Below are 72089 nucleotides of genomic sequence, written 5' to 3' on the forward strand. Positions count from 1 at the left end.
ACCGTGTCACGGGAACCCTTCCCGTCTGACGGTGGGACTTCCCGTGACACGGGAGGTCTGCCGTGGCACGGGACGTTCCGTGTCCTTTCCGCGTAAACCCTTAACGCGTTTTTCATTCCGTTTTCTGAAAATTTCCCGCGTCACTCCAAAACTGTACCGTGTCACGGGAAAGTGTACCGTTTGACAGTACAGTCTAACCGTGTCACGGTACAGTCTAACCGTGTCACGGGATTCTTTTTTAGGGTTTTTTATCATTTTAGGGTTCCGTGTGCTCCCTCGGCACATTTTCCTATAAATACCCCCTCATTTCTGATGTACGGGGCACCGAGTAATTCTCTGATTTTATTCTCTCTCTTCTATGCTTTAGCCTAAACACTAGCCTACCCTTTTCACTTTAAAATTTCTTCTTCAAGCACTCAAAGGAGTCCATATTTTACTCGAGGTTTTGTCCTTAAGCCAAGGCGTGAAAAGTAGAATTGTTTGAGGGTTTGGCCCCAAAATCAACCTTATTTTATTTAATTTGATTTAGTTATTGTTTTATTATTTCCTTGAAGTTACTAACTCATTTATTTTTTTATAGTTGCAAGCAAACAGATTCAAAGTAAGGATCATGCTCCTTTTATTATTATTATTATTATTATTATTATTATTATTATTATTATTATTATTATTATTTTTCTAACGATTTTATGTTGTTGGAATTGTGATTAATTTGGTTTTAATATTAATGTTGTTCTATTATTTATTTTGATCACTATATTGCATGTTTAAAGGGAATATGTAATTGAAAATCACGCCTAATAAGATAATTTGGACAACCGGTTTAGGTTCCGTTTTAATCTTGTTGTTAATTCAAGTGATCACCATATTTTAGAATTATGTGTGCATTAATTTTTAAACCAATTTAGTTAAATAATAGTTTGGATCGAATTGAATTATTGTTTGTATGCCTTTGAGATCACAAGAATGCTTTTCAATATAAGAATCGAGTAGAGGCCAATACGGGCGAATGTGACTCCATGACTCACTTCGTACCATCATCCCTAATCCTCCTTTCGTGGTTCCGAACCATATGGAGTTAGTAATCTCATGGATTATGAATGGGGTGTAACCTTCACGGGTCAATCGTTGTTGCCTTCGTTGTCCCTTATTCGTGGTTGCCTTTTATGATCCGTGAACGGTTTACAAGTTCCTTAAAAACTTGTTGGCAGCTCCCTACTTTATTTGTCCCTAATCGTTGTCCCTAATCGTAATGTCAATTCCCACTTCCTATGAGTGCCAAGCATATTCACAACATGCTTTTAATGTAGGCGCACTTCGAGCGACGCCTACACCCACACTTATAAAAATAAAATAGATGCTAAAGCAAAAGATAAAAGAGAGCTAAAAAGAGTAGAAACTCAAGCATAAATATAAAGATTCAAAAGCAAGGTTGCACACCTTGGGGGCTTATCTAGGGTCTTAAGCCTTTATCCCCTTCTTCTTTAAACCTTTAGCCTAACCACGTTACAACCCTTAAAAAGACCTTTTTGAGGTATACACACACTTGTGCGAGGTTCGGCTAGAGCTACGTTCGGCCAGATTCCTAACGGATACGTAGGCAACCTCACATTGAGTTGCGGCCGTAATAAACATGCATTCATATTCACATTCACACACTTGCACCATGATCATATCAAGGGATTTCCTATGCTCATCCCTTTTCATTTAGAGCTAGACTTGGGGGCTTGATCCCTACATCATTAGCTTACCTAGCCTAAGAGTCACCACCATTTGACTCTTTTCAATATATTTTCCCACACACTTAGCCCTTGCGGCCTAAATTTAGTGTCACTATCACACACATCACACATACATGACCAAATATACTTCCATTAGGAGCCCTTTGTCATAAAATCACGACGTTGAAGCATGCTTTGTCATATCAACATCACTCATCAATCATAATTGTCATTACATCACGAAGTATGAAGTGCTTAGCCTTCGTGCCTAAGTTACCCAAATGCTTTCATCATTGAGTCAACAGTTGTGATAGCCTAGGATGGATTAATCCTTGCACCTTGAGAGATAGTATCAAACAACATTTGACTAAGCTCATTCAACATGCGCCTTCAAAACTTTCAATTCTTTTTCGCGTCTTTCTTTTTCGGGAGAAAGTCGGTACCCTCCACAAAAATGACGGAAAACTTTTTCTTTTTGCATTTTCGAGTCGCACGATCACATTACAATGCACACACGGGTCATGAGTCACGTGTGTTATTTCACTTTGAGTCGAGTCAACCTCGAGTCAGTCGATCACAGCAAGTCAAGTTTATACCTTGAGTCATGTCCAGTCAATGAGTCAAGCAACGCTAAACCTTAGGTCAACCCTAAGATAATTTAAGGGATTGGCAAAGTTCTATAGTCAAAATAAATACAGGTGTAGCAGAACAGGGAAGACCCTATAATAGCGTTCGGTGACAGAGTCAATTCTTGGTGCCAGAGATATTTCAGCAGTGACAAAGCTCGAAGCCTCTCCAAAAGGTGATTTCAACTTCATACAGCGATTTCGGGTTCCTTGGTACGCCAGTTATCCCCTATGAGCAATTTGACATGATTAAGTAGTCGGTTTGATTACAACAGAAAATAAGTGATCGACCTGATGAAAGATCGTCTCACTTAGCTTAAAGCGCCTAAGCATTGGCTCAAAAGCAGAAAAGGCAGCGACGTATAGGTTCAAAGCAACGAAAGCGCCGACGTGCAGGCATAGCGGAAGCAAAGTTCGAGCGAGCTTTAAAGATCGACAAGTGTTGGTCTTCGGTAATTTTCTTCTGAGTATTATCGCAACAACTGAGGATGACTTCAAGTAAAGTTATTTTCGACAGCGTTCGCCAAGATTGTGGAGGTTGTCACTAAAGATTTGAGAAGATAGCACGAGATGGGCGGTCTTCGACAGCGTTCGCTAAGATTGTGGAAGTTGTCACTAAAGATTTGAGAAGATAACACGAGATGGGTGGTCTTCGACGACATTCGCTAAGATTGTGGAGGTTGTCACCCAAGATTTGAGAAGTTAGCACGAGATGGGCGGTCTTCGACGGCATTTGCTAAGATTGTGGAGGTTGTCACCCGAGATTTGAGAAGATAGCACGAGATGGGCGGTCTTCGACGGCGTTCGCTAAGATTGTGGAGGTTGTCACCAAGATATGAGAAGAGCGGTTCATGATGAGGCGGTCTTCGACGACTTTTGCTATGATTGGAAAGGTTGTCACTATGATTCAAGAAAAGGCTCAAGATGTAGCAACATTGATCAACGGTGTTCCCTAGATTGCGGAAGATCGTCAAAACAAACAGCAAGATGGCATTCCCTAGATTGTGGAGGGTTGTCACAAACAATTGAGGATTGTTTCAAGAGAACCAATCTTCGATAATATTCCCTTGGACGTGGAATATTATCAATACGGATGAAGATTGTTTCAGGAGAGATAATCTTCGATAGTATTCCCTTGGACGCGGAATATTATCAAAGCGGAGGAGGATAGTTTCAGAAAAAGCAATCTTCTATATTTGGAAGCAGTTACGGGCGTAGCGGATTTCTAGCGGGATGGCATTCTTTAGCTTGCAGGAGGTCATCAAAACAATCAGTTACTTTCAGAGACGTGTGCTCGACGGTGCAAGATACGCATTTCTTAACTCTTTTATCTGTTTAACTAACGCAAGTTTTGCAGGTATCGGGGTTACAAGAGTGATTTAGGATCGCAGAACGTTCTGAGTCATTCTCCGTCCCTATCGCCACTTTGACTTTTGTTTTCGAAACTTGCGTTTCTCCAAACTCAGTCAAAGTGGGGGCTTCTGTAGACACCCATTTGTGTCTCCCCAAAAACCAAACCCAGTGATGAGTACCTTTCATGTCGAATCATAATCGAATGAGGTGAAAGTGTGGAAATCCTAGTGTTGCGGATAGTTTTAATTTCTTTTCTCTTCTCTCTATTTTTGAAAACTTATTTTAAGAAAACAGCCAATCCAGTATGGTTGGTCCATGGTATAGGTCCAATAGTAATGTAGTTGGATGAGGCTTGCAAAGAGCTTTCCAACGATATATTATAAGCCCAATTCCGATGAATATTGAGGAAGTCATGGCCAATTTACTAAACTGGGCCCGGTTTGAGCCTTATATGCGGCCCAATGATCTAGGGGAGGGACTAATATTATTTATCATTCCTAATGAAAATAGGAATGGTTTTAGTCTTCTAGATTCTTCTAGAAGGTTCTTTTCATTCCTAATTTAATTAGCATTGATAAATTGACTTTCGTTGACTTTTCAGAGTTTTAATTAAAATAAAAAGGCATTTTCGAGGAAAAGATACGATTTTATCCTCTAGTACGGCAAACTTATCTGATTTTCGAAAACGCGTCAAAAACAGGCCTTGCGCCAGTCAACTTGTGTTGGCGCCAACTCTGTTTTACGTGCGCCAGCTCTATTTTACGTGCGCCAAGTGCTCTGTTTTGATATTTTATCTTTTTGGCTGATTTCTCTATAAATAACGTATTAAAACTCCGTTTTCATTCACCTACAATCAGTTTTCATTCGCAATCATTAATTCTCTAATTCTCTCTTAATCATTCACCAATTCTCATTAAGTTTTCTTGATTATTTCATCTCTCTCTCTCTCTCTCTTTCTAAACTTTGTTTTCAAATACAAAATTCCGCATTCATTAGATCTAGAAACACCTAGCCATATTCGAAGTTGCCTTCGCCCTAGACGTGAAAGGTTTAATTTCTGAGGGTTTGGTCCCAAATCTCTCTTTCAATTATTTAATTTGTTTGTTTTGTTTATTATTTTCCTTGAAGTTACTAACGTGTGTATTTTGTTATTAGAAAGAGGTACGAGGCATCAAAGTAAGTACTTTAATTGATTTATTGATGTTATGATGTAGAAATCATGTTTATATTGTTATTATGATATTCCTAGTAATATGTCTAGGGTAATTTTAATATTAAATATGATTGTTATGATGCTTCGTATTTTCTTCTTAATATTTATGATTGTTAGTATCATATTAGGGTTAAAGATTTGATTTTTATTACTTAGTGATATGCTAGGGTTTGTTATTAATCTTGTTAGTATCATGCCTTGGATCTTGCTATTTCTATTATGCTTTAACATGATTTATGATTATTTTATAATTGTTTTGATTATGATCATAATTTCATTATTGCTATAATTATTATGATTAATATTTTGATTATGATTATTGATTGTTATTATCATGATTATTTCAATTATAATTGATTATTTATTGTGTTGTTTGATATTTATTCTTTATTGCTTGATCACACCTTTTTATGCATGTTTAAAGGGAATTTGGTACTTGTAATCACGCTTAATAAGATAATTAATAATCTTGTTAGGGTTAATTCGATTATAATTTCAAGTGATCGCCAATAATAGTTTTATTTGTGCATTAAATTCAACCAACATAGATAAACAGGTTTAGGGTTAACCCTATTGATTGCATGTTAATCAAAAAGCGCACATGAATACAATCAGAATAAAGTAGAGGCCTATTATTAGGGCAGGTTCAATCTCTTTTAGGTTGGATTTGTACCTCATCCCCGAACCCTTATTTGGTTCTAGACCTTATGGAGTTGACGATCTCTTGGATCGTTAAGGGTGTAACCTTCACCCTGTGAACGGTTTACAAGTTCCTAAAACTTGTTGGCGACTCTTTTGCTCTATCTTCTTCCCTTTTGGACGCCACCGCACTCTAGTGTATGATCACAGTGGGGTTCAAGCTAGGGGTTAACGCTTGAAATTTATTCCCTACAATATCCATTAATAATTGTAGACACATAAAAATGTCTCCCCAAAATCAAACCCGATGATGAACAACCTTTCACCACCATTATTGGTCGGGTTGAGTATTTAATCTTTGTAGTGCTTAAATCCATATTCAAGTCCATATTTTCATAAACCAACCCAATTCCTATTCCATTTCCCCAAACTATAACTTATTTTCCTCTTTTTGTGCCTTTAAACCCAAAATAATTCATTTCGTGTCCTTTAAAATCATTCATTTCGTGTCCTTTTTATAAAAACGTTTAGTACAGTTTATTTTGGTCCATAATATAGGTCCAATGATTTAATAGTTTGATGGGTCTTAAAAAGAGCTTTCCAACGATATATTATAAGCCCAAATCCAACTTATAACGAATAAGTTGTGGTCAAAATATTAAACTGAGCCCAAATCGAACCTAAGCCCACCTTACCTACGACCCAATGATTATGTGGAGGGTCCAAATTATTTAGTCCCATTCCTAAACCAATTAGGATTAATTGGAAGCTTCTATAAGTTTCTAAAAAATCTTAATTATCATTTTTTGAAAAGATAAGATTAAAGAGTTTGAAATTGAATAAAACTTTTCTTTTTGAAAATCCTAATTCTATCCGAATTGAAAGACGTTAAAAGATATTCAGATATGATTTTAGTGCCTCATAGTTTTTATCCAAATTTTATATGGTTGGATATCCCTTAAAATTATCTTTCCAATGATATATTATAATATCAATTCCGAGCTATAACGGAAAAGATATGAATAAAATGTCAAACTCTATCCAAAACTGACACCGTCTCACTATTTCGGCCATATCTTTTATTCTATAAAATATTTTAATCTGATTCTAATTGGGTTAGAAAGTAGACTTCAATAGATTTCCAATTATATCTTATTCATCTTATTCCGATTTTTGGATCAAAAGATATGATAAAAACAAAAATTACAAAAACTGTTCTATCGCAAGAGTTTTATCCGTTTTGAATTCTTATCTTTTCTTGATTCTTCGACCCTCTTTTTTCCTTATAAATAGAGGTCATATCTCCCCTTTTTCAATCATCAAATCCTTCTCTCTTTCTCTCTTTTACACCAAAAATCATTCTCTTTTCTCTCTCCCATATTCTAAGCCTTAAACCTATATTCCTAATTACATCATTCTTCCCTTAAGCACTCCAAGGAGACTATACTAAACCTGAGGTTCCGTCCTTAAACCAAGGCGTGAAAGGTATAAATAACTGAGGGTTTGGACCAAATCAAATCTATATTTATTTAATTTAATTTTCATTTGCTTCATATTTTTATTAAAGTTACTAGCAGTTTATTCATGATGTAGCAATTTAAAGGAACCCGCGGAATGTGAGTAATTAATTAATTTAATTACTCTTATTTTATTTTAATATTGCTAGCATCATGATTAGGTTATTTTATATTTGATTTGACTAATGATATTATTGTTGAATTGCTTCCAATATTAATGCTTATTTTATTATATTTATTGATCACCATATTGCATGTTAAAGGGAATATGTAATTGAAAATCACGCCTAATAAGATAATTTGGACAACCGGTTTAGGATCCTTTTTAATCTTGTTATAATTAAAGTGATCACTAATATTTTAGAATTATATGTTGCATTAATATTCAACCAATTTAGCCTAATAATAGTTTGGAGTAAATTGAATCTTTGTTTGTATGCCTTTGAGATCGCAAGAATCACTTTTCACTATAAGAATCGAGTAAAGGCCAATACGGGCGAATGTGACTCCATGACTCACTTCGTACCATCATCCCCGATCCTCCTTTCGTGGTTCTGAACCATATGGAGTTAGTAATCTCATGGATTATGAATGGGGTGTAACCTTCACGGGTCAATCGTTGTTGCCTTTCGTTATCCCTTTATTCGTGGTTGCCTTTTATGATACGTGAACGGTTTACAAGTTCTTTAAAAAAAGCTTGTTGGCAGCTCCCTACTTTCCTTGTCTCTAATCGTATATGTCAATTCTCACTTCCTATGAGTGCCAAGCATATTCACACATGCTTTAATGTAGGCGCACTTCGAACGACGCCTACAATAATAATTTTTTTTTATTCTATAAATAAATGGAAAAATTGCTGGGAATAATCCCACCTTTTGAGCCGTCTGTGAAAAATAATCCCACCTTTAGGATATTTTTAAATTACCCCACCTTTGTACTCAATCCGCTCATAATTGTCCCAACCAGTTGTGTAACATGTTATAACAAGCTACTAGACACGTGTTGGCCAGTGATTGGTAAAAAAAATTAAAAAGTTTTAATTTTTGTAAGAAAAAATAAATTAATTGATTAACTAAAAATAATCCCACAAAATAATCCCACCTTTGGGATATTTTTAAATAATCCCACCTTTGTAACCAATCCACTCATAATTATCCCAACTAGTGTAACCTGTTATAATAAGTTACTAGACACGTGTCGGCCAGTGATTGGTCAAAAAAATTAAATTTAAAAAGTTTTAATTTTTGTAAGAAAAAAAAAATTAATTGATTAACTAAATACACCACCCACCAGCCCCAACCACCTTCCTCGCCACCTGTTCCGGCCATCCTTGGTGCCGGACTCCCTTGCCCCACAGCGCCAACTTCCCAGACCGCCTCCCCTAGCGGCAATGCCTCCCTTCGCCGAACCACCAACCTCCCTTCCACCGTCTCTAAAACCCTCGAAAACCAACCATCCCGCAACCCTCAAAAACCCTTTCTCCGTTCCCCCGTCCTGATTCCGGCAGCTATCCCCTTTCCCCATTTTATGGGTGCTCCAATCTAGCTTTCGGCCTCCTTCCCCTTTCCTCAATCGCCAATTTGAAGCAACACCAAATCAGAGCTTGCGTTTTCTTAGTTTGGACTGGGTAGGATGATTAGCGGCGACTGGCTAGTGGTCTGGCTCGGCGACAGTCTGGTCTGGGCTGATGGTGGCGATGGGGAGGTGGTTGGGGATGGTGGTGGTTGTTTTAATATAATTAATTAAAATAAATAATAATTAATTAAAATTAAAATTTAAACTTATTTTTTGACAAATCACGTTGTGACATGTGTAAATTAACATAATTAAAAAAATTACCTACTCAATTGGTTCTAGGTCAATTAGGACAATTAGGTGCAGATTAGGTATAAAAGTGGGATTGCTTAAAAATATGCCAAAGGTGAGATTATTTTTCGTGGATGCCCCAAAGGTGGGATTATTCTCGAAACTTTATCCCAAATAAATATAACACTTATTAATTTTCTCCTAAAAGTATATACCAATTCATTAGACAATCATTCAACACATGCAACAAAGAAAGTGATTTTTTAAACAAAATTAGCGCAACTGTGAAACTAACATATAACACATTTAAAATCAAAAAATAACTTAAACAAATTTGGATTAATTATTTGGATGCTACCTTTTAGTGTTTAAGTTGGATGCCGTGATAAATTGATTAGATGATATCTTTAATTTCTAAGTTGGATGATATCATTTATTATTTGGATGATATGATTAATTGTTAAGATGATATATTTAATTTCTAAGTTGGATTATATCATTTATTGTTTGTCAGCAGGTTTTTTGTGTGGCTGGCCACATGGTGTGGCCAGCTAACATATAAGTAACCCTCGACCAAGTAACCCCTGATCGACATAGTAACCCCTCGCTCCGACCAAGTAACCCCTGACCGGCTTAGTAACCCCTGACCGAACTATTATCCCCTGCCCGACATAGTAATCCCTGACCGATTAACCCTTGACCGACCTAGTAACCCATGACCGAGTACCCTTGACCAAACTAGTAACCCCACCGACCTAGTAGCTCCTAACCTAACCACTAATTCCATCGCTAAAGCAGCCACCAACCCACCAATTTCGATCCAAACACCACAACATTCAACCATCTTTTCACGACTAGTTGCTCGCCTCCAGCCACCATCATGACCAGTCGCGTACTACTAGCCACCATCATGAACAGCCGCCTGCCTCCAGCCAGGTTCATGGCTCCTGCTCCGCGGTGATTAGAAATCCCTCCGACTCCTCAATTCCCAAAGAAATTCAAAAACACAATCAACTCAACAATGAATTCAACAACAAAGATCACCATTCTTAAAAATGAACAGATCGTAACCATGGATTCAAAGCTCCGAGTTTTCAAATATTTGAACACCCATACATGTGCTTGCCCTGGCCTCTTACTAGGCTCAGCCCTGTCTGCAGCAGCTTGAGGCTGATAACTTATCTGTTTAACCCTAGGCATTGCAGCAGTATTAACTTGGATATTACCAACGTTAGAACTGTATTGATCAATGTCGGGCTTATCAACAAAACTTCGCAAATGATACCGAACATTAATCAGCTCAATATTGAGAACTTTAATATCGTCAGGAATGTTAGGATTAGTGAGGCGAATCGCTCTCTCTCAGTCCGCCAATATCTTATGATGGTAAAAGGCTTTTCTCTGTTCTTCTGTAGATAACGGCTGAAACGGGTCGTCAATATTATCAGAAAGAGAAGAAGCAATTCCTTTATTTTGGCCGATATCTTTTCTTAGGGATTGTCTTATAAGACGGCACCTAACATGGCTAAGGGTAGGTTGTTCTTCCTCAATACTACTACAGGCATCTAATGTATCAACCTAAAAGCTAAAATCGAAAGCCAATAAAAAAAACATGCAAATTAAAAACTGAGGGTTTGTAAATACCTTAGATTATTCGCCCACAGTGAAGAATGGAAAAAATTCTTGCTTCAAAGTCCGATGATTCCTATGCAAGTAATTGCTTCCGAAGAACAATGATTGCTGCACGGATGTTGAAAATCTCTCACAAATTCTTTTAGAAATTCGTTTTCACAATGAAGATAAAAATAAAAAATAAAAAGTAGTGCAAAGAGGGTTTTAAAAGGTGACGTTTTATGTGACAACCCCGTTAGAAATCCAACGACAGGGGTAATTTTGCGGCTTCAATATTGCACCGTTAGATTGATGTCACGTGTCAAAATTCTTTATAGATTTCCCGCTCATTAACTTGAACGGTTCGTGTTCCAGTCTACAATCGGCAAACCACAAATAAGTGGACCTTGTCTGCAGTTCGCATACAAGGTCACTTGGGGGAAAACGGAGTTTTTTCGCTCCAAATCTCTTGTATCAAGTAAACCTTGTTTGTAGTCGGCATACAAGGTCACTTGGGGGGGGGGGGACAGAGTTTTTCACTCCCACTCTCTTGTATTAAGTAGACCATGTCTGCAGTCGGCATACAAGGTCAATTGGGGGAAAAAGGAGTTTTTTTCTCCCACTCTCTTGTATTAAAAAGACCTTGTCCGCAATTGGCATACAAGGTCACTTGGGGGGAAAAACAGAGTTTTTCATTCCCACTCTCTTATATTAAATAGACCTTGTCTGCATTCGGCATACAAGTTCACTTGGGTGGGAGGGGTGAAAGATTTTTTCGCTCCCACTCTCTTGTATTAAGTAGACCTCGTCTGCAGTCGGCATACAAGGTCACTTGGGGGAAAATGGATTTTTTCGCTCCCACTCTCTTGTATTAAGTAGACCTTGTCTTCAATCGGGATTCAAGGGCACTTGGAGAGGGGGGGATGGAGTTTTTCGCTCCTACTCTATTGTATTAAGAAGACATTGTATAGAGTCGGCATACAAGGTCACTTGGGGGGGAAAACAGAGTTTTTTGCTCCGACTCTATTGTATTAAGTAGACCTTGTCTGCAGTCGGCATACAAGGTCACTAGGGGGGAACGGAGCTTTTCACACCCACTCTCTTGTATTAAGAAGACTTTGTCTACATTCGACATACAAGGTCACTTGGGGGGGGGGGGAACGGAGTTTTTCGCTCCTACTCTCTTGTATCAAGTAGACCTTGTCTGCAGTCGGCATACAAGGTCACTTGGGGGGAATGGAGTTTTTCGCTCCCACTCTCTTGTATTAAGTAGACCTTGTCTCAACCGACTGAAAAGGTCACTTTAGGGGGAAAAAGGAGTTTTTCTCTCCCACTCTCTTGTATTAAGTAAACCTTGTCTACAGCCGGCAGACAAGGTCACTTTGGGGGAACCGGAGTTTTTTGCTCCCTCTCTCTTGTATTAAGTGGACCTTGTCTGTAGCCGGTAGACAAGGTCACTTTGGGGGAAAACGGAGTTTTTTTGTTCCCACACTATTGTATTAAGTGGACCTTATCTGCAGTCGGCAGACAATGTCACTTTGGGGGTAAAACAAAGTTTTTCGCTTTTACGCTCCTTTCAATAACTGCCCACTAGATAAGCAACTCCACTTAAATGAAATCAGACTTCAACAAACCAAAGTGTATAAGACATAAGATGACATCGACAGTGCTAGACAGAGTGCAAGAAACATACGTAAACTACATTCTAAGCTGCATATCATAGCCTTCGTTTAAAAGTGAGAGCACTGGTTACCCTAACGTCCTCACTTGGTAGGGGGGGGGGAGGGCTAGTTATATGGGAGGATATCGATAACTGATACAGTGCCGACAACCTAAGAATTACAGACTAGGATGGTTTGGGTTTTTTGATGAAAATATCAATATCGGCACCGGCTTATATTGGCACACATATTGGCCCCTCTTAAAACTGAGCACGTGGCGTTGATTAATCGACACTTGGCATAAAAGTGGTTTGCATGACATGCAACAATCTGGCAGTAGGAGTCATTATAAATAGGTAAGATTAACCATAAAATGGGGTAGCATTTATTACTCTCTCTCTCTCTTTCTCTCTCTACATATTTCTCTCTCTTCATACCGTCTTCTTTTTTCTCTCAAACACATTCTAACTTTATCATCGGAGTGGTTATCCCCGGATTCACTCTGAGGTTAGCTAATCTCTACTTTCTATGTAGGTGCTTATTTAAACGATAGGGGCTTCATGGTCCTCGGATTCAAGCTTTTGGATCATGGATACGGTTTGTCGGATCTCAACCAAAACAAGATCAACAATAACAACTTAAATAAATATTTTTTTTTTGTATATTCCCTTGAATCTTTCATCGTTAATATATAAAAATGTATTGTTCGTCTTCTACTCTAAAAAAAGGATTTTAACTTAATTTTAAATCATAAGATGTCAAGAAAATAAATTAGAGATAAGTAATCTACATTGTCGTATTCAATTTATAATAATTTGATAACATAAATATATACTTCTCAAAACTTATACTAATTTATAAAAATAATATATTTTTTTTCTAGTGAATATCCAAGCATTACTCGGGCGAAGAACTAGTTTCCTACTACTACTACCTCTATTTATAAACATCTTCACCAACCCAACAAAATCAAGTAGGCCTAAAAAACAAGCCCACTATGATGAAACGAAACATTTCCCAGCAACATGCTTACCCTACCGAGCCAGCTATCGTCCGATCGGGCCAGATCAATTGATTGGCCTAGCAGCTCTTATTTTCTTTGGTAATGGGATTCTTTTATCTTGGATTTTTAACTTGTGCTTTTATATGAATTGGCCCAATAACCTTTTCCTTGATATCCAAGTATTGGACTCGTAATAAAATTAAAACTCCAAACGAACTGAGTCTTAAATCACCGAACAAAATATAATTAGCTCGACCTTGGGCTTCAAATATACGATCATAAAATACGATCAAACTTTAATATCTTCGTAGTGGCTCAATAAGCTTGGGACTTGACATTAATTTGCAAATTTCTACAAAGTAATACCAACTCTATAAAAACACTAAAAAGCGTATATTAGTAATAAAAATAGCTCTGCAAAGCTCAAATATATATATATATATATGTGTGTGTGTGTGTGTATATAAAATAGACTTATCAATCAACGGCGGTGCTCCGGCGTTAACACTCACGTGGGAGTTACGTGACTTTTTAAAAAAGCCCACACGTTTTTTTCCCGTTCGAAATGGAGCAAAATTTGGGGGATAAAGGGGAAAAAGAATGCGTGAGCTTTTTTTAGTCACGTAGACTCCCATGTGAGAGTCAACACCAGAGTTCCGCCGTTGACCACCCGGAAAATTCAGCCTAGTACCCCTCACAACTAATATAACTTAAAAGGTCATTTTTTTTTGTACAACTTTTCAATTAAAAGGTTATTTTTAACAAAATAGACAACTTTTTTTTTGAAACCACAAAATAGACAACTTAACAGGTCTTTTAACACAAATTTGTCTATATTTATAATTACTATTTATTAAATCCCATAATTTATATTGCCTCTTTGGGTTCTTAATTAATTGTCATATGTTTCCTTATAAATTTTATGAAAATTTACAAATTGCAGTCATTTAAAACTTGTATTTTGCAAATTGCAACAATTTTTATTTTTTGACAAATTACAGGCAAAAATTTGTTATAAATTTTAAATTGCAACGCAATTTAATTTTTTCATTGGTTTGCATGTCGAAAAAATGTTAAGTTTATGGTTTTAACGGTCATTTTAGTTCTTAAGGAACCAAATTGAGCTCGGAATTGGCAAAATAATTAACGTCTTTGTCATGTTTATACAGGATTAAATAGTTGTCCATAAATCAATACATTTTTATTACGCAAAATGAGGCACTTATGTTATTTTTTTGCTAATTTCGAGCTTAATTAAGTTCCTTAAGAGCTAAAATGGCCACTACAACCTTACACGAACTTTTTTTAACACGCAAGCCAATAAAAAATTTTTTGAATTAGGTTTCACTTTACAACTTATAATAGCTATTGGGCTTCAATTAGCAATTTTTTTTTAAAATGACTGTAATTTGCAAAATACTAAGTTTAAATTGCTATAATTTCCAAATTTTCCTTAATTTTATATTTTAATAGTAGGAAGATTTTCCTATTATGTCGGAAGATGATTTTTTCTTGCTAATTCAATGAATATTTTTAAACAAAATTATTAGCGCCCTTTCCTCAAAATAAATAAATAAATAAAATAAAATAAAATAAATTTGCGCCCTTTATTTATTTATTTGGAAAAATTGCTCCCATTAATCTGAACTTTGCTTCATCCGCCGAAATTAATCCGAACTTTAGATTATTATCTATCACTCCCAACTTTAGGGGGTATTAATTTCTATTGCACCCAATTTACCTGAAACCGGTTAATCAGGTTAACATTTGTGAATTAATTTTTTTCACACGTGTCAATATGTAATTGGTCGGAAAAAAAAAAGTGAAAAATAATAACAAAAAAAAATTTAATTTCCTAAAACTAATCCATCACCTGCCCCACTTCCACCACCACACCGCCACCACCAGCGCACACACTCTCCTCACGCAGCCCAGCAACCACACGCACTCCCTTCGCCCACCACAATTGAAAACCCATCACAGCCCCCTCACCAAATAAACCACCACAATGGCCAAAAATGGCCAGCCACCACACCCACTACACGACTGTTTCCCCACCATGAAACAACCCCCCTCCCCATAATCGACCACCAAAATTGGCCACAAAATGGCCGAAATCGGTAGATGTTGGGGCTGAATGGTTGATTTCAACCCTTTATAGGCAGATTTCGGCCGTTGGTGGCTGATTTCGTCGCCGTTTTTGTAGTGTTTCGAATGTTAGGGTTAAGGGTTAGGATTTGGGGGGTTTTGGGTGGTTTGCAAGGTGATCGGAGAGGAAAGGGGAGGTGATCGGGGAAGCACCAGCATCGACACTCGTCGTGGTAGAAGTAGGCTGTTGCTGGTGGTCGTGGTTGCAACGGGATGTTGGTGGAGTTGCAGGGAAAGGGAAGCAGGGAGGTTGGTGGAGTACGTGTGTGAAGTGCGCAGGGGAAAAGGGAAGCGGGGAGGTGGGCTGGGAGGCGGCGATACGGAGGTGGGGGAAGGGGAGGTAGTGTTGCCAGCATCTGATTGCTGGTGGCCGTGAGGGAAGGGATGGGGGAAGGAAGCAGAGAGGGAAGGGGGAGAAGGGAGGAGAGAGAAGGTGTTTTTTTTATTTCATTTTATTTTTTTAACTTTATTTATTTATTTTAATTTTAATTTTAATTTTTATTTTTTAAGCGAATCATATGCTGACACATATCTAGGTAACCTGCTACATCAGGTTGGGTGACCTATTAGGTGCAATAGAAATTAATACCCCCTAAAGTTGGGAGTGATAGATAATAATCGAAAGTTTGGATTAATTTGGGGGGACGAGGCAAAGTTCAGATTAATGGGAGTAATTTTTCCTATTTATTTTTTTCAATAAAAGTGCACGAGCTTGTAGCACAACATCACGTAATTGTCACAGCTCAAAAATTAATAGAGAATGCTCGTAACAAATATTCCTTTCTATATTTACCAAAACAAATGCAAAGATTGGTCAAAACCAATGAAACTACATGTCCGATCCTTTCACAACTTTTAATCAACGGTTTTTTCACCAAATGCCCTTGAACTCTTCAAAAATTCACCAAATACCCTCAAGTTTTCCAAATTTCACCAAATACCAGTGACGTTTTGTACTATTCACACCATGACTTGTAACTGCCTCTGACGTTAGTCCACCATTAGTGCAAAACTTAATTCACCAAATGCCCTTAATTTATAAACTTATTACACAAAATGCCTAAATTTTGAAATAAAAATTACACAAAATACCTCTGTTTTGCTTAAGGTACAACGACTACTTTTCAAATTTGGGAACTAGCCGTTATTTTGCTCTCTTATAAATACTCTTGAATGTAGAAGGCTTAATAATCCTTTTTTCATCAAAGTAACCACAAATTAACACACTATGAGTTATATTTCTAGATCTTCCTCCTCAATGCACGAGGTTTCTTACATGACAAACAAATATTGTGTTTGTGGGAGGAAATTTTTTATTCGAAGTTCCGGTTCATCTTTAAATCCACAAAGGCTTTATTACAAGTGTGATGCGTGTAACAATTTCAAATGGTGCAAAGTTGTTGTTGAAGAAAGTTCGAGCAATCAACAGCAAGAATTTCAGAGTAGGGGAAGGGGAAACATGGACACAAGGGATGCAGAAAGACAGATGAGTATGCATGAAGAGTTGAAGCAATTAAAGAAGAAGATCAAAAAGCAGCAAAAGCTTGTTAATGTGCTTATAAAATTAGGGATAGTTTTGGTTGTAATCATTGTAGTTGTGTTGTTGAAGTGATTAGGTTGTAACAACTTCAAAAAAAATGAATAAATAATAAGAACACAGTTGTTAATTTTAATTGTCTTACAATTTCATTAATTGACACCCAAAAATAAGTACAAATAATGTTAAAAATGATGCTGCCTAAATAAGTACACCAATAAGTATGTTTTGTTCAAAAAGATGTTTCCAAAAAATACAGTTGCAGCTATTCAGGTTTGGGGTGGAGTTTATGCTTCATTCCTTGATCTCTTTCTTGTTGTTGACTTGGACTTGGATGTGGTTGCTTCATCAGTTGCCTTCCTTTTCCTTGCAGCACAAGTTAACTTGTTATGCCCCATTTCTTTGCACAAGCTACACTTAACTGTGCTTGTTCTCTTTCCCTTCCTTGCTTCATTTGGCCCTCTTCTTCTCTATTTTGCGTAGTCTATCAGCACTCCTCTTTATGAATGGAGGTTGTATCTCAGGAAGATTGAATGATTTCCATTGAGTTGAATCAGGCATAGGGTGGATATTCTCTTCATACACTTGTTTATATGCAGCCCCCTTGAACCAAGCAGAAACATAATCTGTAGGTTGCAGTCTTTCATGATAAATCACCCTTAACACATGCTTGCAAGGGATACCAGAGTACTACCAAACCCCACAACCACAAGTACCAGTTTGCAGCTTAATTGGATACAGATCATGTCTATCTCTCACCTCAAATTCCCCACCACCACAAGCTGTAGCATAACATAACCTAGACTCATCACTCCTACTTTGCAAAATCCTAGATGCATACTCAGTCAAGTCATCTGGCCCCATAGCAGCAGCTTTTTCATACCTCACTCCAATTCTTTTCATGCACCATTTCCTAATAGCTAGATAAACAAAACAAACCATATTTTGGAAAGGTTTATAATGTGCATAACAAGGAAAACTATTGCTAGAACTAGGACAGAAAAAAAAAGTCAGCAAGTTACCTTCAAGGAGAGTCAGGACAGGGAGATCTCTGTAATTTTTGGTGCATGAATTGAAGGACTCCACAAAATTTGTGGTATTATGAACACACCTGACAGATGGATCAAATGTATGCCTTGACCATTGTTCAGTTACAATCTCTAAGTACTCTACAGCCTTTGGATTATACTTTAGGATCTTCTGCATGGCCTTGTTGTAGACATACTCATTATATACATCGGTTGCTATCCAAAACAGCTTATGAAATGATTTTCCACTAAAACCAGCAGCTTTGCAGTTTATGTAAAGATTTTGACAACATACTCTTCTAGTAGCTCTAGGAAAAGTTTCATGCATTGCTGAGTCTACTCCCTGCAAAACAAAATCACATAAAACAACAGTAAGTATTACAATTCAGTCAAGGAAGTATAATTACACAAAAAAACAATGGCATTACCTTTATTCTGTCACTGATGAAAGTCCAATTATCTCTGTTGCAGCCTTCATTTTGAAACATACTCATGAGATTTCTCAGGAAGTAAGACCAACTGTCACAGCTTTCAGTGTCAACTATCCCATAATCAATAACAAATATCTCATTATTACTTTCAATACCTACAACAGTTAACAGAATGCCTTTAAAATATCCACTAAGGTGGGCACCATCAATACCAATTATGGGCCTGCACCCTCTTTAAAATCCCCTAAGTTGAGCTGCTAATGAGAAAAAGTATGCTCTGAACTTTGGAACTTCAGTTGGTGTTTGTTCTTTCCAAGTGATCAAAGCCCAACTACCAGGATTAGTTGCCTTAATGATCTCTGCATACCTAGGTAGAAGTGAGTAAGACTCTCCATAGTTTCCATGAATCTTCTCTTTAGCCATTGCCTTGACCTTGTAGAATAACCTTGTCTTGACAAGAATTCTGTATCTTTCCATACATATCTTCTGAAGTGCATGAACAGGTATGTCTGGGTTTGCTTAAATTTCCCCTCTCAGATGCTTGCATAGCCACTCTGAAGTCACTACTGGATTCTCCTCCAGCCTGCCACAACTCTTGTGCTCCCCACTTATCTTCTTAATTGCCCAACTGATCTTATCAGTCATCTCTCCAGCAAGAATCCTCCACTCACAACCATCAATAGCACATTTGGCTACAAACCTCCCCTTGTCAGATTTCTCAACAAACACTCCAAACCCCTCTTGTATGCAGTAGTCCTTGAAGACATCAGTGAATGTTTGCCTATCTGGGAATATTAACCAAGGTTCTAAATTTATAGACCCAAACTCTTGTTTTGTCCAAAATTTTCCATTCAGATATGTTTTGTCCATATTTGAAGAACCATCAAGGTAGTCTTCAAACTTTTTCTCAGGGATATCATCATACAAACACTCAATTTCTTCCTCATCCACTATGAAATCAGCAATATCTTCTTCATCATCCATATCACTACCAGACATACTGTAATCATTATCCTCACTGTCAGAGTTTACCATGTCCTCTGACCTGGCTCGAATTCTTGCTGACTTTCTTCTACTACTTGTTTGTCCCTTTTCTACCCTTATCCCCTATTTTACAGCAGTCTTTTTAGAGACTCTAAAGCCTTTAGGTCTAGCTCTCCCTCCCTTTTTGGGTTTATCTTGTGTTGATTGTGGCTGGGAAGGTTGGGATGGTGCATTTGGTTGTGGTGGACACTCGGGTTGAAGTGGAGAATCTGGTTGATTTGGAGAATTTGGTTGGATTGGAGAATCAGGATGGGGTGGAGATTATGTATGGGGTTGGGGTGGAGATTCTGGTTAGGGTGCAGATTCTGGTTGGGGTGGACACTCTATTTAGGGTGTAAAATGTGGCTGGGGTGCAGATTTTGGTTGGGGTGGGGATTTAGTATTTGGTCCCTTTTTAGGGGTGGTTTTTTTCCTTCTAGAGGCCATTATCTTTCTAGGTGTTTTCTTTGTCTGGTTGTTTGGTGGTGATGTTGGTTGGGATTGCTTGGGAGGAGTTGAAGTTTGGGAGGGTTGTGGTTGAGATGCACCTAGGAACATCTCATCAGCAACATCAGTGTCAAAAACCCTCATATACTCAACTCCTGAATTATCTGCATTAACAACAGGCACCTCAACAGCAACAATATATTGCTGTTGCTCCATCAGTTCCCTTTCTGCCTGAAACTTTTCCAACCTACACCTTTGCTTCTCTACTTCATCTTTAATCTTTTTTTTTCCAACTAGCTTCAGCAGACTTAAACACCATTCCTGGAACACCAGTTGCCTGTATCCACACTTTTATGGTTTCTTTACCCTCATTCCACTCCCACATTTTCAACAAATCTCTATCATCACATAACTCCAACTTTCTATTTGTTCTAGGTTTATCAATCAACAAAGTGAAATATTTATGGAGGTATACACTTTGTTTTACTGAATCCTCAAACATGTACTCAAACAACTCCATTAAATTACTCCTATCAGTGTCTTCAATCAGCACATCAAATGCAGAATCATTATATATAACCTCCAGCCATACATGAGTCATCCTATGTATGCACACAAATAATTCACTAAGTACATAAACCATATACAACTACCTATTCAATGAGTGTAGGAACCATATACAACCAAACAAAAACACAACTACCTATACAAATCAACCACACGCATCATGAAATAACATACATAAATCACCCACAAACAATTTACAGTTACCAAGCAACCACATTCATCAAACCCTACACCCTAAATCGATTTTCGAGATAAACCCTAAAAAACGAAAGTGATTTCAAGAGCGAAAAAGAGAATGGTACCTTGCGCGAGTTGAGATAGACCAAATGAAACATTCCGATTACAATTTTGCTCCAAACCCAGCCAAGCCTATCGAATCACGTCGCACGGGTTGTTTCTACCCACAATTCAGGATAACTGATTCTTATGGAACTTCGTTCTACCTTGCACAAGCTTCTGATTTGGAAGAGATTGGATTTTTTGTGAATTTTTTTGGGTTCCTTTTGGCTGAAACCTTGAAGAACAAATCAAAGAGAGGAAGTGAAATTCGAAAAGTTTAAAATTTTGGGACTTTTTTTATCAACTGAAAGAGTCAATGGTAGTCATGGCGCCATTTAAGACAATAGGGGCTAAATGGTAAATTTGCACTAACGGTGGACTAACGTCAGAGGCAGTTACAGGTCATGGTGTGAATAGTACAAATTGTCACTGGCATTTGGTGAATTTTGGAAAACTTGAGGGTATTTGGTGAATTTTTGAAGAGTTCAAGGGCATTTGGTGAAAAAACCGTTTAATCAAAGATCAAATACAATCCATAGAAAACAATCGTTCATTTGTCTTTCTTACAAAAAAACAAGATAAATTAATTATTGGATAACATAAGCATTTTTATTTATAATAAAGAATTTTTTATTATTAAAAAAATATCTATCAAACAATATGTCATTTCGGATGATATACTACAAGAGGGGGGGTGAATTGTAGTATGTTTCTAGTGCCTACTTTTCGCGGAATATAAAACTGATTGTTGTTAGGAACTTAGACAATGCAATGCGGATTTTACAAGGAAACCTTGTAGGGTCCAACTAGAAGTAAAACCTCGACCCATCAAGGGATTTCCAGCACAAACATTTCACTATAATAAGGCAATACCAAATTACAACCTATTATGCACAGACCTTTCTCACAAGTTCCAGCAAGGACACTTGCTATTCGATAGGACCCTATCCTACCCAATCTAAGTCCCACACTTAGATTCACTCGTACTCCCTAAGTACTACTCATAGCTACAACTCGAATTTTAGAGACGTTCAAACTCCTCACACCCCAATACATAAAACACTCAAAACCCCTTTTTCCAATTACAAGATCTCAAAGAATAACTTAAAATACATATCAATAAATAAAGAGATAAAACTAATATGTTGGACACTTAAAATCTGTCTGAAACTTACTGGACTAACTGAAACCAAACCTGACTGGAACTTTGACCTGGAGGTTTGACTTAGCTTCGTGGTGAAGGATGAAACCATTAAGCACGACTACTAAGTTTCGTCAGCCTCAACTTTGAATGAATACATATGAGCATATTTATAGTATACCCAAATCATTCTTTTCGTAAAAGATAAGTTTTCTCAAAAGATATGTTTAAAAGATATCTTCTAAAAATATGTTTTCCAAAAATATATCTTTTTGTTAAGAATATATTACGTCAATAATAATAAGATATGTTTTCTATAAAATCAAATTTTATTTAAAACATATACTTTCCAAATATATTAACTTATCTTTTTCAAAAGATATACTTATCATAAAATCAGATTTTATTCCAACTAGCTTATCTTTTTTATAAGATATACTTATCATAAAATAAGATTTTATTCTAAACTTATATTTTCCAAATATACTAGTAGTTTATCTTTTTCAAAGATATACTTTTAATAAAATCTGATTTTATTCTAAACTTATTTTTTCTTAAAGTACTTTCCAAAAATAACTTATCTTTTTCCAAATGGGATTTATTAGAAAATAAATATCTTTATTCTATAAAACCAAATCCCTAAAAGATATGCACGTATTAGGTTAATATTTATATCATTAAATCGACCTTTCACGACGTGCAGACTTAAGTTTCGATTAGGTTCTGGAACTCTGACTGTCACTGAGTTCTTGACAAGTCAGTAACTCTAATTTCATTGACTATCATGAGTTCACCTTGGTTCTTTAGACTTGTTCCAGACTGACTTTTATGTCCAACATACTTACATGAATCCTATAGCAATATACTTTGATTTCTCTGTCTTCATGTTGTTTCTTTGAAACTCTTGATCTGGAATCTTGTAGTATTGATGTATTCTAGATCTTAGGGCAACGTTCCACTTCTAGAACCGCATGCCAAGTTCCTAACTGGAACTTGCTGTCTTCAACGCAGACCAAGTCAACTCCTTAACTTGCTGTCTTCAAGTTCCTGTTAGAGAACGTTCCTGTTAGGGAACATGCTCTGGCTTTCGTGGGAAAGCCTGCCGAAAGTTCCTTCTGGATCTTGTTAGAGAATACCTTCAGGTTCCTTTGTGGTTTGGCTCTCATGGGAGAACCTGCTTTAGGTTCATTCATTCTCTCTTGTTCCTATTGAAGTCTTCTATGTTCCAACCCATTTAATTCACCTAAGTCAGTTCCTGTCTTCACATAAACACTTAATTAAGATAAACATTATATTGAAGTTTGTTTGTCATAAAAAAACTTCAAGTGAGAGAACTAATTAAACTTAAAGCTTATGTAAATATTTCTACACATATACAACTCGTGTATGCATAGTGTACTTACCTGATGAAGCTAACATATTAAAACACCTATTTACATAGTTACTTTCATGGTTCTTTAGCCATCATCATGCTTATAAACCATGACACTCATCATTGTTCTTGTTTCTCTATTGCTTATCATGTTTGCTCAGGTTCCTTATATATATACTTGACATTGCTCAGGTTCCTTAATTATATCCTGTTCCAATCATAACTTGTTCTTTCTACGCACAACTTAACAAACACATTAGATAGATATTCATCATTAGTTTACAATCATCAAAACATAATTACTCAACACAATAAAACCTAGAATTGCTTGTCCAAAAGATACGGTGTATATCATTTGTATTTGAGAAGCTATTGCGTGAGGCTTGTCTCACCAAATTGTCTCACCAATAGCTTTGTGAGACAAACCTAAAAAACAAAACCCAACTCATAGATGATATCGTACAACAAATAGAGGAATCATTCAGCCTATAAATGATACCATAGAATCAATAGAGAATATCATCAAGCCTAAATGATATCCTCCAAACAATGGATACTATCAAAGACACAATAGATGGGGAGAGAGAGGCTGTATTGGGGAGAGAGAGGCTGTATTTTTCTTGTTTGTGAAAACTATAACCCTAGTATTTGAGAGATTAAGTGGGTTAGGCCACTGGTGAGTTGTGACACTTGTGTGGGATTCAGGTTTTGAGAGGGTTTTTTTTTAACTTATACGGGTAGTCAGGTACCCAAACTAACTAAAGTGTGGCCCATGTCACGTCCCATGGCCAGGCTGTTTTGGCGGGTCGGGTAACCGACCCGAAGATTTACTAAAATTTGGTAAATTACCCGTTAAGTTTTTTTGAGTCATTGGGTAATCGGGACGGGTCAATCAGGTCGGGTTTTTTTTAACACCCCTAAGCATAGGTAGTGAGTCCCGACAGTTATAAGTCTCAAAGAGTCTCTAAATCTCCTGTACACGAATCTGCCGTTAGATCTGTATTAAATGATGAGGACGACCATGGGGAAGAGGTTAATCAGGAGGAGAACGCCAAGAGAAAGGAGAGGGCCGAAATGGTTGAGCTTATGGCTTATTTTACCCATGATGAAATCCTGGATGAGGAATATAACTCTGAGACGGACGACGCCGATTATCGACATCCTCTCAAATTCTCAATCTTACTGCCAACAGCAAGGTTGTCGAAGCTAAGATTAGTGACAATTGGTTGTCACTGGCAGAGGAAAAACAGTATTGCCGGCAAGCCAAAAGATTATACAAGTTGTCGGATGGTTACGAGCTCAAGCTCCCTCCGTCATCTTATACCGTCCTTGACTGCCATACGGCCATGTCGCAATTTATGCCATGCATGTTTGAGTTCGGAATTCGTTTTCCTCTTCACCCTTTTATTGCCAAAGTCTTTAGGGCTTGGAATGTCTGCCTTGCTCAACTTACTCCTCCTACCATTCGTGCTGTCGTCGCTCTTGTTTGAGTTTTGCTATATAAGAATTTTCCATTAACCCTAAATTTATTTTGAAGGCTGTTATCCCTTAACGTGATGGACAATCTGAAGGATGGTGGTCACTGTATACAACATCACACAAATTTGCAGTCAACCCTAAGATTTCAAGTTGCAAGGGTTGGCAAGATAAGTTCTTTTTCATGAGTGTCCCTGACGACTTCCCTATCAGGAGAACAATTTTTCTGCCCCACCCCCGTTTTGGACATATTGCCGATAAAGATCTTGGTGAGCAAGAGCGTAGAGCTTTTGAATATTTTGACGCAAAAAAAATTAATATCGAGAGTGGAAAAAGTCAAATTTTTCCTAAAGTGTGGCTGCCGAATATGAAGTACATTCTCGGCAATGCTCCGCTATCTTATGTCGGTCTATGCTGGACTGACAATTATGGCACTTACTTCATATTTTGAACTTTTCTTTATTCATTATGACTATAACTTGGATTTATTCATTGTTATTGTCTAACATGGATATATGTTTATATGCTGTTGTTAATCGTAATCAATTACTATTACCTTTTTTCTGCTATTTGACGTGTTTCCGTTAAATGCAGGTCCCAATAAGTTAGACAAGAAAGCCTGGTACTGTCCTCGGACGACAAAAGAGTTATTTCCGCTGCTTTTATCACCAAGCTTTTGATACCTTGTTGACATTTTGTTCTCGTGCCCCTAATCGGAATCCAAAAAGGAGAGCTCAAGATATGGCGGATAAGAACACCAGAAGGTGAAACAATTATGGGCTTATCTCCTGTTGCTTCTGACCGTTGCCCTATTTGCCCACAGTATTTTGGGTATTAGATAAGCCCATAATCCTTTTGCATCCTCTATCTTCTTTTTTAGTGCCGTTATGATCTGCTTGTTAGCTGCTTCAGCCTGGCCGTTTAATTGTGGATGACATACTGCGGCATATGCGAATTTTACCATATACATGACCAAAAGGTCTTTTACTGGCTTGCAATCAAACTGGGACCCATGGTCAAAAACCATTGCCATCGGTAACTCAAACCTTGTTAAAATATTCTTCCAAATGAACTTCTTGATCACCTCACCTCTTTGCTATTAGCTTGGCTTCTATCTACTTTGTGAAGTAATCAATGCCAACTAGGAATGACTATTATAATATCATACTTTATATATCCGAGAATTTCACGGGGACATAAATTATATTTTTAATACTACAATAGACACCATGAATGACACATGTCATTTTGTGGTGCTGTTTTTTCTATCTAAAATCTCCTTCCCTATTTTTCCTTTTTTTCGTTTTTTAGACAATGAAATTAATTACCTATTGTAGGGAATATTTTAAGCATTACCCCAAACTTGAACCCCACTGTGATCATACACTTAATTATGGTGGCGTCCAAAGGGAAGGAAGCTAGAGCAAAAGAATCGCCAACAAGTTTTAGGAACTTGTAAACCGTTCACGGGGTGAAGGTTACACCCCTTAATGATCCAAGAGATCGTTAACTTCAATAGGTCTGGAACCATGACTGGTAGTTCGAGGATGAAGGTACAAATCCAACCTAAAAGAGATTGAACCTGCCCTAATAATAGGCTTCTACTTTATTCTTCTCGTATTCATGTGCGCTTTTTGACTAACATACAATCAATAGGTTTACCCTAAACCTGTTTATCTATGTTGGTTGAATATTAATGCACAAACAAATCTATTTTTGGCGATCACTTAACTTATAATCATATTAAACCTAAACAATATTATTAATTATCTTATCAAGCATGATTACAAGTACAAATTCCCTTTAAACATGCATAAAAGGTGTGATCAAGCAATAACAATAAATATATCAAGCAACATAATAATCATAATAATAAATCATAATCATGTTAAAGCATAATAATAGCAAGATCCTAGGCATGATACTAACAAGATTAATAACAAACCCTAGCATGTCACACTAGTGGAAAAAAGGTTATTCGTAACGGGCAAAAACAGTTTATCCGTAACTGGCGGCGGCCGTTACGTATGCTGTCATTACTGATAGGAAATGTTATTTGTAACGGGAACTGCCCGTTACAAATAAGTAGTTATTCGTAACGGGCAGGTGAAATGTCCGTTTCGAATAATCATTTATTTGTAACGGACAATTACAATGCCCGTTACAAATAACCCTTTATTTGTAACGGACAATTACAATGCCCGTTACGAATAACTAGTTATTTGTAACAGGCATTTATGTTGCTCGTTACAAATATTGTCTAAAAAAGGAAAAAATTTAGGGGTATTTGTAACAGGCACATTAAAAGTGCTAGTTACATATACCCCTATTTTTATCCATTCACCATCTATAAATTAACTATAATAACATATATCAAATCCAATCTTTACATATTACCAAAGACCAAATCCAATTTTACATATTTTCAAGCACTAAATCCAATTTTACATCTCAATAATATTGTAAAAAAAAAAAAAAAAAAGTAAATAAAGAGAAACAGCAGCATCCAAGAGAAGGGAGTAATCGCAGCTCCAACTGCAGCAACAACCATAACCATTTAAGCAACGATAGCGCGCAGCTGCATCATCATAGAAAAAACCATATTTAAAAAATTAAAAAAAAAATAAGAAAAAACGATTAGGTATCAACGTGTAAGCAGGATACAATCAGGTCAGAACAAAGTCACCTGGGAATCATCCGCAAGACCATGTATGTACCAGCAAGGCATCCAATTTTTCAACTGAATTCCGAGCTGGCCGCTGAACGAGAGGCGCAAGCTTACCATCTGTAACAACAAGATATTGAAGCAATCCTGTTTCAGTATACAATCTATGCCAAAAGAAAATTGAGCAGATAAATAATAATGCACCAAGTCATGTCAACATCATAATATTTCAACCACAACACATTTCAAGCTGCTAATTGTTCTTTTAAACAAAGTCACTCAAAGAGAGCTATAATGTCAAACAACCTAACAGGACAGAAAAAGGCCAACCTCTTAGGAATCTCTAGATTAAAAAGAATGGAATGGACAAAATTACTTTTTAGATCTCTAATTCCAACTTTAATATTTGTTACACATTTCTCAACATTTTATTCATGCCTATTTATACGATCCTACATTGAAAAAAGCAAGTCTAATTACTAGTTCTGGACGAAGACATTGACCCCAATTATCATGAAATAACAGCCAGCTATAGCAACAATATTTCACCATAACAACTTAAATGCAGTTTCTTGGTCACATATTTTCTGCCCTGTCACTATTTTGGTGAGAGTGAGGAGTGCAAATGCTGCACAAACTACCTGCATTATTTGTTTAAGTCCAAAAAAGTAAGGGATACCAGAAGCTAAGCCCAAGACTAATTAATTCCATACCAAGTCAGCTCTCAATTTGATGCAAGACAGTAGAATTTGGAGTATAAGTGTGTAACCTTATAAATCATTGCAAAATAGCAAAGCAGAGATGAACCATGCCCCTCCAATAAACATTATTTTAGTCACACCAAAACTATCAAACTAAGATCTTGCTAGAGTAACAAACATAAGAACCAAAGGCTTTTAAGATATCTACAAGGATACTACTTTAAATCAGTTCATATAAATTAATATGGGAATATCAGTCACATTAAAAAAATTCATACTAAAAACACTCCTCAAACCAAAAAAAATTCAATATAATACTTCTATACAGCAGTATACTGTCAGTAAAATCCACAATAATCAAATTCCATTTCATATGCACATTTTGTAGGGTCTCAAGTATAAATCAAGTTTTATATTTATTCAACTCATTTCGCAGATTAGCAAGCAACTATAAATCTATAATATAGTACTCATCAACGCTCAGCTACATAAAAACCATTAAATTTCATAGCTATGTAATTTCATTCATAAATTCAATGAACAAAAACAAGGTTTAACAAATTATATACCTTCTGGCAGCAAGACCTCCGAGAAGCTTGTAACGAAGAAGCTTGTAACGAAGAAGCTTGTAACGAAGAAGCTTGTAACGAAGAGAATCACACTGAGCGATAATGGAATTAAATTTCTTCTACACAATTGAGCTCAACTCCCTAATCTTTCTTCCCTTTTCACCTAATCAACTCCAAACAATAAAGTATCAAGATGAAAATCGCAAAAATTGAAAAAAAATAAAAAAATAAAAAGCATCAAGTCAAATCAAAAATCGAAGAAAGGGGGAAACTACCAAGAACATTTTGAGTATGACTAGCCTTAATGATCAGACGTCCCTAACGTTAACACCAGCACCCAACAAATGACATGAACCTAAATTAAACGATCAGGGTCACTGTATATATTCAGCAATCTCTATAAGATTAAAATGATGCATACATTCAGCAATCTTAATAAGATTAAAACGCAGCATACATCCAGCAAACTTAATAGGATTAAAATGTAGCATATGTTATAGGATTAAAATGTAGCATACGTTATAGGATTAAAATGTAGCATATATTCAGCAACAATAAAATGCAGGCATTTATTCAGCAATCTATCTTTATAATATTTAACAAGCAGAACTTGATACAAAAATACTTAACATATCAATTGCACAAATCCTGAAATAAAATCAAGTAAAAACCCTAAAATTATAATAATCAAGTACTAAAAAAACTAATCTAAACTCCTGTCCACACCATTATATTCAGTTTACTCGTCAATAATTTAGATCGATAACAGGACAGAAATCAAGGAAACAAGCCACAATAACATAGACACATAAAGATACATAGCATCAAAAACATGAATTTCAGAAAAGTAAAAAAATAACAGAATATCAAAGATCTCTAATGAAACTTCATTGAGTTAAGCGGCCGATGATTTCTACGACCAAATTAAACGGCCTTCAAACCACCATCATCACCTAAAATTTGTTTGAGTATATAATCCAAATTATTCTAGCAAAATAAACTGCTTATTTGAGTATAGAATGTAAATTGGGCTAATTTGTTGCTCGTTTTCATAGGCACACCAACTGTCATTTTGTAGAATCCCAAGTATAAATCAAGTTAAATAATTATTCAATACATTTTGCAAATTAACAATCAACTACTTAGGAATAAACAACCAATTCATATTAAAATCAGAAAAACAAACTAGAATTTCATTCTTCGCAACAATTAAACCTCAATTCACAACAAAATAATGACCAAAATTAAATAATCCATCAGCCAAAACCGATTAAAATCATCGATCAACTAATTCCATAAACAGATCGAAACACCAACAAGAAATGAATCATCCAAAATACGATAAATTAAAAGACGAAATTCAAGATCTGTAACTAACTTAAACCCTAATTCATCAAACAAAAATTTTTTAAAAAAATCCACATGACTGCAAGAAAAAGAGGAGAGGAAAAGAGGCGAAACCCAAGGAGGAGTATCGCTGCCGCCGCTTTGCAGAGATCTAGCGGATAATCGCCTTATCGATGCCGGCTTTCTACAAAATTGCCTTATCGGTGCCGGATAATCGCAAATTAAACCTCTTCTACAAAATCGAGCTCAAATCCTTAATCCTTCTTCCCTTCTCACCTAATCAACCCCAAACAATAAAATAACAAAATCAAATCGAAAAAACACACAAAAAAATAAATCAAATCAAATCAAAAATCAGAAAAGGGGAAATTGAAGGGAGGTTCATCAATGGATCAAGGAGAAAGAAAATGGAGGTAAGGAGAAGTGGAAGAGAAAGTTAAGTGAGAAACAATATCCATTAAAAGAAGCAGAATCCGAGAAGAGAGAAAGAGAGAGGGTAAGAGAGAGGAGAGAGAGTATGAGACGGCTGCTAGAAAAGGTGAAGTGAAAAAATGTAGTTAGGCGCTTTTAGGATTTTTTAACATCTAAGTAATAAACCTATTCGTATCGGGCAGTTGGTGCATGTTACGAATCCCAACTTATTTGTAACGGGCAAAACGCTGCCCGTTACGAATAATTTGATTTTTGTAATGGACATCATTTTGCCCGTTACGAATACTCTTTTCCGTACCACTATGCTATTTTAATGTAACGGACAGTTAGTTTGCCCGTTACAAATAGGTTTATTGTAACTGGCAAACTACTGCCCGTTACAAATAGGCTGTTACAAATGGCATTTTTTCCACTAGTGTCACTAATCATCAAAGATCAAATATATAGCCCTAACATGATACTAACATGAATATTAAGAAAGACAATAAAAAGGATCCTAAAAATCATAATTGACATTATATTCTTTACCCTAAACATGATACTAGGAACTTATTGTTGTCACACTAAACATCAAATTAAGAAAAACATCCTAACATGATACTAGGAATCAAAATAGGAACCTAAACATGATTTCTATATCAAAATATCAATAAAACAATTAAAACACTTACTTGGATGCCTCGTACATCTTTCTAATAACAAAATACACACGTTAGTAACTTCAAGGAAAATATAAAATAAAGGAATTAAATTAAATAATTGAAAGAAAGAATCTAAAGAAAGTTTAGACTAGATTTGGGACCAAACCCTCAGTAATCAAACCTTTCACGTCTAGGGCGAAGGCAACTTCGAACTATGCTAGGTGTGTCTAGATCTTGTGAATGCGGAATTTGGTAGTTGAGAGAAGGCTAGTTTAGAAAAAAGAGAGAGTGAGTAATCAAGAATTTCTTGATGAGAGTTGGTGGTTGAAAACGGAGGTTTTAGGAGGCTATTTATAAAGAAAATCAGCTGGATATGATAAAAAACGAATCAGAGTTTTGAAAAGAATAAAACACGACTGCAGCGCCAAACACGCGCCTGTCACTAGTAGAATAAATGAGATGGGAACCGGTTATAGGCAAGCGGTTTACAAAATCCGCTTCCCATTTAATTAATAAAAAAAAAGGGGAAGTGAAATGGCAAGCGGTTTTGGCGCGAACCGCTTGCCTTTTAACTAATGGTCAGCGGTTTGGCCTTGAACCGCTTACCATTAGTTAAATTGGCAAGCGGTTCAAGGCCGAACCGCTTACCATTTAAAAAAAAAAAAGCGGGATACACCCTCTCTTCTCCTCCCTGTAATTTCACCTATTCACTTCCCAAATTTTTCAAGTCCCCCGCCTTCACTCCTCCTCTCTGTCTCCCTCGTCCTCACCTCACTTCTTCAGATTCCGGCCACCACCACCACCACTCCATTCATATTCATTTTTTTTTTTTTTTTTAATTTGGCTGTTTTAAGTGAAGCTGCGTTGTGGGTCGTGGGTCGAGGCTGCTCGAGGCTGCTGATGGTTGGTCGAGGTTGCTGGTGGTTGCTCGAGGCTGCCGGTGTTTGCTGGTGGTGTTCGTGGGTGCACTTGGTGGTGGTGCATGTTCGAGGGTGTTGTTGAACCGAGCCCAAGCACGACAACTCTCTGTTGTCTCTCTCTCTCCCTCCAATTGTCATCCTCATTCTTCAATCTTCATCTTTCTCACTCTCAAATTATGGTGAGTTCTTGCTAAATTTTAGTTTCATATGTATTAATTAGTATTAATTGTTTGTTATTCCAAAATTTCAAGTTAGGGTTTCAAGTAGTTAATCCAAGTTTCATATGTATATATATATATTATTTGAATTTAAGTAGCTTTAAATGAAATTTATTAATAGAATATATATTAGTTAACATTTTAGTTTGTTAAATGTGGTTAGTAAATTGCAATGTATGAATATAATGGATTGCTATAAATATATATATATGAGTAAACTTAGTTTGATTTTGTATGTATGTTAATTTAATTATTATCCCTATTTAAATGAATGAACTTGTTTATTGTTGAATGTCAAATAAATGCAAATAATAATTGAATGCTTACATCATCATTTACCTAGATACCCGTTCGAGTCTTTCTCAATAGGAGAAAGTCTTGAATAGTCCCCAGTTGGGACTGTTCTTGGACGTTTAATCTCACTTAGGTAGTGAATTTATGTCTCTTTTTCAATTTTAAGGAATATCCGGACTTCTCATTTTCTCACCATGTTCTCTAGGTACATATGTAGGTAAGTTATTACCTACATCGTGTACTTGGAGAACTAGGGGAAAATGCTGCCGGATTTTCCTTAAAATTGAAAAGTTGACATACATTCACTAGTGAGATTAGACGTTCAAGGATGGGTTAGGTTAGAGTGATAAGGACCTTTTGGGAGCATTCATTTTTACGATATATGGATGATATATATGTTATGTACTTTGATTACATAATATATGTTACATTTATCATTGTTTGAAATGTGTTGGTATGTTTAAAGGCAATTTAAAGCGTCAATGGATCGCGGTTGGATGTATGGTAGACGTGATATATTGGAATTTTTTAATGGGGTTCAAGAGTTTTACAAGAGTGCTTCACAGTATCAGCTTAGAACGGGTGTCAATTACCTTTATTGTCCTTGTGTCAATTGTAATAATGTCATAAGGGTCAATAGTGTGGATACCATCATGGCTCATGTACAATGTCATGGGTTTAGGCCTCAATATCATGTTTGGGTTTGGCATGGTGAGAAGGGATCATATAGGGAGAATGTTGTTGGCAATGAGACGCATGTTGAAAGTGCCGAGATTCATGTTGAAGAAGAAAATGGGAGTGATGATGGTGGTGAAGGGGATGACACCGAGGATGGTGGTGGTGATGATCACTTGGATGAGATGATGCGTGATGTTGAAGGTGAATTTGGTGACCGACCTGATGTATTTGAGTCATTATTAGAGGCTACCAAAAAGCCTTTGTATCCTGGGTCCAAAAAATACACAAAACTCTCAGTCGTGCTTACACTATTTAACATTAAGTCTAAGCATAACTGGAGTGACACTAGTTTCACTTCTTTGTTGACTGTGTTATGTGATATGTTGCCAGATGGGAATGAACTTCCTAATTCCTATTATTATGCAAAGAAACTAATGTGTCCATTTGGTTTGGAGTATAAAAAGATACATGCATGTCCTAATGACTGTGTTCTGTATCGAAATGAATATGAAGAGTTGGAGGAGTGTCCACGTTGCGGTAAGTCGCGTTACAAGCGATCAAGCTGCAATGCTGGTAGTAAAGGACCTCCTGCCAAGGTGTTGTGGTATCTTCCTATTATTCCAAGGTTAAAGCGTCTATTTTCAATACCAAAAGACGCCAAGAACCTGAGATGGCATGCTGAGGGAAGAAAGAAAAATGGTTTGTTGAAGCATCCTGCTGACTCTCCACAAACGAAGAACATCGATATGAAGTTTAGGGCATTTGGTGGTGAAGTCAGAAATTTAAGGCTTGGGTTGTGCACGGACGGTATGAATCCATTTGGCACTCTTAGTACTAAACATAGTACATGGCCGGTACTTTTAGTGATTTACAACTTGCCTCCATGGTTGTGTATGAAACGGAAATATATAATGCTTTCACTTTTGATAACGGGGCCAAGGCAACCTGGAAACGACATTGATGTTTACCTTGAGCCCCTTATTGATGATTTGAGAAAGATGTGGGACGAAGGTGTTACCGTTTATGATGCCCATAAGAACGAGATGTTTCTTTTGCGTGCTGCCCTTATGTGGACCATCAATGATTTTCCTGCATATGGAAATCTGTCCGGGTACAAGAACAAAGGGCATAAATCATGTCCCATTTGTATTGATGACACACCGAACGTGTACCTTGACCACTATGGCAAAGATGTGTACGTGAGGACCCAAAGATTTCTTAAGCGCGATCACCCGTATCGTAAGCAGAAAAAGGCCTTCGATGGGAAAGTTGAGGAGGGGATTGCGCCTAGGCCATTGAGTGGAAAGGAGGTTTATGAGAGAGTGAAGGGTATTCCATGTGTTTTTGGTAAAACAACGAAACCAATTGACCCACACGCTCTCTTTAAAAAGGAATCAATCGTTTGGAAGCTTGAGTACTGGAAAGAACATGATGTTAAACATTGTCTCGATGTGATGCATATAGAGAAGAATGTTTGTGATGCAATTCTGGGGACAATTATGAACATTCCTGGAAAAACGAAGGATGGCAAGAGTGCGCGGTTAGATTTGCAAGAGTGGGGTGTTCGTCCGGAGTTGTGGGTTCAAGCTAAGGTAGGGATGGCGAAGGTTAAGGAAAAGGGAAATGAAGATGGTGGTCAAAACCGTAAGGGGAAGCGCAAGGAAAAGGCCACGGGTATCGCAAAGAAGAAAGGTGATGGAAAAGGAAAGAACCAAAAGGTGTATTTACCTCCAGCTTGCTACACATTATCAAAGGAAGAAAAACGGAGGTTTTGTGCTTGTTTGTATGACATTAAGCTTCCATCTGGTTCTCGTCAAACATGAAAAGGTTTGTTTCCTTAAATGGAGAATTGAAGTTGACAAGTATGAAATCCCATGATTGTCACATGATGATGCAAGTTTTCCTACCGATTGCACTTTGTGGTATTTTACCAAAGCACGTGAGAGAAGTTATAACAAGCCTTTGTTGGTTTTTTTAATAATATCTGTAGCAAAGTTCTTGATCCTTTTACACTTGATGCTCTCCAGGCGATTGTTGTGGTAACTTTGTGCAAATTTGAGATGTTTTTCCCACCTTCACTTTTTGACATAATGGTGCATTTGATTCTGCATTTGGTTCGTGAGATTAAGTTGTGCGGTCCAGTATTTATGAGGTGGTGCTACCCTTTTGAACGACACATGGGTACACTGCAAGATAAAGTAAGAAATCCAGCCCATCTGGAAGGCAGTATGATACAAGGAATTGTGTCCGAGGAGATTGGGAATTTCGTGGCAGAGTATGTTGCCGTTGCCGAATCTATTGGGCTTCCCACTTCCCGACATGAAGGGAGACTTGATGGTCATGGCACAATCGGGTCAAAAAGGATCTAGGCTGCTCGAGATCAAATCATGCAAGCTCACCTATTTGTGCTTCATCATATTGCGGAGGTTCACCCATATTTAGAAGAGCACATGGATAGTTTGTGTGATGAATATCCATCAAAAGGGGAAAGAGCACTAATGCAGTTGCATAATAAGATGTTTGTGAAGTGGTTCCATGATCGTGTGATGCGTCAATTGGATGAGACTGTGTCTGATACAATAAAGTGGCTAGCTTATGATCCAAAGGAAGATGTTCATTCATTTGAGGGATATGATATAAATGGGTACACATTTTGGGCTGAAAGTCGGGATCAGATGTCCTCATCGACTCAAAATAGTGGTGTCACTCTTGTGGCTTCATCAAGAGAGTTTGCAAGTGCAAAGGATACATCACCAGTTGACGCACTATTATCATACTATGGACGAATTCAAGAAATATGGGAACTAGATTACCGTGACTTTAAGATTGGTCTATTCAAGTGTAAATGGTCGATAATAATAGGCGCAACGTGAGAAATGATGACTTCACTCTTGTAGATCTTGGCCACTTGTGGGATAGTCTTGAACCATTCATCCTTGCATCTCAAGCTAAGCAAGTGTTCTATGTAACTGACCTGTCCGATCCAAGATGGTCCATCAGCCTGGCTAGCAAAAGGAGAATTTTAGGGGTTGGAGAGGTTGAGGACGAGGAAGAATATGATGCATTTGATGATTCTCCCCCTTTCACTGCTCCTACACTTGATGTAGCAACTGATGTAGATGATGATGCTACTTATTCGATTTGACCACAATGAGGGAATACACGAATGAGGTACTTTTATTAATGCATGTTTTATTTACTAAATATCTTATGCTCCAACAACCTTGTTTATTTCGGGAAGTGTTTTATTTTTTTGCATTTTCAACGTATAAGCATGTAATATGAACTAAATATATGAATTGTTTAGAGGATTATATGTGAATTTGTTATGAAACCAAAGAAGTTGGGTAAGTGTTTGTCTTTCTTCGTGCCTCAGATTTGATTGCCATTACTGATGACTAACAACATGCTTTGCTTGTTTACTATAGGTGTGCACATATCATGGATCCTGATGAGAACCTTCATTCTGATGAGGATATGGATGATGATGATGGTAACGAGTTGTATGATGTTAATTAGGAGACGGATATGGGGGAACCGGAAGACCAAGCTTATGACAAGTTCCAACATAAGCTTGATGAATTTCAGCGTATAGTTGAAACTGCCCCACCTATTGATGATAATGTGGTTACCGAAGTTATAGGTGATTCACATTGTGAAACTCAAATGCAAAGCCAAGTGAAAAAAACCGGTGGTGGAGGAGGGGTAAAGCCACCGGTGAACAGAAGGAGTAGGGGTGCAACTAAAGCTTTCAAGAAACCCGGCGTTCCTATGGTGCTTGAGTTTGATGATTTAGGTCAACCTACTGGCCAATGGCGCGACAAATTTTCTAGTCAAGTTGGCATTCTAACTCGTAAAATACCAATCACACTTGAGTTTGCCGATATACCTCACGGGTTGCTTCAAACATTTTGGGACGATACTTTTCTTTCAATCACACTTTTATTTTAAATTCATATATATCTTGGCAAAAAAAACATAAAAAAAATTGCAAAAACAACCCCCGGGCCCTAACTCGAGGGCTGCAGCCGGCAGCTGCCCGGGGCTGCAGCCGGCAGCTGCCCGGGGCTGCTGCCTAGGTGCTGCAACTGCCTCGGCTGCTGCCTTGCCCGATTCCCGGGTTTTTTTTCCCCCTTTTTCATTTTTTTTTTCTCTTGCCTTACGTGGATGTTTGCATCAATTACAGAGTATGTTCCATATTCCTGATGAGCTGGCCAAGAGAAAAGTCTTTGAAGCTTTTGTAAAAGAGAGATTCAAAAACTTCAAGAGTTACTTGAGGACGAGATGGATCCATAAGAGAAGAAAGAGAAGACCAAAGAAAAATGTGCCTGCAGATGGAGAAGAAGAGAAACCTGATAAGAAACCGTGGGATTTATATCCACAAATAACGGTGGATGATTGGGAGAAGTTTTTGGAAAAATCTTCCACTAGGACCGCACTTGTATGTTTTTATTTATCAATAGAGTCGACTACTCATATTTAGTTTCTTACCATGACTGATGCTAACATATATTTCTGAATGTGTAGGAAAAAAGCGAACAAGCTAGAATCAATGCCGGAAAGAAATTGTATAGCCATCATATGGGTTGTAAGACCTTTGCGGAGTCAAGACCAAAGTGGGTCAAAGCGGTTCTATACCCCAAATCCATAATGTCATCAACTGATAAACCACTTTCTTCCACGGTCACAACTTTGGTTAATCGTGCAATTGACTGGTGGTGTGCTATACATGGGATGGACAAGGAAACCGGCAAGTATGTCATGTAACCGGATAAGAAAGTAGTAGCAGATGCAATTGTAAGCAAATTTTTCTACTTATTAATTATATTTCCTTGTCAAGTACATTGTACTTAGATCTGATAAATTTTTGTGTTGTTAAAGCTCGAGCATACTTAGATGCAATTGGAAGTGATTGAAGGCAAGCTGACTCCAAGCATCGAACATGATCCTTTCACCTTAGCTTTGGGAAAACCATACCACCCTGGGCGAGTAATTGGTTTTGGCGGGAAACAACTAGGGTGGGAGAAGGTGATGGGTTCAGAATACACCAAATCATCAAAAAGCAGATCAAATTTTAATTCGCCACATCGGATTGATGAGAAGGAAAAGGAATCAATTAAGGCGGAGATACGCGCGGAGCTGCAAGAACAGAGGCAAAGTCAATTCAATGCCATTCTGAAGAACATGAACTTGCCGCCTTTGCCATTTCCCTCGAGTACCCCAGTAGACTTATGTAGTCACCTAGGAGGCCCCGAGGACGATCCAGTAGTTGAGAGAGAGGTAATTTTAGTACAAGGACGAATTACGTCATATGAATTTCGTCTATTTATGAGGTCATTTGCATGTTTAATTATTTTACTTTTGCAGGATCCTAGTCCTATGGATGCAGAGTCACTGAAGAAAGCAAATCCGATGCCTGAACCTTTCCCAGATGTTAAGGTGAACTTCACTACGTAATCAACTTTTCTTATGTTAGGCTTTCGTTTGTTATTTCATAACTTATTTCCTAACTCCTAATCAAATATGTAGGAAGAGACGCCTTGTGAGCTTCTTCACCCCGGGGAAAACACCGGTGGACAGTTGCAGTTGGTGGGGTATGGTAGTGCACAACCTTTTGACAAGGTCCATTTTAAGTCTAATACTAGCACCCATTACATCTCGGTCGGGATCGATTCTATATTTGCTGGGTTTGAGGACTTACCACTACCGGTGCCTAGAGAGGAATATGATTTTTTTAAGCTGCGTGACGCGACCGAGAGCTTTGTGCAATGGCCACGTGATCGGTTGAGGTTGGTAGGAGGGGTAAGTAAACACTACTTGTATGTAACTACTTGTATGTAACTAGATTAACATGTGCTTTGTGCAATGACCATGTTCTTTTATGCTACTAGATTACTATGGAAATTCAGTCCTCTAAAAGGAAGAAGGTGGAGAAGCCAAAATCCAAGGAAGAAGGTCCTCCGAAGATGGAACAAGGACAAGTGTCGAAGAAGAGTTCGAGAGTTTCATGTTCTCCACTGGTAGAAGCCAATGTCCTTAGGTCGCTTTCGAAAGCATGTACTTTTCTTCACAACCGTGTTAGTGAGTTGCCTACGGGTACACATATTCAAGTGAACTTGCCTAAGGCATTGTTCCACTATGATGAGGATGCGATCGCATACATTTCTAGAGAGGATGTGACGGAATTTCTAACCGGTTACATGCTTAACATTTCCATCATTCAAACTTTCATGAGGTAAATTAACGAGACTATTTCTAAACATATTGTATTTTTGATATTTTCGTACCAAAACAATGCAACTAGTAATTACTTGCACACATTACTTTCTTGAAGGTCACTACAGGAGCTCCTTACTAGTAAACCCGATGGTGAAGCAGCAATTGGGTGGTTATGCCCCGAGCATACCTCCGTAACCAAATGGTTGCATAACCCTTGTGATGTGATAGATTACCTTGAGCGGGGTATTAGATAATCAATGCGTGCGGGAAACAAGTTCATATTAGCCCCTTGTTTTGAGGAGTAAGTTTAAATATGTCACTCTTAATTTGTTTGTTAAGTATAGATGTTGACGCATAACAATTGATGGATTGATATTTTCTTTAATATATATGTAGTCTACATTGGACCCTTATGGTGATTTGTGTTTCCAATAACACAATCTACTACTTTAACTCGGCTCGTATATGGCCACCAAGGAAGTTGCTAGTGAATAACCTATTGAATAGGTACATACCGCTTCCTATATATTGTTTTGTATCATCACCTAAGTGATTGAGTGGCTATGTTCCTAAATTGTTTGTTTTAATTTATTTGAACTCTTATGAAGAAGTTGAATTGTCGTTCGGTTACGGGTCCCATGTGGAAATATGCGAAGGTAAAGCCTTGATATATTGATTTATTTAATAAAATTGCCTTGAGTTATGGCTATGCATGACTATTTTAACTTTGTGTCATGTTAGTGTGCGCAACAAGACAACGCCATTGACAGAGCCCTGTACGTGATGAGATTTATGCATGACATAGTCAAAAGGTGCACTAAAGCCCAACACATTGAGGAGGTACTTGTTTTTACTTTTTTCCGATTCGATTTCGAGTAAAAGCCGTCCTAAAACTAAGTAGAATGCTAATTTACTATGATTCCAAACATTAGACACCTAAGACTAGTTGTAATTGACATGTTATGATAAAGAAATAGCTCATTAGATAAGAAATGTAGAAACCGGGCAAAGTAGTAGTGAAATAGGCGATTTTGGGTAAAAGCCATCCTAAAACTTAGTAGAATGCTAACTTGCTATGATTTCAAACATTAGACACCTAAGAATAGTTATAATGACATGTTATGATAAATAAATAGCTCATTAGATAAGAAATGTAGAAATCGGGCAAAGTAGTAGTGAAATAGGCGATTTTGGGTAAAAGTCGTCCTAAAACTTAGTATAATGCTAACTTGCTATGATTTCAAACATTAGACACCTAAGAATAGTTATAATTGACATGTTATGATAAAGTAATATCTCATTAGATAAAAAATGTAGAAACCGGGCAAAGTAGTAGTGAAATAGGCGATTTTGGGTAAAAGTTGTCCTAAAACTTAGTAGAACGCTAACTTGCTATGATTTCAAACATTAGACACCTAAGACTAGTTATAATTGACATGTTATGATAAAGAAATAGCTCATTAGATAAGAAATGTAGAAATCGGGCAAAGTAGTAGTGAAATAGGCGATTTTGGGTAAAAGTCGTCCTAAAACTTAGTAGAATGCTAAATCGGGCAAGTTAGAATGATGTTTGAAATATTTAACATATATACATTATTATTTTTTAATTATTAGTTTGAATTTTATGTAATATATAAATGATGTTTAATGTTTGGTATTTTTTTCTTTTCAAGGGTTTGTAAGATTCAAAGGGAAGGCCCTTTGACAAAGGAAGAAGTTGATGAAATTCGCGACATGTGAGCTTGTTTTGTGACATTTGATGGCATCTAGGTAGAATATATAATATATATGTTTTAGTTAGATAATGAATGAGATTGAGTTTTTTTTTTAAAGAACAATTAATATTTAGTTACTATATCTTTTTTATTTTTATTAAATCCATATGTACATTATATTACTTATTTGTAATTAGTACTATACATTATTTATGAGTTTTATATATGTTAATATTATTATGCATTTTATAGTTATTGAATTATTATTATTCCAAAATTTGTAATATTTTTAATTAATTATTATTAATTATTAATATTAATTAATAATAATATTAATTAATAATAATAATAATTTTTAAAATTACAGATTAATGTGCATATCAAAACAGGTCACTAATATTATTATTATTATTAATTATTATATATATATAAATAAAAAAATAAAAAAAATTACAAACGGGAAGCGGTTTCGCGCCAAAACCGCTTGCCATTTGCACTGGACATAATGTTATGTGAAGTGCAAATGGCAAGCGGTTTTGGCGCCAAACCACTTGCCATTCCCTCCAAATGGGAAGCGGTTCTGAACCGCTTGCCATTTACATGGAAATTGGCAAGCCTCCTAAACCCATGCGGTTCAGAACCGCTTCCCATTAGGGGGTTTGAACCGCTTCCCATAACGTTTTTTCTACTAGTGTGTCGCCAGACGCCAGGTCTGTCGCCAGGCGACAGACGTGTCGTATGGCGCTGCAAACAGTTTTCCACGGGTTTTCTTACTTTGATAAAATTTAAGCGTACGAGAGGGTAAAACTATAATTTCCTTAAAAACACTTCTTTTATTCTAATTAAAACTCTTAAAAGTCAATTTATCAATGCTAATCAAATTAGGATTCAAAAGAACTTTCTAGAAGATTCTAGAAGACCATAATCAATTCTAATTGCATTAGGAATGATAAATCAATAATAGGCCCTCCTCTAGATCATTGGGTCGCATATAAAGATCAAATCGGGTCTAGTTTAGTAATTTGGCCATAACTTCCTCATTATTCATCGGAATTGGGCTTATAATATATCGTTGGAAAACTCTTTTCGAACACGACCCAACTACACTATTATTGGACCCTTGCCATGGACCAAACCAAACTGGATAGACTATTTTCTTAAAATATGTTTTCAAAAACAAAGAGAAAGAAAATAATTAAAAACTACCCGCAACACTAGACTTTCCACACTTTCACTTCATTCGAATATGATTCGACGTGAAAGGTACTCATCATTGGGTTTGGTTTTGGGGAGACACAAATGGGTGTCTACACCTATTATAAGTTATATACAAAATATTCACCAAATCATATAATATATTTGTGATTATATTGATTCATATACTTTTCATTTTTGTAATTAATATTTTCCATTTTATGTAATTTTAGACTACATATCTAATGTAATATTAAATAAATATAGATTTTCCAAATTTCCCTGACGTAAAATTAAATTAAGTTATATACAAAAAATATACATCTAAAAGTTAAAAAAAAAATCCAAGGAAACATTATGCTAAATTTATTAATATAATAATAATAATTAGAAAATTTTGTGAACACGACAGGGAAAACATGTACTTCATCTTAGATTGTAGCTACTAAATCGAAAGATATGACAAGAAAGTTTTAGTTTTTACTCTAAGGGAGATAGGAAATAAATGAGTCAAACTCTCTTACATAGTTATATGGAGCAATATTCATTTATTTTTCAATCAATAAAATGAATTTACAAAAAAAAAAAAAAAAAAAAAAAAAAAAAAATCTATTCAATTACATTTCTTTAATTTTGTATCAACCCTTAATAAATGAGCCCTTTTATTACTAATTGAATTAAATTTGTTTTTTTTCCCTGCGGGATTAGTAATTTAATATGTAAAATCGTACATCATACGAGCACTATGCTAGTTATTAGCTAGTTTATAGTTTGGTTTTTCATCTTTTATGCTTTTTAATTTTAAGATGATCAAGCTTTCTTTTTCGTAATTTACATATTTCGATCTTTCATACTAAGTTTTAATTATTAATTTGTTTTCTTATAAATTTTTGATGTTGCTTGATTTAATTATGCTTTATTTAATTGCTTTGATTAGTTTTGATTTAATTATGCTTTATTCTATTGCTTTGATTAGTTTAAATTTAAATATGTGCGAGTAGTTTATTTATGGGGTTCTTGGAGATACATAAATAATATGAAGGGATGATTTATTATTATTGATTTTTAATGTTTTAGGTTAATTTCCTATTGATAGATATAATGTTATGCAATTCGATTAGTGCTGGTTTAATTGTATGAGTTATGTAATATATTGATTCGAGATTCAAGAGATGAGAATTGATATTTAGGCTTAGTTTTAATAGGCAGGTTACTTTATAAATGGTTAATTAAATCAATATTCGAGAGATGCGAATTAATACTGCTTAATTAATTTTGTGACTGTAATACATAGCGAAACCCCATAATAATCTTGTTAATTTATACATTGATAATTGATTTTTGTTTTTTATCCCGAAATATTATTTATTGGTAAGCATAGGCCCTACACTTTTATTTATTGGATATTCTCTTAGTTTTATTTGCTTAGTTTAATTAGTTATCTTAGATGAATTTATATAAATTCTTACTCATTTCTTGATAATTTAGGTTATATTAATTATTAGGAATAAAAGAACAGTGTTTCCCTGTGGATTCGACCCTACTTTCCTATCTATTTTAGTTACTGGTTTTAAGAATTACTTTTAATTAGGTGACAGGACTAGCTTTAATTGTCATTGACCACCCAGAAAACTCAGCCTGGTACCCCCTCACAACATAATTAATACTCCTTCCGTTTTTTTTAATGCATCACTTCTCTTTTATGAGTGTTTTTTTTTTAATTTAAATGCATCACTTCCTATTTGGTAACTTCATACAATATTTTGTCATTTTTCTCTCTTTACTTTAAACCCTACTAAAGGTATTTTATTATTTCTCTCTCCTCTATGGTCCCCACTTATATAATAAAAATATCTATTGTCTCCTACATAATTAATTTCTCTTTCAAGGTCTCATCTTACTTTTACTATAATAAATTATTTACCCTCACACAATATATATTACTCTTGCTAAAATTCAAAGCATCACTAAGTGATGTAAATAAAAAAAATGGAGGGAGTACAACTTAAAAGGTAGTAGCGATCACTTAAAAAATCCTTTTACACAAATTTTCCATAAATATACAAAGTGATTTTTATTTATTATGGAGTATTACATTAACAGTACATGGAACAATTAACAAGATCATTTTCATTTGATGAGGGAATAATACACTATAACATCTTAATAACTTAATTTACCTCAAGCAATAGAAGAAATAATACTGTATCATCTTATTGGCTTAATTACTTCAATTCAAGCAACAGAAGTGAAGTTGAAGTTTGTACATCTAGTCATATCATTCACTAAATACCTAAACCCAACCATAGATTTTGCTAGATCAAACTGCACCAAATTGTCCTCCAACTGATATCCTCCCAACACAATCGATGCCGGTGGGTTCTTCCCGCCATCCACAATGGCAAGACACAACGCATTCGGGTTCGCCTTCAATCCACCAACCATCGAATTTGAAGCAAAGATCGTCCACATCACTTTCTCGTTCTGTAACACTAGCTCAATATTCGGAACCTCGACTCCTACTCTTGTTGAACTAATCGTGCTGCTATCATAGCAGAGTTCGAACGGGGCAACAGCTTTGATCCGTGTAGCATTAGGATAACCTCTTTGTTGATATAGTATCTTGAGTTGACTGTCGAAGTTAGAAATTACTGATTTGTATATAGAACTTTCCATGATTGTGTAAGGGTTAACTGTACTGAACTTAGTTCCGCCCCTGCCTTTGTTGTTTATGGATAATAAGGCTTTGTTGATTGGAACTTGGCTGCCACCGATTTTAATGGACGAAACTCCGACATAGTAATCGGATGAGGTAGTTGGATTTTTCAAAATAGGGGTGTAAGAAAATGAAGATGAGACGTACAGAGGTCCAGGGTAGAGTTTGTAAGGGCCGTTTCCAAAGAATATGACGCCTACACTTGTGACATCAGAGGTTAAGCAAAGGGCAAACTTTTTAGACAAACTGAAAGTGGAGGTAAGTTGAGAAGGGATAGAAATTTTAGTCCTTCCGAACCCGGCAATTCCTTGGACACCCTTTGCTAGGCCTTTTAGTAAAAAGGTGGGTGCACAGTTGAAGAGGAAGTTGGGTGTGGATACGACTGGACCGAGGTTTAAGCCGTCGGTGGAGTTGATTCGGATGATATCTGAGGCAAGCTCACCACTGGTGGCGGTATTGGTGAAGGGGTTTTCTGGGAAGAGGCCACAGGTGTTGTTGTTGCACCCTGGCCTAGGAGGTGAGTTGCAAGTACTGCAGGCTGTAGAGCCAGCTAAAGTACATTGGGCGGAGTTACAACGAATAGGGCGGTAGGTTGAGGAGACATAGCCTTTGTCGCAATCCCGCCATAAGAATGGAGATCCAAGGGCGAGTGTTAAGGGCACGGATTTGGAAGGTGTTCTTTGGGTGGTTTTGACTATGTATTGTTGGGTGGAGGCGTCTTTAGAGACAGGGAGGAGAAGGGCTTTGGGTTGGACGGAGGTGGTGGCGAAAGCGGTGGCAATGAGGGGGAGGAGAAGAGAAAATAGTATGAAGTGGTGTTGGAAGGAGGATATCATGGTGAATGAGTATGATTAATTTGAGTGCAAAATTGAGATAGTTGTACAAGTTTATTTATAGCGTGTGGCAAAATGGGGTATTGGCGTATTGCCGTATTGGTTGAATTATTGATTTATTTTATTATTATTATTGCATTATTAGAATGTAATTACGTGGAGCCTTACGTAGGACTTATAATATGGTCAAATATGGTAACCTGACGTGCCGCCTAATGATCTAGGACTTTCGCTGCTTTTATGGCAATCGATTGTCTTTTAGGTGAGTCATTTAATTTTGCTGATTACGACAACTTTAACTAAAATTAAAGCTTCGTTTCTTTAAACTCCTGTTCATTGACAAACATAATATGTCACGATCTCTCCTTTTGTTCTCTACTCGTACCCTATTCTCTGTTTTCGCCGACAATAGTGTTATCAAATCATCCATGCTATACTTTATCCATCTTGGATTAATCTCGTTACTTTCATACTCATTACTTCTTATGGCATGCTTGGATTAAGCTAAATAAAGTGAATGTAGAAAACGAGGATTGAGAAGATAGTGAAGGTGTGAGTGTGACTGCAAAGAGTTTAATCTAGTGATATCAGTTAAGATCGGGTCAATTCGACCGAGTCAATTTTTAGGACCAATTTTTGGGTCAATTTTGCATTGAATCAGGTCAAATTTGGGTCAAGTCACCAAAAATAAAGTCACTTAAAAAAATAAAGAAAATTTCCTTTTATTTCAATAATAACTTTTACAATAATTAGAAAATAACGTAAAATTTGTTAAAAAAAAAAAAAGGTGATGAGTACCTATTACCTAAGAAAGTAAGAAGCCCTAGAATCAGTTTAGGTATCAGGTTACTTCAAGTAGGGTCAATTCGAGTCAATAATTCAAATGAAAATTGGGTTAGGGTTATTTTTGGGTTTTGGGTCACTTCAAATCAAGTCATTTCGAGCATCGGATCACGTTCGGATTAACTCCACTTCAGGATAGGTTAGTTTGAGTTCGGGTTTATTTTAGGTAGCGGGTTGAATCATTCGAGTCGGATCATTCGACTCGGGTCAGGATTGCCAGGTCTTACCACAACATCTCTTGTCACTTATATTTTTCCTAGTTTGTCTTTAATTATCCTCTTAATATATTATCCCTAATCCGATCCAAGCATGTGCTTAGATTTTTTTATTTTCTTAGTGTTGGTGGATAGTGTAATTATGGGGGTATTAGGGAGTTAGAGGTTTGAGGGAAAAAGAGAGGTTTGGGAGGAAAAAGAGGTTTAACCAACTCAAAAAGCTATTTAGGGTGTTTGGTAGCTAGAGGTTTGGAAGAGAGTTTTGGAATAAAAAAAAGCTCTTTTTATAAAAGCTCATATTAGGGCCCTGTTTGGTGAAAAGCTTAAAGCTAAAAGCTGAAACTGATTGTGTTAGTTGATTTTGACTATCTGACTGTATTAACTGAGTTGACTAACTTATTTTTTTAGTTGATTGTATAAAAGTGTTTGGTAAATAGCTAGTTGTTTAAAGCTGATTAAGTATGTGAAATGATCAATAAGCTAATTATGAGGTAGGTCGTTCATAAAGGATTTTAAAGTAAATGAAGGTATAAGTGTCATTTCATCATAATAAATTGAATAAACTATTTGAAAAAGCTCTTTTTAGGAGCTTTTTGTAAAAGAGCTTATTTAGTGGAATAAGCTCTTTAAATAAGTTTTCCACCAAACACTTTATATTAGTTAATAAGCTAATATTGGTCAAATAAACTAATTTTGCTTAAATAAGCTGGTTACCAAACACATCTTGAGCTTTTTGGTTATTTTATCTTTTAAAGAGCTAGCTGCTACTTATCAAACAGTTTTACACAAACAGCTGATATAATTAGTTAGTCAAATAAACTATCACAATCAGCTAGTCAAAGCAGCTAACTCAATCAACTAATCTCTAACAACTAACAACTAACTCCAAAACAAGGCCTAAATTTTATTATAGATAGAGGAAACTAGATGTGGAATTTTGTTATGTTTTTATTTTTTTTATTTTATTTAGATACGGGGTGTTATATTATCATAATTAACTACTGGGTTCAAAGTAAAGTGAAAGAGACATTAGAAGTTAACAACAAGTCAATTTCATTTCATAAGTGATAGTTGAAAGTACAACTAATTTGACACTATTGAAGATGAAAAAAAGGTGCAAATTAAATAATATGAAGCAATGATATGTAGAAGTACATTACCACATTCGCAACATATTAGTTGTAACTTATAATATGAGACGATGATATGTAGAAGTACATTACCATATTCGTGACGTATTAGTTGTAAGTTAGGAATTTTTTCGATATTTCCAAAGTAGCAACTAATATGTAACAGTGGTACTAGATAAGACAAGTGCATGCGCAAAGATCGCAATGCATAGAGGTGTTAACTTGGGGTAGTTGGGTCGGGTTTGGTGAGCTTCAATTATGTCTATTTCAAAGATGAGTCATTTTATATTATTATGTTCATATGAGTTGAAATATGTATCCGACTTTTTTCGGGTCAGATTATATCAGGTCAGTCAAGTTAAGTTTATGTTTCACACATCTGATCTAAGTCTATATGGATCCGTTTATTAAGGTTTTTTTTTTTTAAATATGGGAGTGAGCTAGGAAGTCTAGCTAAAAAATGTGTTATTTGATTGAAAAAAATAATGGTGATTTAAACCTCCTACGCAATGAATTTATTTATCTAAGCTCCTTAGGTAAGTTAAAATAAGCTCCTTACAGCTTACTCTCATATACAGCCCCGTTTCTGAGACATTGGTGGCCTATGGGCGAACTTATAAATTGGGCCCTAATAATTAATGTTTGATTTATTGGAATTAGGGTATGCAAATTTTTTTTTTTAAAAAAAAAAAAACAAATATATTGTTAAATTACAACAAGATAATACTTCTAGCATTTATTCCTCACATAATTGCCCTTTTATTACAGAGCAAAGAGGGCGAAATTTACTTTCGCCCTTCTATTTCAAAGCAAAGAGGGCGAATTTAGTTTTCGTCCTCTATAATAGAGCAAAGAGGGCGAAATTTTAGCTTTGCCCTCTAATTTTAGAGCAAAGAGAGCGAAATTTTAGCTTTGCCCTCTAATTTTAGAGCAAAGAGAGCGAAATTTTTTGCCTTCTTTGATATTTAACAAAGAGGGCAAAAATTTTGTATGCCCTTTGAAGCTAATAGGGCGACTTGGGGGCGATTTTAAAATCGCCCTCTTTGCCTAATAGGGCGAAATTTGAACCTAAGAGGGCGATTTAAATTGCCCTTTTTGATATAATATCTTGTGGTGATAATATGTAACGGAGGTAGTAAAATTTCTTCAATATGATCTAACTTAAACTTATTGGATTCATATATCCGCCGATCAAAGCCTTAAACCTATAATATTTCTTCGATTCAACTTAACTTTATTGGATTCATATATATATATATATATATATATATATATATATATATATATATATATATATATATATATATATATATATATATATATATATAACTTTAAAATACATCTATAAGTCCCAAGATCACATTTGATCTTAAATAACTTATGCTATAGTAAAGTTGAAATTGGAACATCTACTCTCCAGATAAAACGAATGAAACGCAAGCCTAGACTTAGCAAGATCAAACTGCACTATATTATCTTCCAACTGATAACCTCCTAATATTATTGATGTCTCTGTGTTCTTTCCGCCATCTACAAAAGCGAAACACATTACATTATCCTTTACCGTCACCATTGAGTTCCATCCGTTTATCGCCCACTCGACTTTCTCACTTTGCAACACCAGTTTTATAGTAGGTACCTCAACTCCTGGCCTAGTAATTAACAGTGTGCTTCTATCATAACATAATTTAAACGGGGCGACCGCCTTTACTATTGTTGCATTATATCCATCATATTTCATGTACTCTTTCTTGAGTTCTTTGTGAAAGTAGGAGCTTACAGCGTTGAAGATAGAACTTTCCATGATGGTGTAAGGGTGAACTGTGCTGATCTTGGTACCGCCTTTTCCTTTATTTATTAATAATAAAGCTTTGTTTATCGGAACTGAGGTGTTTTCGATTTTGATGGATGTTACTCCTATATAGTAGTCGGAAGTGGAGGATGGGTTAACCAAAAGTGGGGTGTATGAAAGAGACGCCGCAGTAACAACTGGTGCAGGGTAAAGTGTGTAAGGACCATCGCCGAAGAATATCACACCCTCATCACTAACGGAAGAGGCTAAGCAAATGGCAAACTTTTTTGGTAGATTAAAAGCGGAGGTAAGTTGAGATGGGATGGAGATTTTAGTCCTTCCAAATCCAGCAACACCTTGGGCACCTTTTGCTAGGCCTTTTAGTAAGAAGGTGGGTGCACAACTAAAGAGAAAGTTTGGTGTGGTGACAACTCTACCGAGGTTTGCACCATCGGTGGAGTTGATTCGTACCACATCAGTGGCAAGCTCACCACTGGTGGCGGTGTTGGTGAAGGGGTTCTCAGGGGAGAGGCCGCAGGTGTTTTTGTTACACCCAGGCCTAGGGGGTGAGTTGCAAGTACCACAGGCTGTAGAACCGGCTAGAGTACATTGGGAGGAGTTACAAGGAACAGGGTGGTAGGTGGAGGAGACATAGCCTTTATCGCAATCTTGCCATAAGAATGGAGATCCAAGGCCGAGTGTTAAGGGTACGAATTTGGAGGGTGTTCTTTGAGTGGTTTTGACTATGTATTGAAGGGTTGAAGCATCCTTAGAGACCGGGAAAAGTAGGCCTTTGGGATGGAAGGCCGAGGCGGCAAAAGTGGTGGAGATTAGATTGATGAGGAGGGAAAAGGTTAAGAGGTAGTGTTTGAAATAGGAAGTCATGGTGTAGTGGAATATGAGAGTGAGTGTAAAAGGGGTTGTGCATTTATATTTATAGCGTGTGTGGATAGGCATTGGCGGTCCTACCGTAAGGCAAAATTGGTTTGGAGTTTTGTCCTACGTATGATAAGAATTTTCAAAATGTGGCAACTTGTTTAAGGTACTATGAGTGAAGTGGTCAACTAACTTACGCTTTGATAGTTTCACTTGCGTTTGTTGTGAGTTCTATGGGCTGTATGTAGGTCCAACTTATTTATTTTTTATGATGACGATTTTTTATTGATAAAATATATGATTGAATTATAGATTGTGGAAAAGTCTTGGGTGTGCTTGGGTTACAATTGCAGTACATGATTTATCCAATATTGGAGGTACGGAGATACGTGCACCAAGAATATCTTTTGACAACCCGTCTTGTGTGTGGCCGGCCACACCGTGTGGCCACTTAAAGTAACTCCTATAACATTGATTAAGTAACCTCTATAATACCACCGAGTAACCCCTATAACATAATTAACATTGACCGAGTAACTCTATAACAATGTTATACCCTTTAACACTGACCAAGTAACCCTAATTACACTAGCAAAGTAACCCCTATAGTGGCTGGCCATACGGTGTGACCAGCCACATATAACACTTTGTGTGAGTTAAAAGCTTTTTTAATTTTGTAACAAAATAAGTTTAATAAATATTCCCTCCGTCCCTTAATACAATGCATCTTTCTCTTTATTATGTGAGGAAAAAATGCTCAAAAGAGGCATTGTATTAAGGGACGGAGGGAGTACTTTTTAGGAAAATTTGTCTGGAAGGGACTTATATCTTCACTCTTTTGTCTGGAAGGACCTTATATGTTCAAAGTTGTCTAAAAGGACCTTATAAGTATGTTTTGTTGTCTAGAGGGACCTTGACGCCAGATTCCGGTGTTTGACTTTTTACTCCGGCGTTGACCTGTCACGTGACTATCACGTGACTTTAAAAAATCACCCTCCCTCTTTTTTTTCCCTTTTCCCTCCAATTCACATTCTCTCTCTTCTGTTCCCCCTAAATTTTTACCCAAATTGTTTCTCTCTCCTCGCGAAACAAGCTGGCTAAATCTAATCAATTTGATTTCCTTAATTTTCGAAGAAATACAAGCAAGCAGCGTTTGATTAAGTCCTTTTCGCATCATGTGAGAACAATTCTTACGTTTTTTTTTCCCAATCCCATTGTTTTAAGCCTAAGTTTAGTTGTTTGGAAATCAGGGTTTATAACTCAATTGGTCTGAAATCATTTTTTTTGGTTGTTGAAGGATGTTTCGACTAAAAGGAAGTTATCAAAGTGCAATTGTGGTCTTCCTCTTGCGCAAAGGACTTCATGGACTCATGAAAATCCAGGCAAAAGATTTAAAGCTTGCAAATTTAATAATTTCGAGACATGGGAGAAGGGTTGTGACTACTTTGAATGGGCTGTTGATGAAGATATTTTGGAGTGGCAGAAGGATGTAGCTAATGTTCTACTATCTGAAAAACAAAGATTGGCTACATATATGAATGTTTTGCAGGCTAAGGTGGCTTGTATGGAAAATGAGAAGAGAATGTTGATTGATGAACATGAGAACTTGAAGAACAAGATGATGAGGAGCAAGGAAGGTGTTCATAGAACTCTGATCAGGAAAAATTTGGGGAAAAATTTAGGGGGAACAGAAGAGAGAGAATGTGAATTAGAGGGAAAAGGGAAAAAAATAAGAGGGAGGATGATTTTTTAAAGTCACGTGATAGTCACGTGACTGATCAACGCCGGAGAAAAAAGTTAAACACCGGAATCCGGCGTCAAGGTCCCTCTAGGCAACAAAACATATTTATAAGGTCCTTTTAGACAACTTTGAATATATAAGGTCCTTCCAGAAAAAAGATTGAAGATATAAGTCCCTTCCAGAAAAATTTTCCTACTTTTTATGAAGTATCAATTTAGGACCGAATTTATCTTCGTTTTGTACTTCATGTGCCCTAAACAATGTTCTTATTTGTGGTTTTTATAGTTTTAAGACGAATTTAGTTTTGAGTTCTAATTATATTTTTCATCTATAATATAGGAGGTAATGATATATGTAGCCATTAGGGATAGATATAAGCATTAAATATACTTTCTAAAATAGAATTAAGTTGGGAATTCATGACAAAATTACGCGTAGATTGGTGTAATTAATGTAAATTTATTGATATCTTAATGTAAATTTATCCTCAATATTTCCGTTAAGGCTATGTTTATCAATTTCCATAAATTTAATTATATACCAATAACTAAAATTTAATATACGGAGTATAAAATTTGATCACATTAGACAAATTAAATCTAACAATATTTCACATGATTGTATTTTTCATAAATCTAGACATAGTTTAGTCTAGCTTTTTTGGTGCTTTTTGCTTGTTTTGTTTACTTTCGGTTTCCTTAATTCCAAACCAGAAAGTGCACTATTCTCTCTCTAACACTTAGAGAGTGTCCCTTTCTCTAGGAAAACACTAGAGTAACCGTCTAAACAGTAACTCTTTTTTCAACTCTATTTTTCATACTGATCTAAATCCCAACCATGAATCATCAGTGCACTCAATCAGTTCTTAACAGAATGGGAATTGGAATCCCAAAACAGTCCCACGACTACCCGGAGGATGTAGAAAAATATAGTCTTGCAGTTGTAGGGAAGGTGATAGATGATCGAGTGTTCTCAGAAATTCAAATCCAAAACTGGGTTGATTTGTTTTGGAAAACGAATTCAGCTATAATTGTTCAAAAGGCAAGTCATGCTAAGGACCTCTTCTTTTTCTTCTGTACATCTTGGGATGATAGAGGCAATCTATTGTCCATTGGAGCAGCTCCTTACAAAGGAGCAATGATCGCCTTCAAGGCATGGCAAATGGGCATGAGCATTCTGGACTTGGATTTCTCAGAAATAGCAATCTGGATTAGAGTGGAAGGACTACCTGCAGAGGAATGCCAGCCCCAGGTTACAAGGAGAATACTTGAGAGAGTAGGTAGGATCATAAGATTTGATCAACCCTCACTTGATGATAGGCCTCATTGTCTAATGAGAGCAAAAGTGGTGGTCAATATCCAAAAACCACTCGTGCCAGGCTTCTATTATGAGATGACTCCTGAGAAAGCTATCTGGATCTTGTTAAGATATGAAGGAGTTTTTTTACTCTGCCATGGATGTGGTAGAATTGGCCATAGACAGCCTCACTGTAGGATTCCAACTCACTTGGCTCATAGAGAAGTTAGCTATAGGATAAGGGGACTGTGTGGGCTGAATTATGACTTGCTCATAGCCAGATCTCAAAACCCTCTCTATTCAAAGAAAATTATGGGATTTCCTGATGTAGAGCGCTTCAGAACAGCGAGGGTCAATCTCAGGGTGTACCCCCATCCAACCCCGACATCAGCTTCGTCTGAATATACACCCTTCCAGAACTCCCCAGGGAATGACAGCTCAAATAGTCAACAGAGTAGGACGCACCAAGGCTCCTCGTCCTCGTCCTCGGATGGTCCACCAAGCTCTGGAGATCCAGGGCCTAGAAATAGAGTAAGAAAGAGAACAGAGGATGCCCATTCCAATGATTAGGGCAGTGCAGAGTACGGTCTAGACCGCACCAAACCGCAAACCAAACCGCAATTTTGCGGTTTGGTGCGGTTTGCGGTTTGGAAATTACGGTGCGGTTTTCAAATTTGACCAAACCGCAGTTTTGCGGTTTGTGCGGTTTCAAGAAAATTTCAAGCCAAACCGCACCGCAAACCTCAATTTAATGCAAAGACTCTTATATGGAAATAAGACTCTTATATTGTATTTATATGTACTGAATTGTGTGGGTCATTATTAAGAAAACCAAAGTTTTCCTTTCTTATTACTCTCCGTTTCTTGTGCTTTGGAGTTGTAATGGAGTGGTTGTGGTTTACTTAATGATTTTGCTCCATGTTTGCCTTGGCATGTTACTGGGTCACAATTAACATTGAAGTAAAGCACTACTTCTTTATTGAATTATTTGCATAGTTGTACAGTTTCTAAGTAAAAATTTCATAACATAAGATTAGCAAATAATCATTATTTGTGAGGTAAAAAAATTATGGAAAAACCGCAAACCGCATCGCACCAAACCGTATTTTGCGGTGCGGTTTGGTGCGGTTTGAAAAAATCACAAACCGCAATTTTGCGGTTTGGTGCGGTTTGAGATCCAAACCGCACCAAACAGCACCGTGCACAGCCCTACCAATGATAAGGAGGATGTTCGGGGTGAGAATGATTCAAACAAGAAGCAAAATCCAGGGATAGAGATCCATCCCCCATGTGATGAAGACAAAAGAGACAATCGTCTGCAATTAGAAAAATCCTCAATCCGAGCTAGGCGAGGCTTAGATGATCTGACTCCTATTATTATTCCTTCCCTCCAATCTAAAGGGGGAAGAATTTCGATATGGAAAGACATCATGAAGCCCCTCATCCGTACAGAACAAAAGAGGAAATATGCTACAAATTGGTGTACTCGATCTGGTTCAGCTACTCATTCCAGTTCAATTGAGCGAAAAAAGAGAAAACTATGCACAGGTTGGTCATCCCCGGAATCCGTGCAAGACAACCGGAAATTGGGATACAATGGCGCAACAATGGAGGAGCACAACTCCTCGCAACCCGTGCTACACCGTTCTCAACCAAGTCCAGGTACTCAACCACCTTCTACTATTCCAACTTCCTATTTATTAGTGCATCAGTCCACCCCCCCTAAACTTGACTTGTTTGTATGTTTGACTTGGCCTAATATCCATGGAAAGTCTGTCAACCCTTTAACTCCTTTGCCTCGAGACACAAAATGGCTCCACGCTGGCACTCTGTTCACTCCTCTGGGGGGAAATTTACTTCAGATAGTAATTTTCCTACCTCTTCATTTCCTTGCTCTAATTACTTCTCCCTTCCTACCATCCCACCCACCTGCATTGATGACTACTCAAAGTTGAACTCGTTTGAACTCCCTCTTTATTCCCTACAACATGAAGTTTATCCCCCACTTTTTTCGCCCAATAACCCCATCATATCTTCCTTTAATAACATATTACCTTTTTCAACCAAACAGCCAACTATCAACTTCCCCTTCACTATGTCTACTTCAAAAATGGAAATTGATAGTGACTATAAAGTTTCCCTTCTACCCACTGATAGAGTGTATACTCTTAACCCTCTCCTTGACCCTTTTCGACCAAAGAATATCCTTATTGACCCCCTCATTAGAGAGCTCGAATTTGCATTCCCCCTCTTTATGGCGAACAAAGAGGAGATTGAAACCTTCCGTGCTTCACAAGTGTCTCATGGTTACACTTCACTAAACTCTCTGATAGCAGAATCCAACTTTACCCGTAAGTTTTTCTGTGCAAATTCCTCTTCTAAAAACCCGGCTCACAAATGGCCTAAACAGAAAGGACCCATGCAGCCGGATTATTCTAGTTCTTCAAAATTCTCCCTCCCACTGGTGAAGGCAGATGTAAGCCCTCCAAACTCTCCAATCTCTGTGGAATCATTCAACACTACCCCATCCTCCATCTCTTCAGGCTCAATGGAGTCTCTTCTGAATCTGGGTAAGATCGAACGAACTAACCTCCAGCCAGGAATCGTCGGACTTTGAACTGGATTTCTACTCGCATGAACAGCGCAAGATACTATACAAACGAAGGAGGGGTAGAAGATTCTCAGAAGAGGGTCCGAGAAAGAAGCAATGGAGCTCCGGAGTGGCTAAGGACATCCCAGAAGACAAATCGCTCTATCTCACCTGGAACCTTAAGGGTTCATCCAGCTCTAAGCAGAAGCAGGGGAGATCAGGGGAGGAGATGGAGGAATGCATGAGTCAAGGGGAAGTAAAGAGGTGTAAGTTTGGGGTTAGTAGGGAAGATGATTTATGGGAAAAGATGGAGGATCTGGAAGGTGCTGCCAACCTACCAACAAGGATTCAAGTGCTAAGAGTGGTGGTTCGAGAGGATACCATTGATTCTGATGATGAGGTCAGTAGTACAGGACCTATGAAGTCACCAATTGACGGCACGGCTGGCCCATAGCCTCTGGATGGAAAATGAGTTGCATCAGTTGGAATTGGAGGGGAGCGAGTGATCATAGCTCCCCGGTTTTCCCCTTAGTGATGATCTTAGCGGCTAGGTTTAACGTTGACTTTATTTTTCTTAGTGAAACTAAGTGTTGTGTCAAGTCTTTAGCTCCTTTTTTCAGTAGAAAAGGCTTTAAGAATAGTACTGGGTATGATGCAGTAGCCAACAAAGGAGGTATGTTCCTCTGTTGATCGGATAGAGTGGTAGTAGATGTCATTGTAGTACGTCCGAATGTTATCCTGTGTAATATAACTCTAGTTGATGGCGTTTTGTATTACCTCGCTTGTGTGTATGGTAGTCTCTATATCTCAAGCCGCGAAGAGGTGTGGACCATGATAGGCAACCTCATGCAATTAATCTCATAAAGGAAGTTACATCCTCATTGGAGACTTTAACCAACTTGAATCAATAGACCAAAAACTAGGAGGACGTGAGTTAGTGAATGGTCTATCATATTTCTTGCCATGTAAACTAGAGAACAAACTAATTCAACTTCAATCAATTGGCCTAAAATTCACATGGTGTAACAATAAAGTGGATGATCCCATTTATGAACAATTGGATAGGGCCTACGCAAATAATATGTGGAAATTGTCATTCCCAAATGCTATAATCTGGAATCTTCCAATAGTTTTCTCGGATCATGCGCCCATTATATTGGAAGTGCAACCTAAAGATGCCACAAGGAAGACACCATACAAGATGGAAGCGTGGAGCCTTAAATTGAAGGAGATAGAAGACTTGGTTGATTCCGCCTGGAGAATGCAAGTTTTCGGATCACCGCTATATAAAACCCAAAGGAAGTTGAAACATTGTCTCAATGGCATTAGAGATTGGTGTATTAGCAAGAAAGGAGCCTTCATGGGCCTTAACTGGCAGGAGTTAAAATCGAAATTGGAGGAGCAACAACAAGAAGAGTCCTTAATAACGGACTTGGACCAAGGTGAGGAAATATCTAACAGGAAACAACTTGAGGATGAAGCCTCATTTAGGTGATGGTACTGGAGGCAACGAGCAAAATCGAAATGGGACTCGTTGGGTGATCAACCTACGTCCTTTTTCTTCAAAAGTGTAAAACAAAGATCCCTGAAAGATGAAATAAGGGTGATCCAAGACGAACATGGCAACTAGATCAATAGTAGCCAAGAAATTAAAGCCCAATTCCTAGCCTACTTCAAATCTCTCTTTGATGGGCCTATGGACCAGCAAGCCCAGTCCGAGGAAGCAAGCAAACTGAGAGATGAATGGACGGGGAATCTCCCAACTCTTTCACCAGCCCATCTAGATTGGCTTTCAAAGCCTTTCTCAAGAGAGGAAATCAAGAATGTAGCTTTTGACCCACATCCACTCAAGTCTCCGGGCCCAGATGGAAGCCCACCAATGTTTTTTTTAACAAAATTGGGCCGCTATCCAGAAGGATGTGATCAGGGGAGTCCAACACTTTTTCAATACGGGTTATATGCTCAAAGAAACAAATCGCACCTATATAACCCTCATCCCAAAAGTCAACCAACCAAAAAAAGTCGAGGAATTTCGCCCCATCAGCCTTTGTAATTCCCTCTATAAAATCATTTCCAAATGTTTAGTTAACAAACTTAAACACATCCTCCCTGATTTAATAGGAGATCTTCAAAATGCCTTTATCCCAGGACGGCTTATGATTGATAATTGTTACATAGCCCACGAAATCCTCTCTGTAGTAAAAAGAAGAAAGAAAGGGGGCTGTTTTGAGGGCATTCTAAAGATCGACCTAAGTAAGGCCTATGACCGAGTTAGCTGGGATTTGATAAAAATCATCCTGGAAAAAATGAATTTCCCGGGGACTTGGATACGCTGGATTTTGCAATGCATCTCAACAGTTTCTTATGCAGTCCTGGTGAATGGTGAACCAACAAGTTTTTTCACACCAAGAGCTGGGCTTCGCCAAGGGGATCCGCTATCACCTTACCTCTTCATCTTGGTAATGGAGGTCCTTTCAAGGAAATTATGCCCACTCCAAGAATCGAAGGTGATACAGGGTATCAAGCTAGCCAGAACTGCCCCCCAATTAATCACCTCTTCTTCGCAGATGATGCGCTCTTGTGCTTCAAGGAAACGCCAACCTCCTGTAGGTGTGTAAAAAATGTTTTGGATCAATTCTGTCTTCTTTCAGGGGAGGTTATTAATGAAAACAAATCGGCAGTCCTTTTTAGCCCTAATACGCCAGCTCGTTTTGTTCGACTAATGAGGCAGCCTATTCGAGTCAAAAGCTGCAAGGAGTTAGGGATCTACCTTGGTTGTCCAATGGATGTTGATGGTAGGACAAGCTCTAAGTTTAATTGCCTCCTAGAGAAAATTCAAAAGAAAATCTTCTCTTGGAAGTTTGTTTCTCTGAATCAACCAGGGAAGCTTGTATTGATTAATGGAATTCTAGTAGCGATTTCACACCATATTTTGTCGCTCTACTGGTGCCCTCGTCGTGTTACATCCAAGATCAATTCTCTAATCAACAAATTCTGGTGGTGTTCTAACAAAACTGAAAGTTGAGGAGAATTGTGAAGGAAGAGAGATTTTAGTCCTCCCTAGCCCTGCAATACCTTGGACTCCTTTTGCTAGGCCTTTTAACAAGAAAGTGGGACCACAAGTGAAGAAGAAGTTGGGTACTGAAACGACTCGGCCTGGGTTTGAGCCGTCGGTGGAGGTGAGTTGAACCACATCGGAGGCGAGCTCGCCTATGGTGGCTGTGTTAATGAAAGGATTTTCGGGGCTAAGGCCGCAGGTGTTGTTGTTACACCCGGGCCTAGGGGGTGAGTTGCAAGAACCGCATGACTTAGAGTCGGCGAGTGAGCATTGTGCGGAGTTGCATCGAGCAGGGCGGTAGGTGGAGGAAACGTAGTTTCGATCGCAGTCAACCCATAAGAATGGGCCGCCAAGGTGGAGGGTTACTGGGACGGAGACAGGAGGGGTTCTTTGGGTGAGGTTGATTGTGTATTGGAGTGTAGAAGGGTCTTTTGAGACGGGGAGGACTAGGGCTTTTGGGCGGAACGAGGGAGCGGCGGAGGTGACGGTGAGGAGAGAGAAAATGAGGAGGAGGTGGTGGTGGGAGAAGGTAGCCATTGAAGTTATCAAGTAGAGGAAAATTAAGGAGTTGATTATGATTAAGAAGTGGATAATTATGTTATAAAAGGTGTTAGGGGAAGTAAATAGTTCAATACTCAATAGGGAAATTAATTGATATTACGTGTGAGTGAGTTATGATAAAGATGATGGAAATATCAAATATTGAAAAGTCAAGCATGACGACTGAAAGTGTTAGGACGTCGATCAAGTTGTTACATACAGGCATACAGCACACGATTTCGGTTTTGGGATGAGGTAATATTTTCAGTTCTCAATTGTAGTACTATCTATGTTAAGTAAATATGGAATAGTAGACAAGAAGTTATACGTTTTGACTTATTAACAGAGGCGAAATTAAGAAAACATGAGGTAAGACTCAACATTACACTTCACCCAGAAGGAAAAAAAAAAAAAAAACGTTAATGACTAATCTTCAATGAAAATTTTTAGGCTATAGGGGGGTCGGGGCTCCTGCCAAAAAACCCATAGCTTAGTCCCTGCTTAAATAATTTATATAAATAAAAGTTTATAAACAATAATGTAGTGAATTACTCCGTAGTTTTAATTTCTATTGTAAAATATTAAATTCATTTGTAAAAATTATCGATTGATTGAAGAAGTTAGGTCTTGTTCTGATTAAGTGAACTGAGTTGAACTGAATAGTTTGTGAGAGAAGAAAATTAAAAACTAAAATGAACGGAAAATAATCTGAAAAGAACAAGCCTTTAATAGCAAAAGTTGAGATATAAAATTTTAAGTGATGCAACTATTTATAAGTAGAGGAGATATTTGTTTAAACTAACTAAAGAACAATTATCGACTGTTGGGATCGTGAATAACCTCCAGCTAAAGGTGATTGAATGGAGCTACTAGCCTACTACCATTTGCTATCAAATTATATTACTGTGGTTTACTGATTCACTTCAGCCTTCACACTAAAACAATGTTTAATTCTACGAGCTCAACTATAAACTGGTAGCTCGAGGTGTCAAAACCAAACTGACTCGAAAAAAACTATCTGTTTCGAACTGCGACCGATTCGATTTGATCCGAGAAATTCAAAACCCAAACCCGATCTGTAACCAAACTGAACTCAACCCAAATCCGAACTTGACCTGATCTGAACTTAACCCGGTACCGATTTGATTCGACCTGAACTCAACCCGAATTCGTTTTGACCCGACCTAAACTCAAACCAAACCGATTTGATCCGACAGAGCTCAACTCGATCCGAAATTGACCCTGTAAATAACCTATCTAATCCGATCTGCTTTGACACGAACTGATAACCCGAGTCCAATTTTAACTCGATTTGATTTTTACCCGATCTGAATTTAACCCGACCATAATTAATTATTAACTTTTTTATTCAAGTTCTTATACTACCCTATATTTACTAATTATTTAATAAGTTAAAGTTTTTTACTACAAAGAAATAATCCGGAGTAACAAGTTTACTTCATGTATATACCAATTATATAAAGTTACTTTCTAAGCTTTATATTCGTCTCATTAAAATTTACTACAAAAAATTTGTAATACTTGAACATTAAAACCTCTTCTTTCAACTTAATAAAAAAATATGATACATGAATGACTAGATATTGACCCAATAATAAGGTAAAAACTTAATAATAATTCTAGTTTTAAAATAACCTTATTTGTATATGAATTGGGACAACTCGATTCAAATCCAACCAAACACAAAAAGAATTGAATTGAAATTGACCAATTAATGAATTAACGGATCAACCTTATCTTAATTAAACCGAACTTGACCGAATCAAAATCATCAATTCATCTGACCCGAAATTAACCCTATTAAACCCATTTTGAACCCGATCCGAATTTATCCGAACCGAACATGAATCGATTTGGAGTTGACCCAACCCATACCTGACCCGCACTCGATAGACCATGACCCGAATTTGATCCGACCTGAATTTGACCCGACCCAACCCGATCCAAATTAAAAGAATACTTTTGTCTCGAATATATCCGACCCAATCAGACCCAACCCAAATAGACCTGACCCAAACTCTATCCAATTATCCAAATTGACACCTCTACTCATAACTAAATATTTAGTGTAAGAATTACCACTTTTGAGGATTATATGTTATATGTAGGAGAACACTAATATCTTAGGAGAGATAGAGACCCTATTAGCAAGTCAAACCCAATAAAATAGCTACTTTAATTCTAGATAAATTTTTAAATGTTTTAGATAAAATGGGGTTATGGTAATTACTCTATTTTCAAAATAATATTTTTATGGAAAAATTGACATTTGCTACCAGCAAAAGCACTTCATGTCACATTTGTTACCCGTTTAATTTTTTATTTTATTTTACTACCACCAAATCCCAAAATTAGAGATTTCACTACCTGTTGTCTTATGTCGTTACTTATCCGTTAGTGGGGCCCAACCACTGTTCAGCCACCACACTACCACCCAAGCCACCTCACTGCCACCGTTCAACCTCCTTTTCCACATCAACACTGCCCCGAAACCTCACTGCCACCCCCTCCCCTCGCCGGCGACCAGCCAGCCCCTTTCCGTCGTCAGAGCTAAGCCTCTCCCCCCGACTATCACCGCTACATCATCAGCCTCCCTCCCCTGTTCATTTTCTTTGGCTGCTCTAATTCGCTTCTTCCATCCACCATCATCTAAAATCAACATCTTCAAACGCTTCACCTTCAATCATCATCAAATCGCAGCCGTTGATTCGATTCAACGCCTCAATTCTCAATCGCCCAATTTCATCAATTTCGCTCTAGAGTCTCTGAATCTTTGGTTGAATTGGGGCGTTAATTTCCAATCATGGGGCTCCAAATGCTAAAATTGCGGGCTGAATTAGAGTTTCTTGCGGGCTGATATTTGTTCGATTAGGCTGTCGGTTATGGTGGTGCGGGGCTGCTGGTGGAGTGCGCTTTTTGTGGTGGCGCTGCAGCCTGCAGGCGGCAGTGTTGGTTCTGAATGTGCTCGTTGCAGTGTTGCGGTGGGGGTTGAAGTGTGGGATGAGCTTGGTGATGTTGGAGAGAACAAGGAATTCGCAATGGTTTGATGTTGTGGGTGCGCTGGTGGCAGTTTGCAGTGGTTTGATGTGATGTCGGTGATGGTATGAATGGTTGTGTTGCTGGAGGTGCGGCTGACAGGGGTTAGTGATGTGTTTGCGTGAGGAGCTGGGAGTATGGGAGTGTTGGTGAGTGGTTAGTGTAGTGTAGGTTAATAAATTAGTGTGGTGAAGGATAAATTGGGCCCTACTTAACGGTAACATTGACATAAACCGTTATATGGTAGTGATATATATAGTTCGGGAATTTGGGTAGTAGTAAAATAAAATAAAAGATTAAACGGGTAGTAAATGTGACATAAGGTGTTTTCGCTGGTAGCAAATGTCAAATTTTCCTATTTTTATTTACATGATCAATGTAAATTTTTGCAAATCTTTAACCACAAATATCTTTATTGTTATACGAGCAAAAATTGTAAAAGTTAGATATTAATAATGTACTCAACAAGACGAATCATATTAGACCCCGTATGCCTAAGAAATTAAGGTAATTCTTTTTTATTTTTAAAAATAAAAAAATTTCAACAGAGAACATCATTATAAAACGGAGGGTGTATATTTGTATTATTTCAAAGTAAACAAAATTATTTCAGCACTTTGGAGAGAGGTGTATATAATACCTAACTGTTTAATAGATTAGATTTAAATCTTAAGTGAACATAACAAAGGAGAGGAATCCGGTAATATTACGGATGTTCATTAGATCTGAAAAACCATCATCAATGGAGGAGATCTCAAAAGAATATCGTCATCAACCACAATCCTGATTTTACAAAAATATGCGTAGTTAGTGATAATTAATATTAAAAAATATATAAAATTAGTAAATGATATATTAGTTAAAAATATTATAATAATTCAAAGAACATACAGAATAAATCAAAGAACATCGAAGCAAAGAATATAAAGGATAAAAATAAAGAAATTCATATAACTGTTCAATCTAATATATATATAACTGTTTAATAGATTAGATTTAAATCTTAAGTGAACATAACAAAGGAGAGGAATCCGGTAATATTACGGATGTTCATTAGATCTGAAAAACCATCATCAATGGAGGAGATCTCAAAAGAATATCGTCATCAACCACAATCCTGATTTTACAAAAAATATGCGTAGTTAGTGATAATTAATATTAAAAAATACATAAAATTAGTAAATGATATATTAGTTAAAAATATTATAATAATTCAAAGAACATACAGAATAAATCAAAGAACATCGAAGCAAAGAATATAAAGGATAAAAATAAAGAAATTCATATAACTGTTCAATCTAATATATATATAACTGTTTAATAGATTAGATTTAAATCTTAAGTGAACATAACAAAGGAGAGGAATCCGGTAATATTACGGATGTTCATTAGATCTGAAAAACCATCATCAATGGAGGAGATCTCAAAAGAATATCGTCATCAACCACAATCCTGATTTTACAAAAATATGCGTAGTTAGTGATAATTAATATTAAAAAAAATATAAAATTAGTAAATGATATATTAGTTAAAAAATATTATAATAATTCAAAGAACATACAGAATAAATCAAAGAACATCGAAGCAAAGAACATAAAGGATAAAAATAAAGAAATTCATATAATTGTTCAATCTAATATATATATATATATAAAGGGGAGTTTTTTCCCGAGTTTTTAGAGAGCCACGTAAGATTTAATTTTTTTTAATGCGCCATGTAGGATAATAAATTTTAATGGTGGCCAATTAAATACGAGATTATTAATTTCTTTTAGAATTAAATCATTTAAATGACACGGCAAAATTGGCGAATGAGATTTCCCAATTTAAATTAATGAAATATAAAATATTATTTTTTAATATCAGAAATTTTATCTAAATATATAACAAATTTTAGCACATAAATATATAAAAATAAATATTATTTTACAAAATTCAAACAAACCGTGCATCGCGCGGGCTTTATCTAGTAACTATTATAACGAACATAAGTACAATTTATAAATAACACCATCTTCAATATTTGACAAAATATAAAGATCATCATCTTCAACCTTTGACAAAATAAAAGAACATCATCTTCAACGTTTTTCATATGGATCTCAAATTCATAAATATCAAAATTGAAAGAAAAAAAAAAACAACGATATTTTACAATAATCGTGCAAAATAATAACGAAATATAATCAACCTAATAAGCAAAATCCTGAAATTAAAATCATAAAAATAAAATCAAATTACCTTTTCCGATCCATCGATTACAATGTTCTCATAATTTGCTCTGTATTTTTCTCTCTACAAAATTCTTTTTAAACTTTATTCTCTCTTAATTCGAAATTGAAATATGAAAAAATTTAATTTTGAAAGTTATGTTAAAATGGAGAATATCACGTTGAATCCCATGAATTGTTGAAGAGATTGATTTTTTATTTTAAATAACAAACCGATAGCTTGCAAATGAAATGTTAAAAACGCGTTATTGAACACTAGGTGTACCATGAGCATGGTAAACCCTAGTATACTATACAATTTTTACTATTTGTAGTGTTTAGAGTGTGGAAGGGATAAAGATTAATGTATGATATGATTATTTGAAAACGTGATAAGTTTTGGGGTTTGTTAAATTACTTGAGTTAAATTAAGTCTAGGTTAGTAGATGGGTATTAAAGATGAGTAGAAAAATTAGATAAAAGTTCATTTAATTAGTGGGATTAGAAGGAGGAAGATAGGAATAATATAATGAAGAGGGTTTAATCGTTAAGTAAAGAATAAGGTAGAAATCAAAAAATTAATACTTAATTTCTTTTTTCCAAGTTTTTTGGCCAACTACTGATTATTATAAAATCTGATATTTTTTATAATAGTTCCAACAAAAATCATTAATGAAAGTAGGAAAAGAATATTTTAGATAATATAAAAATCGAAATTAGTTTTAAATCATAAGATAATAACTAAGATAATGTTGTTAAGTGTTACTCCCTCCATTTCAATTTTTTAGTCCCATATACTATATTAGGCATTTCAAAAACATATACCCATATTGAATATATTCCACATTTAAATTAGTTTTTATTTCCTATTATATACATATTAAATTCAAATTGGTTAGATTAATTGATGTGAATTAATGATATGACTCTAAGTAAAGAAATTACTCACTTAATTTATGAAATTATGTCTAATGCTTTCCTAAAAAAAATCAAAAAAAATAAATAAATAAGGCAAAACTATTTATGATTTGCTTTTTTACTTTAATGCTAGATTCCAAATATTCTCCTTTTTTTATTTTATGTGATTGATTCCATATGGGACTATCATATTGAAACGGAGGGAGTATTAATTAAGATTAAATTCGGAAAATAATATAGTTAAGTTTAAAATGACGTACAACATAAATTAATTAATAATATATGGTCTGACCAAGATCATAACTTAATTTAGAAATATGAAAATAATTAATTGTTTGAATAAATTTATGTGGAAAATAATACAACCTTTGGGCATTTTTTTTTTAATAATACAAAATTTTGATTATATTATAATAATATAACCTTTGGGGGGTGTTGATTTTAATCAAGACATAACCAGATGCAACCGAATAAACAAGTTACCACTGCCACATGTCATTACATGATTGGCTTAAATAATTTATTAATTTTTTATTTTCTTTCTCCTTCACTAAACAATAATAAACCACCATTGCTCCACCCTCTCTCCCCTTCCCGACCACCCCGCTGCCAACCCCCACAATCAAGCCAAAACTCCCACTTAACCCACCATTACATGCATATTTCCAGACCACCGCAGCCACCATTCCACCTTTCTTAACCACCACAACCAACCACTCCACCTTTCCCGACCACCACATGCCCCATTCCACCTTTCCCGACCACCAAAGCCCCCATTCCACCTTTCCCGACCACCAAAGCCCCCATTCCACCTTTCCCGACCACCGCAACCAATCAAGATCACCAAAAACTCCCACACAGCACAGTAGCACACCGACCTCACGAACCCAGCAGCCACTGCTACTCCGTCCCTTTCCTTGCACCCGCATCACCAAATCCCCAAACAACCTCAATTACGCAACAAATCACAACCAACGCCACCAATTACCACCAATTATCGCCAATTCGCCATCCCCATTCAGCAATTTGCCACCAATTTTCAACATTTTTGCCCTCCGCCATTAATTTGTTAAGATTAGTGATTGATGGTGATGTTAGGGCGCGAGCATGATGTATGAAGAAGAGAGTAGGGTCGTGCAGGAGAGTAGGGTGGGGGATGGTGCTGGTGGTCAGAGGTTTTAAGGATGGGCGAGTAGGGGGGAGGTGGGCTTGTCACTAGCGGCTAGCGGGGGCCCGGGGGAGGGACATGGAGCTGAGCGGCAGGGGGTTTTATTTTATATTTTTCGTAAATCAATTTTTTCAAAAAAAATCAAATTTTTATGTTTAGACAAATTACATAACGACACGTGTCAAAGGTGACCTGTTTATCAAGTTACAAGTTTTTTTTTACTTGTTTAAAATCAACACCCCCCTAAGGTTATATTATTGTAAAATAATCAAAAGGTTGTATTATTAAAAATAAAAAAAAATAAAAAAAATAAAAAAAGCCGCCCAAAGGTTGTATTATTTTCCGCAATTTTCTCACTTTATATTGGCTCCAAATTCAAATAATTAAAAAAATACTAAAATAATTAAGAAAGTATTTCCAAAAATTAGGGGTATTACACATCATTCAAGTCATTCATGTGTCATTTGTCCATATCATGTCAGTAATACTACTACTTTCGTTTCATATTAATCGCATCACTTTTCATTTTCACCCGTTTTACATATTAATAGCAACACTTCTATATTTGGAAAGGATCCACCATTATTTTATACTACCTCTGATTTTAATTAGTTGACACGTTTTTACTTTAGCACTATTTACACACTCTCATTTGACTGTGTTTTGTGCTTTATACATAATGAAAAATTTAGTCATGTGAGATCTTGTTAGATTCGTCTTGATATTTATTTTCAAAATATTAACTTTTCATTATTAGCTTATCGGTAATTAAGGATATCAATGGTTGAATTAGTGCATTGACAAATGTGACTAAAGAAACATGTCAACTAAGAAGAAACGGATGAAGTAATTTTTGTCTCTCATAAACCCACTTTCACAAATATTTAATTATTTTTCTTTCCTACCAACTCTACTTACAATACTTTTTTTTTTATTTTTCTCTCCTACTACCCTTACAATACTTTATATTATAAAAAATAATCTTTTAGGCCCCACCCTGTAAATTTTTGTTAATTTTTTTAAAAATTCTAATGTTGCGATTAATACAAAATGGGAGGGAATGTGTAAGTAAAAACAAGGTGAATAATAGGTTGGGTTTAAAATGGTTTGAAATCATGCCAAGTCATAAAAGTCCAGTTGAGGTTAATATCAGTTCAGATAAAAACCAGATCGGATTGAATTGAGTGTTTGTCAGGTCAATTTCGGTTCAGATTGATTTATGTCGTGTTAAACTGATTCGATTTAATTAAGTTTAAGTCGGGTCAAATCGGTTTCGGGTTGAGTACAAGTCGAGTTAAATCGGTGTCGAATTAAGTTCAAATCGAGTCAAATTCTGATTCAAATTGCTTTCCAATTCAATCACAAATCAGATTTGGGTATTGAATTTCTCAAATTAAATCATATGGAGTATCATTGGCGGAGCCAACATGGGATAAGGGGGGAACGTTGTCCCCCCACTTTCCCTAAATCAAATCAGATTAAATATGTTATTGTGTGCGTTATCGTATTACACAAAATAAGATGGAGCAGTGGTGAGTGTAGTGAGCTTTTAGACGGGGGTTGGGACTTGGGAGATCAAACCTTGGTGAGCGCACCAAATTTACAATCATCTTCATTTTTAGGGAATTATGATTTATGAAAATTGTATTTACATACGTAGAATATTACGAGTGTATAACCCAAATTTTTTTTATAAAAGTTTGAGGCCCATAAGCAAATATTTCTATAGGAAAAAATTGGTATATTGATTTTTTATCCAACATTTTTGTCAAACAATGTAATGTCTATTTGTCCCCCGGTTTAAAATTTCTGGCTCCACCAATACGGAGTATCGATTACAATTCGAAACGGATAGTTTTTTTTCGAGGCCTTCCAAAGGGAGGTTTGATAGGTACCTGGACATACATATCAAGGGGCATAAAAGACATTTCGTATGAAATTACCCATCTCTCTCCTCCTTTCTCTCACTCACATGTGCTGAATTTAAGTGTACCACTGGGTGATTAATAGTATCACTAGATGATCAAATAGTATCATTGAACATTCAGTGGTACTATATATTCATTCAATGGTACTGTATATTCATTCAGTGTTACTAACTACATGTAGAAATATTATCACTACATAGTCAGTGATATTATATAAGCTTTCAGTAGTACATTTACAACTGGTCCCACGTGCTCATCTCTTTCCTCCTTTTCTCTTACCCCTCATGTAATTTACAATACTTTTCAATATTTTTAGGTTTAATATGTATTTGCAAATACATATCAAACCTTTGCAAATACATATCAAACCTACATTAGTATTTCCTCGTTTTTTTCAAGTCTTAGTTTTGAGTTTTGACACTCATGTGATACCATTCTACTCCATGATAAACTTCTCCCCACGTGCTATTAGGACAACGTAATAAGTTTTGACACATGTGTAGATGTTTCGACTTCTCTATAAAACAGCGACATATCCCTAAATAGTAAAATCCAATCAAATTGCAAAACGCTTAAATGGGAAAAACACTCTCACAAAAATTACTTACGAGTAAAATATTCTCTATCCTGTTTATTCTAACCCCAATTTTGCATGCAGCTTCACTCAACATCGTCAAATCGGTACCAGGATATCCCGGCATTCTCCCATTTCATCTTGAAACTGGGTAATTCCTTTTTTGTAGGTTTTTTTTTAAAAAAAAAAAAAAGTTTTTATGTAATTATATGGTTGCTTAAATTGTAGGTATATAAAATAAAAATTGAAAAAATTGCAGATACATTGAGGTGGGAGATAATGAACAAGTGAAATTGTTTTATTATTTCATAGAATCGGAGAGAGATTCGGAGAGAGACCCACTTATGGTCTGGCTTACCGGAGGCCCTGGTTGTTCTGCTCTTTCTGGACTTGTTCTTGAGATCGGTATGTTGCTAACCATATCATTCCCTATCAAGTACGAAGCATTTTGTGAGTTGTTATGCAGACATGACAGTTTGGAATTTTGGATATAATAAAGAATTATCAATTAGGCCCACTTGTGCTTCAATGCTACATATTTTGGCAATGATTTATAGTAGTAGTAAATTTGGTTCCTTCCCGAAATGTTATGTGAATTATCGTAAATTGGAGAAATTGTGACTAGATAAGTTATATGTAGTTTAGAGGTGTCAATTCGGATGATTAAATCGAGTCTGAAAGTGTCGACTCAATTTTTAAAGTTGAGTTAACTAAATTATTATGTTCATGTGAGTTAAATCTAAATTGGATATTTTTAGAATTGATTTCAAATTGGGTGTGCTTTAGTTACCTCTAGTTAAGAGGTACTCCCTTCGTTTTTTTAAATATTTACTTAATTTCTTCATGCGCGGACTTTTAGAAGAAATCGGAGAAAGTAATAAAATATGAAAGTAGTTGGGTTGGTGAAAAAATAAAAAGTTGTAAAAAAAACAGAAGTAGTGAAGAATTAGAGGATAGGGAATATAAAATTAATGAAATTTGAATAATGTTGGGTTCGCTAGGTGAGATAAATGAATTAAATATTATAAAATATTTCAAAATAAGGAAATGGAGTAAGTATTTAAAAACGACCAATGAAAATTGAATCAAGTATTTGAAAACGGAAGGAGTATAACTCTCTTTTACAAGAATGAACGCGTCCAGCCCTTTTTGTGTACCTAATATGATTTCTTAGACAAAAAGATTATAGAGTATTCTTTAGGGAAGGGTTATGACTTAAGTATGTCATTTTATTTCTTAGACAAAAAGATTATAGAGTATTCTTTAGGGAAGGGTTATGACTTAAGTATGTCATTTTAAGCATTCTCTTTTAATGACTACTTCCTCTGTTTCATAATAGTCGATATGTGTGTGTGTGTACGTGTGTGTGTGTAGGGGAGGGATCCGGTGAGAATAGTTCCATATGTGAGAATTCATACTTATATGAGAACAAATTTTAAATTTAGAATATACGGGTAAAAATTTAAAACATGTGTCTCAAATTAAAATTTAGAACATATGAGTAATAATTTTGAACATATAGGTGAGTAATAATTTTGAACATCTGATTTAAGAATTAGAACATGTGAGTAAAAATTTAGAACATCATACTTAACTTTCTGTAGCATAGCATTTAGAACAAAATGCCTAGAAATTTAGAACCTAGACTCAATGATTCTTAACATATGTAATAGTTCTTAGAAGAATAAACTCAGCTTTTCAAAATATAGTTTTAATTGGAACGTGATACTCAAATTTTAAGACCTTGAACTAAAAAAAAAATCTAAATATATATGCAATGTTTTTTAGAACATATGCAACATATTTTAGAACATATGTAAAAGTTTTTAGAACATACTTAAATTTTTTAGAACATAATTCGTTAATATAGAGCATGAATTGATTTGAAATCAGTTTATTCTTGATTTACGAGGTAACAAAAACATATGAATTGTTGTTTAGTTTCTTATATTCAATTAAAATTCCTTGCAATTTCAAACTCTATAATTTGCCCAATTTGATTGATTTGGATGAAAAAAAAAAATTTGATTTCATATATTAAACTGTCAATTAAGCTTGGTTTACCTTTGATTAAGCTTCACAACTTAAATTCTCGACTACGATTGGTCAAAAGTTGATAAAAAACGCATAAAATTCTTGAACATGTGGTGATGGTGGTCACCGTGGAGAGGAGAGAGAGTGTTGGCCATGATGTCGGAGAGAAAAGAAAGAGTGGTGGTGGTGGAGGTGACAACATAAAGGCTATGGAACATGCGGTGGTGGTGATAGAGGAAGTAGAGATTGGATAGTGGTGGTGAGGAAAGGAGAGAGAATGTGAGGTTGAAGATGATGGGTTTAATTTATTTTCATAACATCTACCTTAACATATTAGAACATAGATGTGTTCTCACATATAAAGTTTTCTCTCATAAG

The 72089-nt window shown here is 36.3% G+C and overlaps 3 protein-coding genes and 1 long non-coding RNA gene across 7 annotated transcripts; 1 reads left to right on the top strand and 3 right to left on the bottom strand.

Annotated features, from left to right (window-relative positions):
• Nucleotides 1–16526: 16526 nt before the first annotated feature.
• LOC110722190 lies at nt 16527–16910 on the top strand. The gene has a single exon (XM_021901456.1). The coding sequence runs from the start codon at nt 16527–16529 to the stop codon at nt 16908–16910; it is 384 nt and encodes a 127-aa protein (XP_021757148.1).
• A 10060-nt stretch (nt 16911–26970) lies between these two features.
• Nucleotides 26971–30429, bottom strand: LOC110722152. 4 transcript variants are annotated; one of them, XR_002511551.1, is made up of 3 exons: nt 29996–30429; nt 28535–28889; nt 26971–27384 (listed from the first exon to the last, which is right to left on the bottom strand). It is a non-coding gene; the product is annotated as an uncharacterized LOC110722152 (long non-coding RNA). The 4 variants fall into 4 exon arrangements; XR_002511552.1 differs by having other exon boundaries at nt 28535–28697; nt 28810–30429; XR_002511550.1 differs by having other exon boundaries at nt 26971–27177; nt 27286–27384; nt 28535–30429.
• A 13822-nt stretch (nt 30430–44251) lies between these two features.
• Nucleotides 44252–45804, bottom strand: LOC110722153 (basic 7S globulin-like). The gene has a single exon (XM_021901412.1). It carries the CDS (start codon nt 45742–45744, stop codon nt 44428–44430), a length of 1317 nt encoding a protein of 438 aa, XP_021757104.1. The 5' UTR covers nt 45745–45804; the 3' UTR covers nt 44252–44427.
• Nucleotides 45805–49249: 3445 nt separating this feature from the next.
• LOC110722154 (basic 7S globulin-like) lies at nt 49250–60334 on the bottom strand. Its single transcript, XM_021901413.1, has 2 exons — nt 59503–60334; nt 49250–50280 (listed from the first exon to the last, which is right to left on the bottom strand). Exons 1-2 carry the CDS (start codon nt 59817–59819, stop codon nt 49308–49310), a joined length of 1290 nt encoding a protein of 429 aa, XP_021757105.1. The 5' UTR covers nt 59820–60334; the 3' UTR covers nt 49250–49307.
• Between the last annotated feature and the right edge of the window lie 11755 nt (nt 60335–72089).

This window comes from Chenopodium quinoa, unplaced genomic scaffold (assembly GCF_001683475.1).
Source record: "Chenopodium quinoa cultivar QQ74 unplaced genomic scaffold, ASM168347v1, whole genome shotgun sequence".
NCBI lineage: Eukaryota > Viridiplantae > Streptophyta > Magnoliopsida > Caryophyllales > Amaranthaceae > Chenopodium > Chenopodium quinoa.

Excerpts from the sequence above, each read along its gene's own strand:
- LOC110722190 (XM_021901456.1), top strand. The coding sequence starts at position 16,527 with ATGAGTTATATTTCTAGATCTTCCTCCTCAATGCACGAGGTTTCTTAC.
- LOC110722153 (XM_021901412.1), bottom strand. The coding sequence starts at position 45,744 with ATGATATCCTCCTTCCAACACCACTTCATACTATTTTCTCTTCTCCTC.
- LOC110722154 (XM_021901413.1), bottom strand. The coding sequence starts at position 59,819 with ATGGCTACCTTCTCCCACCACCACCTCCTCCTCATTTTCTCTCTCCTC. Across the intron at positions 50,281-59,502 it reads TCTTGCAACTCACCCCCTAG|GCCTGGGTGTAACAAAAACA; the intron begins GCCCGGGTGTAA and ends CTCACCCCCTAG.